This window comes from Podarcis pityusensis, assembly GCF_964106645.2.
Source record: "Podarcis pityusensis genome assembly, chromosome: 2".
In the NCBI taxonomy this organism is placed as follows: Eukaryota; Metazoa; Chordata; class Lepidosauria; order Squamata; family Lacertidae; genus Podarcis; species Podarcis pityusensis.
The window spans coordinates 59,722,742-59,794,830 of record NC_138029.1 but is presented as its reverse complement, the minus strand read 5'-3'; the positions used below and the strand labels follow the sequence as shown (position 1 = coordinate 59,794,830).

Genomic DNA, 72,089 nt, shown 5'->3' with positions numbered 1-72,089 from the left:
AGCACCCATTTAACCTGCCTCATCTTCTTTAACTATGCATGGAAATTGCTGCACTGTAGTCCCGGCAGTAAGTATTCCAAAATCCCCTAATATTTCTTACCATGGCAGGTATTTTAAAGACTAAATTAGGCACCCCCCATAATGTATGACAGCCATCATCTTTGTTGGTTAATGATGAAAGTATTTCCACATGGCTGGCAGAATCTGCTTATATGCGCTCAAGTGCCTTGTCTATACATTCCCACATGGCACCAATGTTAAGTTATCCTCCTCTATTAATTGGTTTTGCAGGCAGTTGCATTTTCATATCACAACTGGAGCCCTCGTTGAAAATGATGGCGTGGCGCCTTTTGCTGTTTTTACTTTTATTTTCACAATAATTTCTACCCTATCTTTCAGGGGGGAAATAACTCCTTTTGTGTTTTGTAGCACTAGATCTGTGGTTATTTGAGGCCCATGGAAATTCAGATCTTCCACTCAGCTGGAATCCAAGCAGTACTTGAAGCCAGAAACAGTCTTCTGAAGACTTCCAACAAAATGGTAGCCTTAAAAGAGTTTTACTTATTTGATGATTCCTGAAAAGGAATTCAAAGTATAGCCTTCAGAAGAATATAATGTATAGGTGAACATTTTTCTTTTGAAAGAACGTGCTCTATATCAGAATGCCTAGAGTCATTCTTTTTCATTGAGTCACTCAACCAACCTCTGGAACAGGAGTGGCTAACCTGTAGCTCACCAGAAGTTGTTAAACTTCAACTCCCATCAGCCCCAGCCAGCATAGCCCAGGGATGATGAGAGTTATAGTCCAGCAACAACTAGAGCGGCACAGGCTAGTCAACCTTGCACTAGAACCTTTCCTGGGCTATGTATCACTTCAGTTTGCAGTTGTGGGTGTTGCATGTGTGAACATTTTGAGACAGCTACACTGGGTTACCCATTAACCATAAGGTGTAATACAGGAAGATTACATCCTAGTAAAATATAGCAGCAGGGAAGCTGAGAAAGGGTCTATTTTGGAAGACACAGCAAGTTTCTTTGCCCATTGCCCTCCTAAAACCTTAAGAATTCGGTGATTATTTAATTGGGAATATTTATACAAGGAATGGGGAACATGGCACTCAAAAATGTTGTAGGACTCCAGTTGTCGCCAGACTTACGGTAGCTAGCACAAATAATCGAAAGGTATGATGGACATTGCAGTCCAGCAATATCCAGAAGACAGGAGTGCTGGATTGACAATCATTCTCCCAACAGGGCATCCATGCGGCCCTGAATTCATCACTGCCCTATTCAAGTAAGAAGTAGTGATGCCAGTGTTAGGACACCATGATTTCCACACACACACCACTATTGATGCAGGAGGCTCTGGGGCAGCTAAGCCTCTCTTCCAGTCCTCCAATCAACATGCACCAGTTTTCCACTATATTTGTGTATGTGTTAAAATATGTCGAAGAGGACAATGTGTAACTTCTGCCTTGTAATGTCTTTAAACAACAGCAATTTATCCCATTTTATCATGACCATAGTATTTTGTAGCATTTGCATTTCCTATATGGCTCATGGCTGTCACGATCCCTTGTTTGATGCACAGTTTTCCTCAACCTTGTGCCCTCCAAATGTTGTTGCACTCCAGCTCCCATCAGCATCAGCTAGCAGAGCTCAACAGTCAGGGCTAAAGGTAGTGATGGGTTCGGCAACATCTGCCAGGTATGATTTGTTCCGTTATCTTCCTTCTTGCCATTGAGTTGACACTGATTTGAGCACCTTAAAAGGGGGAATGTTGAGTACGTTGCCATTCTCTTGGCTTGTTTCTTTAGGATCTCTGAGTGAAGAGAGCATTTAATTGTTTAGTAATGTGCTGTGATGGATTGAAATGAGCAAATATTGAGTCAAAGCACAGAAGCACCAGACTTTAGCAGAGAAACCCCCAACCCCAAGAGAATCCAATCCATCACTTGTGGACTGAGTTCAATGAGTGAGACAATGCAATAAAATGAGCTTTTCACCTTTTTCGTTGGGACTTTTGCCACAGAACAATGAAATGATCCATTTCCTCTACTCGCTGCTCAGCCCTGCAGAACTTTTCTCATCCCTGCTTAGAAACAACTCAAATAGCTGCCAGAATGGCAGTTTGTGATACTAAGCAACAAGCAATCATTTAGATTCTCACCCCCCAAGGAAAAAAAAGAAACCTTGTGTCCCCTCTCTAGAGGAATTATTTCTTGGATAACCAGAAACACCTGGGTACAAGGAATTTCCTGCTGCAATTCAGCCTTAATTTCCTCAGATAGTAAAAACCAAAGGCTCACAAAGGTGAAAGAAAGCAGCAATCAATCAAATAAATCGCCACTGCACCACGGCAGTGATAGTACCTTCTAAATTAAATTTTAATTCCCACCTGATGGCTCACTATAAGTTACTTTTATTCAAACCATTCATCTGACCCACCTTTGTGTTTCAGACAATTTGTTGGAGTCCCATAATTATTAACACCATTCCCAGGTTCCCAGGCCACCATTTCTGTACTTGTGATCAAAAATGAAATGAGAACCAAAGGCTCCCTATATTTCAGCTGGCTGTAGGGCTACCAAGAGGCTCTCTGGGTTGATTTGGCATCAAGGCTGCCAGCCATAATGTTCTCATCATCGGCATTAACGGAAACAATGGGGTACAAGAAAGAGGTCTCTATCGCACTTGAGAATGTGGTGCAGGATTCACTAAAAGCCCAGGGCCAGCTGGTTCTGTTTTGAACTGCTCCAATCTGGGGTTTTTAAATCAAGACGATTGCTCCCACCTTTGTCATCCCTAGCACCAGGGCAGATATTGACCCAGGTCGCAACAAAAGATCAGGCACTAATTCCAGATTCTCTACACCAGGGTGACTGCTGGGTAAAGAACAGAACTGATCAGTTTGGCGGCCAACTAATGCCCAGTCCACCCATAATGCTAAACTAAATCATGTAATCAGCAGGATGCAGATGATGCCCAGTCTTATGTCCCTTGATCATCAAATGCAGGCGAGGTGGTGGCTCCCCTGCAACCAGTGTTTATGTGTGCTTATGGACTGGATGTGGGTGAGCAAACTGAATCTCAGCCAAGACAAGAAGGAGGCCAATGGCTCAACCACCTGGATGAATGATGTTTAGATGATAAGGATGAATAGTATTAGTACAGACAGCCCTTCCTTCCAAAGGAGCCCAGGGCAGCAAACAATGTGATAAAGCAATAAAAAAATTGAAGCAATTCCAGTACACATGCAGACTGGGAAAGATGGGGGTCACATTCATTGGTCCAGTGCTAAATGCTGATGCTTAGGAGCGCCTCATGGGACTCCGCATAGCCATGACCTAAAAAATGCAGACAGCTGTGGGGATCTCTTATATACAGTCATACCTCGGATTGAATATGCTTCAGGTTGAGCGTTTTCAGGTTACACTCCGCGGCGACCCGGACGTAACGGAACACGTTACTTCCGGGTTTGGTGGCTCGCGCATGCACAGGCACTCAAAATGACGTCACACGCATGCACGGAAGTGGCGAATCATGATCCACACATGTGCAGATGCGCAGACGCAGGTTGCGTTCGCTTCTGGATGCAAACGGGGCTCCGGAACGGATCCTGTTCGCATCCAGAGGTACCACTGTACACACAAACACACCAACTAGCAGCAGTGCATAGAAATTTGCCCAATTTATTAGGATCAGCTGACATTTTCTGACATAAGGGCATAAGAAGAGCCTTCAGGGCCATCTATTCTAGCATTCTGTTCGCACAGGGGCCAACCAGATGCCCATGGGAATCCCACAAGCAGAATCTGAGACTTTGTCCATGCTTATCTGTCACATAAAATAGTATAACTTGAAAGCCTTGTTATCACATTTATTTACTAGACCTTGTTTTATCCTCCCAACCAGTGTGTGAGGTGGCTTAGGCTTAGAGAAGGTGGCTGATTCTGTGAATGTAAGGGCTACATTGCGATTTGTGCCTCGGTCTCCCCACTCGTAGTTATTTTTACACCACATTGGTTCTCATATTTATTACATACAATCTGGAAATCTACATAATAGGGCCTTTCCCCCTAATTACTGTGTTCCCAAGGAAACAAGTAGGTATCTTCAACAGAGAGAATCTTACCGAATATGCTTTAAGAAAGACTCTGAACTCAAAGAATATCTGGTTGGAAGGTCAAGTAAAATGGGCTGGAAATAATTAGTGCCGTTTTAAAGGTCAAGAGACCTTGTTTTCTTTATTCAAACTTTTCTTTATGCCTATTTACTCTAATTAGGATGGAGAGAGTTTTGCGAGAAAGAGAGAAAAGGAATTCTCCAGGTGGAGTTTTATCAACTGTCCATTTGGAGTACATTAACTTGACTTCTAAATTGGTACTTGGTGAGAAATATTTCTCTCTCATTCATCTAAACAAATGTCAAAGCCTTCGTGAGTTGCCAAGCAACAAAAGAATACTTGCTGCTGGTTCTTCCTTAGCATTAGCAGAGAAACAAAGGGTTGTAATCGCTCAGTGTCACTCTCTTCACTAATAATTTGGTTAATTATCTCCAAGGAAATTCCTAACCCGAAAACTACTGTAATTGCTTTAACTTTCACCTGCAGGCTCATGTCGCAGCCTCCTTTTGAAAAGGTGATGAATAAATCAGCCCATATTTCACACTCGGCATTGTCTGGTCATGAAAGCAGAAATATTTTAGGCTCTTCATTCATGCACAGATCAGTACGGTAGGCGAGTCATCGTGCGATGCTTCTTCGAGCCTTGAATGAATTCTGAAGAAACTCTGTGGGGTGCTAGCAAAAATTATGAATAGTCAGATAAACTGCCAGTGCAATCCTATTCATAGCTATAGACATAAGTCCCATTGAGTCCCATTGAGTCCTGTGGATTCAACCCTCAGGTATAGTGGAGGTAGGGGAGCCCAGAGGGAGAAGAGGAGGGGGAAACCATGGAAATGGAGGAATCGGGGGTGGGGGGCAGGGGGCGAGGCAGAGTACGTTTTTGCAAACAATCAGTTCAGACATGGGGGAAGATCAATATGTGCCTCTGCAGGCAGCCCACAGAGTTGGGGTGATGTGGGGAGGAGCAACAGGATTTTCTGGGCCCAGTATAGCTCCTTGTTGTTGTTTAGTCATTTAGTCGTGTTCGACTCTTCGTACCCCAAGGACCAGAGCACGCCAGGCACTCCTGTCTTCCACTGACTCCTGCAGTTTAGTCAAACTTATGCTGGTAGCTTCGAGAACACTGTCCAACCATCTCGTCCTCTGCCGTCCCCTTCTCCTTCATTCCTGCTGGCAGTGTTTTTTTCTGGGGATACTCAAGGGTACGCGGTACCAGCACCCCCCAAATATTAAAAGTGTGGCACTTACTGTAACAAGTTCATGGTAAGTACCGGTACCTCTTTTTTCTTTTTTAAAGCATTGCCTGCTGGCTATAGACCTAGTACAACAATACCTTTTGGGGGAGAGGAACAACACTGCCCACCACTGACTTCCCCTTCCTCTCTGGAAGGAATATGGCCATGGACAGAAGATTGGTTTCTCACCCCTGCTGTATAAGATTGCAGTCAGAAATCATGTGGAAGGCGTAGGTTCCAATCCACCACATTATTCTGTACAAACATAAGTGAACTAGAATTTTCACAAGCAATGCCTTTCTGGTCACCCGATAAGTGCAAAGTGTCCATTTGTCAAATCTCATTATACTCATCCTAAATTAATGAGCCTACAAGAACTAAAGGTACCCCCCATCATGTTCCCCCAAGAATGGCAATGTATTTCCTAGATTGTTTTCCTTTTCCTGGCTTTCTCTCCCTTGTACACAATCCAGGATGCCACATGAAACCACATGAAACCCAGGTTTGCCTTCAATTTAGCAGCATCCTGCACCAAACAGTGGCATTATAGGATGCACCTACTGAAATCCCCTCTTTCAGAATAATTAAAGGTGCAAGAACCTTGTCCTCTTTTGTGCCGGGCCACCCTATTGTGAAGCCACCTGTCTTGACTCTTGAAAATGTACTTGGTGCAATATTGACTGTTACCAATATATATTATTGATGGCCTCCTTTCCTTTGCCTGACTACTCTTCCAAGGAATGCCTGCATCACTGGTAGAATGTTTTATTACCCGCTGTTTATTATCACTGGCTCTTTTAGGACTGTTCAAGTTGCTGAAATGACTTGATTCAAGTATCAGGTCATTCTAACATCCACTAGGTGGTGCAGGAAATCAAGACATTGAATTTACCAACTTCCAAAGCACAACTATATGTAGCCCTGCTTTTCCTTAGGATTGTAGAATCATAGAAGATGACCCTGAGGATCATCTAGTCCAACCCCCTGAAATGCAGGAATATGCAGCTGTCCCAAAAGGGGATCGAACCTGACACTTTGGTATTGTCAATACCACGCTCTAACCAATTACCACTACCAATGCATTATGTTAAAAATAAATTCTACTCAAGATAAAGAGAAATGACCCATGACATGTAAGAGAAAAGTATTTTCTTTAGATAAGGAAAGCATACTAAATGTTGTATTGTTTTAGTGATGATCCTGGGGGGGGGGGCAGTAATACCAGTTTGGTAGTGTCTCCACACTGCCATTTACAGATTTTGTTTCAACAGCATGATTAGATGATACACCATTTACAAAGGAATGATTTCCTATTATTTAAACACAATATGGTAGAATTATGTATTTTCATGGAATCTGCAAGCAAATGAACTACAGGTGACAAAAAAATCAACACATTTTTGCAACCTGATAGAAGACATCTTTTTGCAACCCGATACCCCGCAGTATCCACATCACTGCAGTTCACGCAGGTTTTGGAAAAACAATTCTGAAGTTCACACACACAGAATGTAAGCTGCAACTTTTACACTGATGTAAAAAACATGTCACTTGTGTAATGAAGTTGCACGTGTGTTCATTACAAAGCTTTTTGAGTTATATGACAACCCTGGGTAATAACAAGCCATGCCACAATTTCAAGGCAAAAAATGATCTGGTTTGGCATGTTACTGTTTCTTTTCAACTAGGCAACACCATATTTTTAATTAACATTTTAGAAACATACCAGGAATCCTATACTATCTTATCTGGGAGTATGTCCTATTGAAGTCAGTGGGGTTTACTTCTGAGTTAAACTTGTATTTTTTTTTTTTTAATAATATTTTTTATTGCTTATTTTCCAAAGTCAAAATCCATCATCAATTTACACAACAAAAGCAGTTTTACAAAGAAAAGAAAAAGTTAGAAAAAAGAAAATTCACATTTCCACATCTTTTTTTCATATTCAACTGGACTTCCCCAAATCTTCCATCCCTGCATTCTTTACAATGAAAGAGTATTATACAGCAAATTAATACCTTATTTCGTATGTTTTTGTACTTTCATCTATTTATATATTCCAAATTAAAACTTCTCACCGTTATGACTTAGTTTCAATCATTTTCAATTCTCAATACTGAAGCATGTTTTCCTCAAAACTTAGCAAATTCTCAACTTTCAAATAGCTTATAATGTTTTTGTAAATAGTCCTTAAATTTTTTCCAGTCCTCTTCTACTGCCTCTTCTCCCAGGTCTCGGATTCTGCCCGTCATTTCGGCTAATTCCATGTAATCCATCAGTTGCGTGTGCCACTCTTCCAGTGTGGGTAGCTCCTGTGTCTTCCAATATTTAGCTATAAGAATTCTTGCTGCTGTAGTTGCATATAAAAAGAAAGTTCTATCTTTCTTTAACACTCTCTGGCCCACAATGCCCAGGAGGAAGGCTTCTGGTTTCTTATTAAAGGTATACCTAAATACCTTTTTCAACTCGTTATAAATCATTTCCCAAAAGGCCTTCACTCTCGGACATGTCCACCAGAGGTGAAAGAATGTTCCTTCAGCCTCCTTACATTTCCAACATTTATTGTCTGACAAATGGTATATCTTTGCAAGTTTGACTGGGGTCATGTACCACCTGTACATCATTTTCATAATGTTTTCTTTTAAGGCACTACATGCCGTAAATTTCATACCGGTGGTCCATAACCTTTCCCAGTCTTCAAACATAATGTTGTATCCAATGTCTTGTGCCCATTTAATCATGGCTGATTTAACCATCTCATCTTGAGTATTCCATTTAAGCAACAAGTTATACATTCTTGAAAGCACTTTCGTCTTAGGTTCAAGTAGTTCCAACTCTAATTCTGATTTTTCCACCTGGAAGCCGATTTTTTTATCTTTTTTAAAGATCTCTAAAATTTGGGCATAATGCAACCAGTCTCGCACCTTTCCTTTCAATTTTTCAAAACTCTGCAACCTCCAAATGTCACCTTCTCTTTCTATTATTTCACAATATTTTGCCCAGCCACCCCCCATATTAAGTATTTTTGTGGCCTTAGCCTCCATCGGTGATAACCACCTCGGAGTCTTGTTTTCAATTAAGTCCTTGTATTTAGTCCAGACAATGAACAAAGATTTCCTGACAATATGGTTTTTAAACATCTTGTGAGACTTCACCTTGTCGTACCACAAATATGCATGCCATCCAAAAGCATTGTTAAACCCTTCCAGATCTAGGACATCAGTGTTTTCTAACAAAAACCAATCTTTCATCCAGCAGAAGGATGCAGCTTCGTAATACAACCTTAAGTCCGGCAGGGCAAATCCCCCTCTTTCCTTTGCATCTGTTAATATTTTAAATTTTATTCTGGGCTTTTTGCCCTGCCAGACAAACTTCATAATGTCCTTCTGCCACTTTCCAAAACACTCTACTCTGTCCACGATCTGCAGGGCCTGAAACAGAAACAACATTCTTGGCAATACATTCATCTTAACAGCAGCAATTCTTCCCAACAAGGAAAGTTTCAATCTTGACCAAATTTCTAGGTCCTTTTTAATTTCGGTCCAACATTTTACATAGTTAAACTTGTAGAGGATTACACTGTAAACGACTTGGAATAAGGGGAACTTGACAAAAATAACATTATCCGATGAATGTACTGTATGTTTAAGTCTCCACAAGTGCCATCTCCTGGGGAAACATTTAACTGCACAATTTCCACCCCAATAAAATCTCATTCTCAAAGAAATGCAGGCTCCCTTGTACATCAAAGGATTTAGAGACATTGATTTATTTTGAAAATGTATATGATGCCCTTCCACTTAACTGTGAGGACAACCAGTTCTGGGTCACAGCTTGTCTTTCTTCCATCCCACATCTATTATGACATTCATAGGTTGAGCATCTGTAGCTTGGTAGTCTGCATGTGTAGTCCTTTATGGGTACTGGAACCATACATGATTGAGGTTCCAGCTCTCATTAAAGACTATGCATATGGAGGTGCTTTGGAGATGGGCTATTGCTCAGTGTTGGAGCAGAAGGTCCCCAGCATCTTAATGTAGGGTTGGGAATGTCCTTAGTAGTCTGAAAAGTGATAAGACAGTGTAGACAATACTGAGCTTGATGGACCAGTACAAGACTCAGTATAAGACAGTTTTTGATGTTCCTCTGTTCCTCGCTGCAGATAGCGATGCTCAATGCACAGATGTTGGAGGTGGGTGCTAGAGGAGTCATGCGATGTTGTGGGCAGGGCTAACAGCCCTGTCCCTGTTTTTCAGCCATCTCCTACATCAATCAAAGCTCTGAGTCCATAGGCTAAAAGGTAGGAAAAGCCTGGCTGGCTCATATCAGAGAAATTGCTAAGAAAGTTACTTGCAAGTTTTGCTTCACAACTTTCTAGGAGGGCTAGAAACTTGCTTTAAAAAAAGAAAAAGAAAGCTCAGAGTCTGGTGCCCTTGGTAGCTGTATGCACTCCCTGTTCCCACCTGTTGGTGAGCCCAGTCTAGTACAAGCTCCTTGTCCTTACCTTTAAAGCTCTCCAAGATCTTAACCCGCTTTTTTTGTTATATACTGCCAATGGCCTTCTTGCACTATAAGGAATTCCTGTCTGGGGTGGGATCTCTCCTAAGGAACAAGGTCTTCCTGATTCTTTCTTGCACATTCCTTGGTTCTTACTTTCAGGCCCAACATAGACCCTCAGATCTGATTTCCTGGCTCTTGCCTCTGCCATGACAAGATAGAAAGTCTGTGACTTGTACCACCTCAAACTGGAACTTGATGGAAGACTCCCTGCACATAGAAATTCTGCATGTTAAGGAAAGGGTCAGGCTAAAAACCTTTCTCCCTGACATCCACTTTTCTTTTTGTAAGGTGATTTTTTTTCTATATGGAGGAGTAACCATGCAATGTGAAGTGGTACCATCCAAAAACAGGTTCACTGAGTCAGTGAGAACTCTGATTTTGATGCGAATGAAGAAGGAAGTTCCACTCAACACGGTCAATAGCTGAGTATAAAGGACCAAAGCTACAAGCCAACAGGATTTTAACAATTTAAAAAACCATGCAGTACTTTCTCCATTATTGTTCCCGGAGGCATGATGGACAGAAAATAACTGTACCATTTGAAAATTGGTTACTTTCAAAGAATTTGATACCTCTCTCCTAAAAATCACCCACTAAAACAGTTAAGCCATAGTTTAGCAATGCTACTTGGTGGTAGGAATCATGCTACATTTCCCCCTCCAGGGAAGCACCTTTGTACACAGGATTACAATTCACACAGTGATCCATGTATAGAAACTGGTTTTCATGCAGGGATCATCTCTGATGGATTAGGGTGCAACACTACAGCAGAATTCTATTTTTGAGCAGGGAAGCGGCACCTCTTGACAGGTTTTGCCTCTTGAAAACTGCCACAGTGACACAGTTCCTGTGAAAGAATGAGTTCTGTGAAATAGGCTTTAAGAGGTTACATTTATATGGCTTCACTTGCATTAGAACACTAACCTCCAGTTTTGTTTTGCGATTCCCCCCAATTAAATATACATAATTTCACACATTCCAAAGGTGCGGGTAGCCAGATGGTTTGGATAAAGGATTTTGTTATCCTTACAAGGTTCCAGTGACATAGAATAAAGATCCTAGAAACATGCTCAAACTTTATTATCAAGTATTTTGATTAGAATCAGTTTTTCCATTCTTTGTAAAGAAACTTTCCAATTAAGGGACTCGGCTACATTGAAGTTTGTGATTCACTTGATCACAGACTAAAAACACATCACCAGGATATTCAGAAATCACTGGGAACATTACCCCCAAACTGAGGAAGTCAACAATAGTCTAATATATGGCTGAAAAAATCCAAGATCTCTAGGTCATTGAAACAATAGTAGCCTAGTGGTCTAGGGGAGGAAACCACAATACAGACATTGACTGACTATATTTGTGCCTGGAAAAAATACTGCATGATTCAACTTTTGCAACAGAATAATCTTACAATGGGGAAATGCTGGTATGCCTGCATGTTTTTTATATATATTGGTAAGTATAGGAGCAGCAGATGGAGTCCAGATGTGTTCCTAAGGCACAGGGTCTTCTCAAATGCCCACTGGGTCAGCAAACCTCTTACTACATTCAGTGTGAATCTGTGTCTAATAAATGCAATTTGGAGAGCAATCACTGTAACAAACAAGATCACAGCTCTGTACTATATTAATTCCATACTTCTTTGTCTTTCCAAAGAGAAATCCGACACTAAATTAAAATCAAGAACTAGCAAGGCAATCAGCAGAGGTAGATTTAGGGGAGCGCAACTGGTTTGCCCACACTGGGGGCTGAGCCGAGAGAGCGCTGCAACAGTGATGTAGAATGGAATGCAAAAATGCAGACTGGGAAGCCAAAGAGAGACCAAGAGATGTTCGATTTCTACTTGAATCTAAGGCTGTGGCTATGAGCGAAATAAGACCCTTTTGGGGTGTTGATACTGCAAACCCCTCCAACATAGGCAAAGGGTGTAAATACAGTGGTACCTTGGTTCTTGAACAGCTTGGCTCCCGAACAAATCAGCTCCCAAACGCCGCAAACCCGGAAGTGAGTGTGCTGGTTTGTGAACGTTTTTTGGAAGCCGAACGTCCAACACGGCTTCCAATTGAGTGCAAGAAGCTCCTGCAACCAATCAGAAGCTGTGCATTGGTTTTCGAATGGACTGAGTTCAACAACCAAGGTACCACTGTATATATAAATAAGCCATCACAGTCTTTGCTGTGTCTCATTTCCAAAAGGAAACACAAACCCCGGGTAAGCGTCTGGAACCCCTGGAATCTTGCACTGTTCAGAGACTGGGGTGGCTTGCAACAATAAGACACTACAGACAGTTAATGCATGCCTAAACATAGATCTGAATGGGATTGGCGCAGCCTATGAAGATCCCTGCCTGCTGTTGCTTACTTTCTTTCAAACAGAGACATGAAGCAATGGCAGTCTGTTCCAGAGATTTATGTGGAACAGGAGTTTGTTGTTGTTTTTTAAAAAAAATGTAGTTCTGGACATTTTTAGTTAAATTTTAAATGCCAAGTTTCTTTAAATTACAATAATTTACTATGAAAATACATGTTTGTTGCATTTATTGATTTATTTACTTAGTTAAATGTGTGTTTAATTATTCACGATGAACATTAAAGAAGCCATTTTGCGTGATTTTCAAGTGTCCTCGAGTTCATCTCCATCCACGCCTACCCCAGAATATTTCTCTAAAAAAGCTCTGAGTCAATCCATTATGTTTCAGTAACAGCTTGCATTTCTGGTGTTCTATTTTTGATTAGTAGCATTTGTGCCTGCAGGATGATGGGTTAATTACTAAGTTGAACACGATCCCCTTCTGTTTTCAATGGTACCATCCACTGTGATCATTTCAGTTTTCTGAAGAATTATATTGCCATCCACTTTGTAGAACTGCTATTGCTTTAATTCTCTATAACAAAGTGATTGCAAATTTGTGACCTTAAGCTTATCTCCTGTTTTTAATTGCACATCCCTGTACAAAACATACAAAGGTTTACAGCAATACGCTTTCTCTCCCTCAAATGAATCACAACGAACTTCTCATGAATACAAAAAAATTACTATCAGGTTGTTCTGTCTAATGTCACATGAACAGTAGGCTGCTTGTGCAATGGAGCTTTGCCACCTTCTTCTCCTGCCTTCACCCACCCACCCTGCACTTCTGAAAGAGCCCCCCTGAAGAGGAGGAGAACTTCAGGAAAGGCCTGCAATGTGATGCAGGGGGATGCAGCAGAATGAGTGGGGTATTGCAAAGAACTGGGTGCAGGATGCAAAATCAATCAGAACTGGTAGAACAAGCAATTATGGTATGTTGTGCCAGCTTTAAGGAGTCCTGGGCTGCTTACCGTAAGGTCAGTTTTAATAAATCACTGATCCTTAACATCCCAACCTCATCTCACACTAACCTACAAAGTCCACTTTGCAGAAGCATTGGAAGCTACCTCTGGTCCAAACTGAATACTGCGGGATTTAATTTGAATTGTAGGATGTATCAAATAATGTACTCACAGCAAAACAACAGGAAGCTATTGTGGGATGATCATAGGCAAAGGGACTGAGTTTCTGTATTACGGGGGGGGGGGGCAGCTGCTGATGGTTTCAGATATGATTGGCTGAAAAGGAGAATTTCTATAGGCGCTTCTACACCAGGTGCTTCCCGTGTTAATCTGGAGATTCAATCAGTTTGTCCTTACTAGGGGCAGACTATAGCCCAAATTCAAAGTGCTAATTTTGACCTATAAAGTCCATATGGCTCAGGACCCCAATACCCCAAGGATTGCCTATCCCCCTATAAACTGACCAGGACTCTGCAGTCATCATCTAAGACCCATCTTCATGTGCTCCCTCCATGCAAGGTCTGGAGGGTGGAAACACAAAGCTGGGCCTTTTCAGTGGTGGCTTCCTGCTTGTGAAACATAATTCCCAGGGAGGCTCCCCCAGTGCCATTGTTGCATAGCTTTAGGTGTCAGGCAAAAGCATTCCTTTTCATCAGACCTTTGGCTTTTAATTATCTGTATTTTTTGTGTGGGTGTCTTATTTTAATCTAGTTTTTTTAAAAAAAGAATTGTCCTTTAAATTTTAAAAAAAATGTATGTACTGAATGTGCTTGTTTTCTTAAAATATTGCTATTCGCTTTTATTACATTTTTATCCCACCTTTCCTCCAAGGAGCTCTGGGTGAAGAACACAATTCTCCCTCTCCTCATTTGATCCTCACAACAACCCTGTGAAGTAGGGTAGTCTGAGAGTGGATGACTGGCCCAAGGTTACCCTGTGAGCTTCATGGCTAACTGAGAATTTGAACTCTGCTCTCCCTAGTCCAACACTCTAACCACTACACCACACCGGCTCTTGGATGAGTCCAACATTTGGAGGTCCTTATTCCTGCTCTGATAGTGCAGAAAGAAGCTGCCCTGCTATCCAGTGACAGTGTTTTCAATTGCTGAGCTGGCCAGAGATTGCAGGCAAGTGAGCAGTACGCCCCATTCCCTTACCTGCCCTACTGGGAGACTGCAGGTGACGAGCAATTGAGGGGGAAAGCTGTGGCAGCTTTTGCACTCTCTCTGGGAAGGATGGTGGGGGTTTTTACCTGGAATTAGGCCTGGGGTGGTACTTTCCAGTACAGCATAGAGGGAGAGGGCAGGCAGTGGCTGTCCCTTGCCATAGTCAGTCGTTTTCTCACTTCCTGGTAAGCAGGCATGAACAGTGCCAAGGTTTAACTGGGTCCTACTCTCACCAATGCCCAATGGAAGATGGCAGGTGAGCAAGCAGAAGCAGCTATTTTTTGCCATAAACTGAAGTTAGGGGTGTCCAGGATTGTTGGTGGTTGTGAGTTCCCACAGGATCCCTGCAAAGTGAGGGAACTGGTATGTAAAGGGTGAAATATTATTTAAGTGCAAAGTGATGCACATTGGTTAATGGGATTGGAACTGACCAGGAAAAAAGCCTTGTAGTTCTAGTGATAAAGGTCTTGACTTGGTGTCTGATGGCTGTGAAAAAGATGGATTCCATGTTATAGATTATTATTAATGTGAATAATGGTGTTGCACAAATCTATAGTGTGATCACACTTGGAATACTGTGTAGTTCTGGTTGCCTCATCTCAGAAAGGATATTGTAGAGCTGGGAAGGTTCAGAAAAGAGCAACCAAAACGACCAAGGCGCTGGAGCAACTGTCTTGTGAGCAAAGGTTTGGGGCTTTTACATTTGGGGGGGGGGGAGGCGAGTAAACAGGGCATTTTAGCTGTATAAAATTATAAGTTTTTCTCTTGTACCCATGATACTTGAACGTGGGGTGTCATACAAATGTTGGAAGATCCAGGGCGGACAAAAGAACTTTTCACAAACATGAAATTTGCTACCACAGGACATCAACATGGATAGCTTGAGAAGATTAGACAAATTCACAGAAGCTGGCTAGCCACGATGGCTGTGTACTTTGCGTCAGAAGTGCTTATTACGCCCATATCCTGCTTGCAGGCTTTCTACAGCCACTATGAGAACAGGGTGTTGCACTAGATGGGCCCTGGGCCTAACCCAGCAAGTGTTTTATTATGGGTCCCAGCAGGGAAAACTATAGTAAGTGATGTTTCTTGCGCACTTTGTTGGGCAAGCGAGTGGCGACCCCGCTGCCTCTCTCCGGACAGGTGGGGAGCGAGGCGCAGGTGCTATTCCTGCACAGAGGAGAGGGCTGCGCGCACGTCCAGTTATCCGAAGAGGGAGGACTAAGCCGGGTCTAGACACCGGCCCTGATCCGCTGCTCTTCAGCGACCGCCTCTTAGGGACTAGCGCCTTGGGGCTCTCCCGAGGCGCCGCAGCCAAGGGAGCCCACTGCGGGGAGTCGAAGCGGCAGAGGAAGAGAACGGCCGGATTCGCTGTGTCCCTCCCAACTCCACGCCATTGGCTTCTCCCTGCGAGGATGGGGCGGGGGTCTCAGGGGCGCGACTGCGGAGCAAGGCCCCGCCTGTGTCCTCCTCAGCCGGCGGCGGCGGCTGCAGCGCAGGAGGAGGAGGAGGAGGAGGCGGCGACGGCTCTCCTGCCGCGCTCCTTCCCTCACGCCGCGCGCCCCTCGGCGTGGCAGGCGACAGGCCTGGGCGCCGATTTAAAGGAGGGGATGTGACGAGCGCTGCGCTGTGCATTGTGGGACTTTACAGTCGGCTTGTTCCAGTTTACACGGCGGCTGAGCGAAGTGGGGAGGGAGAGGCGCAGGGAGACATATTGCTGCTGCTGCTGCTGCCGCCGCCGCCGCCGCCGCTATTGCTGGGAGCTGCGCTGTAAGTGATTGACTGACGCCCCCTTCCTTTGCCAGGGACCCTGTCCTGCGCGAAACCTGCGCTCGTTGTTTGAGCACAATGCGATTTCCCTGCCAGCCGCCTGCCCTGTTCGCTTTGGGGAGGTGGGGTTGGGATCGAGCGGATCGTCCCCCTGTCTCCCTTTCTCTCTGTGTCGTATTGCAACACTTGCAGCAGCTGGAGGTGGTCCTTTGGGGCAGACACCTGCCTTGGGTGCGGGCGTATCTTGCAATCCAGAGAAGCTCCCGACAGGTTCCAGGAGGGCGTTACTGGTGGTGGTGTTATTGTTGTTACTGGTATTGTTATTAACCGAGGCTCCTGTGATTCCATGATTCTTTGCAATCTGGGGGGACCTAGGCGAAAAGGGATTTCCTCCGATCCGAATCCGGAGCGGAACCGAGGGGGTTAAAGGAGAGCAGAGAGACTTCCTTGCGCCCTTAAGGAAACCAGGAAATAAAACTCTCCTCTGCGCGGTGTCGTGGCTCCGATTCTTGCTCCGATTTCATTCTGGGCTAGGGAATCGGGATTTCGGGAGTGGATTGTGGCCCTCGGATTCCAAGAATACGCGATCGTTTGCGCAAGGGTGTTAGATCATGCGAGGCTGGACTTCTGCCCCAGCCAGCCAGCCACCCACCTCCTTTTCTTTCCCCTCAATTTTTCTCCTTCCTCCTCCTCCTCGGGTCATTGAGCACGAGAAGATAATGCACAGAGACTGCAAGCTGAATAACTAGGAAGCTTCAGAGGACATATTTGGTACGTTTCACTTTCACATGACATGTCCCAAAGTTGCTTGTTTGCAAATGGGGAAGGGCTAAACCCAAAGACGCACACACGTCCAAAAAGAAAAAGGCTGCTTAGAACAAAGTGGGAGAAAATAGTGGAAGGGGCACTGCGCAGGGTATTTTATCCAGAGCCTGTGATTGTTGTGCCTGCTGCAATGTGACCTGGTCCTGGAAGTGTGGGATGGGAGTGGTTGCTCCCTGCAGCAGAGGGCTGCTAGAAACATGGGTGATCAATCCACCCAGTTCAGTGTTGCCTACACTGACTGACAGCAGCTATCCAGGGTTCCATGCACAAGGCTTTCCACAATCTCCCTAGAGATGCTGAGGATTGAACCCTGGAACATTTGCCGGCCAAGCAGGTGCTCTACCACTGAACTACAGCCCCCTCCCATAGGTATTTTAAAGAGCAGAATACATGACAAAAAAAAGAACAAACCTGTTATGTACTGAGTTGAATAGGATCCAAACTGTAGCAGTCTGATTGGTCCTAGAACAATAGGATCCAAAAGGCAGCAGTCTGATTGGTCCTAGAACAATACAGCAGTATGATTGGTTGGCAGGAACCACCCAATCCTGCTCCAGATAGAAGTGAATCCACAACCTGATTGGCTTACAGTAGAATTCCAGAATTAGCCAATCATGTGCAGCCCATTGTGTAAATAATGTATATAAAGCAGATACTGTGAGGGGACATTTATTCATTCCTCCTCACCACTATGAGCTGAATAAAGAGCATGAAATCACTTTGCGACTCTGAGTATATTTCACTGGCGACGAAGGTGGGATCCCGCTGAGCTGACTGCCACACACAGCACCGCAGCACCGCCAACTGCCGCACCGCTGCCTCGCACCGTGTATCCAGGCTTCAGCTCCGGGGCACAAGGAACTCAGAATGGCAGCCAACAGCAGCTTCTCGCCATTCAACCCAGCATCTGGAGACTGGGAAGCGTACGCCTCCCGTTTCACCTTCCTCCTAGAAGCCAAAGGGGTCACCGACGAAGAAGACGCCAAGAAGAGGGCGATATTCTTCAGCGTCTGCGGAGAGGAGACGTTTGAAATCGCCCGGGCTCTCCTTGCGCCTGAAGACGTCGCTACTGTTCCATACAAAACAATAATGGAACAGCTGAAGGGGCACTTTTCGCCGCAGCCCTCAGTGGTGGCTCGTCGAAATGCCTTCTACGCAAAGCGGCAAGCCCCTGGGGAAACCATAACTGGGTTTGTGACCTCTCTCCGCCAAGCCGCCCGGTTCTGCAACTTCTCAGAGCTGGAGAACATGCTTCGTGACCGCCTCGTCGGTGGCCTGAAGGATGAGAAGCTGCAACGACGCCTCTACGCTAAGAAGGACCTAACGTTCCAGGTCGCTCTGGAGGAGGCCCTGGCAACAGAAGCTGCCGAGAGGTCGACCCAAGAGGCACGGCCGAGCCTGCCATCCCAACCGAGGGTCCACCATGAAGACCTCACCGACGACTCAGGATCCGACAGGGAGGAGGTGCACCGAGTACAGCAGCGCACTCAAGCAGCGCACAGACCACAGCTGCCTCGACGAGAAGGAGGGAACTGCGCAAGCTGCGGGGAGAGTCACGAGAGGAGGACCTGCCGTTTCCGCAACGCAGAGTGCAGGCAGTGCAGAAAATCGGGACACATCGCCCGGGTGTGTCGGGCTCGGCCCACCCGACACCAGGCATCAGATGACCAATCCAAGAGCCCCAGGTCCCGGGGCCCAACGCACCAAGGCAACTCGACGGAGCTCACGGACTTCCAGGTATACCAGTTGCCCCACCCCAACGTAGAGAAAATTTATGTAGAGGTACAGATAGAGGGGGCCCCATGCCGCATGGAGCTTGACACGGGTTCAACTCTATCCATAATCTCGGCAAGGACCTTAAGGAAACTGTGTCCCACTGGGGGTCCCAAACTCAGGCCGGCCCCATTCACCCTCCGGGACTTCCAGAAATGTAAGGTCCCCACAATGGGGGTGGGGACCTTCAGGGTGCAATACCGAGGGCGGACGCGGCAACTGGACTTGCTTGTGGTCAAGGGCCCCTACATTAGCTTACTGGGATTGGCATGGTTTGGACCACTGGGGCTAGCTGTCACCGGGGTGAACCACACTAGCTTACAAGTGGACGTGGACGCCATATGCAAGGAATTTCCAGGGGTTTTCGATGGGAAATTGGGACAGTATACGGGCCCCCCCATTGCGCTACAGCTTGACCCCGCAGTACGACCGGTCAGGCTCAAGGCCCGCCGGGTCCCGTTCGCCTTGAAACCCCGTATAGACGAGGAATTGGACCGACTCGTAGAGCAAGGAGTGCTGGAGCCGGTGCCTAATGCTCCCTGGGAAACCCCAATCGTCACACCCGTCAAGCCTAATGGTTCGGTCCGCATCTGCGCAGACTACAAATGTACCATAAACAAGGCCCTCACGGCCCACGCATACCCAGTGCCAGTGGTCAGCCATGTCCTTGCCACCCTGGCTGGGTCGAAAATTTTTGGCAAGCTGGACTTGGCCCAAGCATATCAACAGCTGCCAGTAGATGAGGCCACAGCAGAGGCACAGACGATTGTGACGCACAGAGGAGCGTTCAGGGTAAAGCGGCTGCAATTCGGTGTCAGCGTGGCACCAGGCATATTCCAGAATATAATGGACTCTCTCCTTAAAGGGATTCCTGGCGTCACCCCCTTCTTCGATGATGTGTTGATTGCCGGCCCCACACCAGAGGAGTTTGAGGACCGCCTCCGCACCGTTCTGCACCGTTTCCAGACGGCGGGTCTCAAGGTGAAGCGGGAAAAATGTCTACTAGGAGTGCCTCAGGTGGACTTTCTGGGATTTATGGTGGACGCAGAAGGGGTCCACCCGACTGGGGACAAGGTACGGGCCATTTGTGATGCCCCAGCGCCCAAGAGCAAGACTGAACTTCAGGCCTTCTTGGGACTATTGAACTTTTACCATTCCTTCCTTCCCCACAAGGCGGCGGTAGCGGAGCCCCTACACAGACTCCTGGACAAGCGGGCCCCTTGGGTGTGGGGCCAGCGCCAGGAGGCCGCATTCCAGGCAGTCAAGGACTTGCTTGTCTCAAACTCGGTCTTGGCACACTTCGACGAGAGGCTGCCGGTGGTGCTAGCATGCGACGCCTCACCCTATGGCATTGGAGCTGTCCTGGGGCACCAACTCCCGGATGGAAGAGAGGTACCGGTGGCGTACTTTTCCCAGACACTCAACACAACCGAGCGGAACTACTCGCAAATCGACAAGGAGGGTCTGGCAATCGTAAAGGGAGTAAAAAAATTCCATGATTTCTTGTACGGGCGGCCCTTCACCGTGGTGACTGACCACAAGCCGTTGCTTGGCTTGTTTGCCCCCGAAAAGCAGACCCCCCAAGTGCTGTCTCCTCGCGTCCTCAGGTGGTCAATTTTCCTTGCCAGCTACCAGTATGCACTGATTCACCGAGCTGGGAAGGCGATGGGCCATGCGGACGCCCTCAGCAGGCTACCACTACCGGAAACAGGCCCTGACCCAGCACCTGCACAAGAGGTTATGAGCCTGGAGCTGCTTCCCGACCGCCCCATTCAGGCACAAGAAGTTGCACACCATTCCAAGAAAGATAGGGTCATCTCCCGGGTCCTGGACTGGGTGTGGAGGGGATGGCCCAGCAGCAGCCCCGGGCCAGAATTCGCCGGCTACACAACCCGCAAACATGAACTGTCGGCCCACAAGGGGTGCCTGTTATGGGGAAGCAGAGTCGTTGTTCCCCAGCCCCTCTGCAAAAGGGTCCTCACAGCCCTACACGAGACACATCCAGGGGTAGTAAGAATGAAGGCCCTTGCCAGGAGTTATGTGTGGTGGCCGGGGATCGATGGAGAGATAGAGGCCTGGGTCAAACACTGCCAGGCCTGCCAAGAATCCCGCCCAGACCCCCCAAGGGCCCCAGTCCAGTCCTGGGAGTCCGCCCGAGCACCATGGTCACGCCTGCATGTGGATTTCGCTGGCCCCTTTCAGGGGAAAACATTCTTCATAGTGGTGGACTCCTACACCAAATGGCTGGAAGTCGCACTGGTACCGTCCACTTCCACGTCCGCAGCCATCCGGGTACTACGCAGGCTGTTTGCAACCCACGGGCTCCCTGACACTCTCGTCTCAGACAACGGGACTGCATTTACGTCAGGAGAATTCCAAACCTTCACAGCGCAGAACGCCATCCGCCACATCTGTTCGGCGCCGTTCCACCCTGCCACCAATGGCCAAGCAGAACGCATGGTGCGGACCACCAAGGACACCCTTCGCCGCATGACGCAAGGGGACTGGGAGTACCGCCTTGCCACATTCCTTCTAGCACAGCACAGCACCCCCAGCTCAACGACTGGCCGGAGCCCCGCTGAACTACTAATGGGTCGGCGCCTTGCAATCAGATTGGACCGCCTTCACCCCGATAGAGCTCAGGATGAGGTAGTGGTGGGGGAAGGCAGGAACCCCCGGACCTTCGAGGCCCAGGACCCAGTGTACGCAAAGAATTTTGGGGCAGGCCCAGCATGGGTACCCGCCACAATCACCAGGGTCACTGGCCCCGTGTCGTACGAGGTGCTAACGGATGGGGGGCAATGCTGGCGCCGCCACTGCGACCAGATACGGCGACGATTCCCGGGAGAAAACCAGGAGGAGGACAGGTCAGAGGAGTCCCAAGGGAACAGCGGGGCAGTGAGGCCCATAGAGCAGGAGGGGCCAGCAGGAGAGGCAGAATCAGTAAATACAGAGAGGACCCGTGAGGCCGAAAGGACACCGGAACCAGAACCACGACTGAGCGAGCCGGTTGCACCAGACCAAACAGCCGCATCACAGCCAGCATCCTTGGAACACGAGCCAGAACCCGGAGCCCGGACCAGGGAACACCCCAGGCCACAACGCACACGTAGGCCGCCGGCATACCTTGAGGACTATGAATGCGACCTCCCGGGCAGGACTGGAACTTAGAGGGGAGGGGTGTTATGTACTGAGTTGAATAGGATCCAAACTGTAGCAGTCTGATTGGTCCTAGAACAATAGGATCCAAAAGGCAGCAGTCTGATTGGTCCTAGAACAATACAGCAGTATGATTGGTTGGCAGGAACCACCCAATCCTGCTCCAGATAGAAGTGAATCCACAACCTGATTGGCTTACAGTAGAATTCCAGAATTAGCCAATCATGTGCAGCCCATTGTGTAAATAATGTATATAAAGCAGATACTGTGAGGGGACATTTATTCATTCCTCCTCACCACTATGAGCTGAATAAAGAGCATGAAATCACTTTGCGACTCTGAGTATATTTCAAAACCCAATGCACTTTGAGATACAAACTGCTTAAACTGACCTGATCCTGTGGACTTCATTCTGTTGCAAGGCCCTTGTTGCATACTCTCTTATTGGAGGACTGCTCTTGAGTAAATGTATGACGATGCAGGTTTGCAAGCTGCATCACTTTTCTTGTGTGCTAGCATTTAATTTGTGGATCTCACCGTGTTTCTTTCCCTGTAATGTGAATAAATATTTAAACTTTGCTAGCTGGGTGGCATACGCTGTCATTTGACGCTTGTGGATGTGGGGGCCAAATTATGACCTTGGCTTATATCAGAAATGACTCTGTCTATCCCCTTGTCTATAGAGCTTTGAGTTTCAGAGCATATTCAAATTGTGTTGTCTGTCGTGATTTCACATTTTCCACATCTGACCCAAGTGTTCATGCTTGGATTATGCAATTATCACTTAGCAACAGGTGTGTAGGGATTGCTCCAGTTCATGTGCTTTCCCCCTCTTGTTTCTCTGGGACTGAAAAAAAATAAACCAAAAGGCAAATCTGTAATTAGAGAAAGAACACCTGAGTGTAAAGAAGGACATATATTTAAGCAAATACTATATTCAGCTGCAGGTGTCTTGTATCCATATATTGTTTATGGGGCTAGTCATCATGGAAGTAAAACAATACATTCAACTCAAGGATTCAATGTAATTTACATGTGACATATTTGCTTTTGCATTGCTTTTGACATATTTTGCTAAGATTTCAGTTTGTTTTCTTGTTCTGAACTTAGCTGGATAGGGGGGGAAGTAAAGGGAAACATAGCAATGCTCTCAGTTTCTATATTATCTGTAAAGATTGAATATGCCACTCTGTGTTTGGCTTAATACACATGTGGGCTAATTCTACTCCAGATTTACACCAGTGTTACTGAGAACATAATTTGAACCAGTGACATTAAACACTGAAAAATGTAGCTCAGGGGTTCGTAACTTGAGCACAAAATGATGCATGCACTATTGATTAGAAAATATATCAAACATTTATGGAGTCATAGGAATATAGTGTGCACTTTGGGAACTCTTCCAATGTCATAAAATAAATTCTGTTGCACAAAAGAGAGTTCTTGGAAATAAAAGGAGCACTCCATTATAGTAAGTAAAGAGGATGTAGACTTCTGCGGAACTATAAAAAAAACATGAGTGCTTCTAACCTTAATAACAACATTATGGGAATTTTTTTCAAGTTGCATAATTCCTTCTGATTACAATTTCTTTTTTTGGGGGGGGGGAGAAACTTGGGCAGGTGTGGGTGTCCTCCAGATATTGTTGGACTACAACTCCCATCATTTGGTCCATGAGCAAATGGGAAAGTCCAGGTACCCTAACTCTTTTCTTTAACTGAGGGGCAGAGAACCTGGCCTCTCAGGGGGCCAAATCTGATAGCTGAGCAGGATGCCCACCTGTCAATTACATGATGTCACAGTGACATTAGCAAAGAGCCCAGTGTGGTGTTTTGAAGTGCCATTCATCAGCAGGCTTGAAGCCACTGCCTATCAGCTGATAGGCAGTGACTTCTTGCTTGCTTTCTGTAGGGATGGGTTGTGCAGTTGAATTCCCCTCAGTTCCCCACAGGGAACTTAGTCATGTCAGGTGTGATGCTGGTAGGTGTGGTTTCATGGAAATGGCATCATGGGACAAATTGGGGCCCTGGTTGAGGCAGATTTGGCATGCAGGCCAGAGGTTGCCCAGCCTGACTTTAACTGAACATGTTTTGGTTTTAGAATACAGATCTGTGTAGCACAAGACTACCTTCCTCAGGCTATTTGCAGCCAAAGTACAGTTATAATGGCAAGTTCATATCCCTCCAGACTGGGACAGCAAACAGAGGAAGCACAGAGACTGGGCGCAGTTTGGTAGGATAGGAGAGAGCAGCTACGCTATGCATGTTCAGGTGGCATAGCCTTCCCATATGAAGAGGGTTGATACAGATCAGGTTCTCCACTCCTTGGTCAAATAGAAGAGTTAAGGTACTTCCCAATTTGCTCCTGAACCAAAAAGCACAGAAATTTTAGGTCATGGTTCCTGCTGTAATTTACATGCCATGGAAGCAGGAAATTAATGTACACCCTCATTGTATATTGTGCTTCTTCGCACAGTGTATAAGCAAGCATGCAAATATTAACTTTGAACCAAAATGAACTTTTATCTGGCTCTGTAATAAATGAGGAGCTGTTGCAAAGCACTGACAGTACAGATTCAAAAAAATGGCAGATTCAAGGTCAGCTGTAGGACTGCTCACAAGAAAACCTCTCCAGTATTAAGTAAATGCAGGAAGAAGAAGAAAGGCAGCCTCTTTTAGTCCTGCCCCTGATGCTGATAAACCCAGTGGCCCAGGCCCCTTTGGCACCTGCATGTGCAGCATACACCCAAAAGGGGTCCTTTGCACTTGGACAGATGCTGTATGTGAGGCTGCCAGGGGGTGTGTTGTGAGTCAGGCTAGTGAGGCAGTCCCTCTTGCACTTCACACGTTTGCTGAACATGTGGGAGCTTTTCCTTTGAACAGCCACTTTGGGCTAAAATAGTAGCCACAGACAGGAGAAATTTGCCTATTGAGGGAACAAATGGTCGTCTGCATCTCAGCCATTTTGTACTGATGATTTTCTGTGTTAAATTTTCCATGCCAAGTTGGGAGAAGTCTTCTTGATTTTAATAGATAGAATGTCCAGGATTTGTTCCCTTTAACTATTCCATACCCTTCATGTGCAGCCTCCATAAAATAGCACAGTGGTGTAAGCCAAAACTGGCAGAAGGAGAAAAAGAGCAGTATCCAAAGTTTGCCTAATACAGTCCCGGTTATTTGGGGCAGGCCTTTTCGAAGCTGTATTTAACTACAGTGCAGTGCCAGTGTTGCTATCCCTGCTCTGTCCCTGCCTTCGGGAAGTTCAGGGAATGGAGAGGTGGGTAAGTGCCAACAGGAGCATAGGGGGCTATGGAATACAGTATGAGAGAGGCAATTTTTATTGTTTATATTTATTTTGGCAAGCTATATAGCACTTAATTACAACCGTCTCTAAGTGGTATACAAGTAACTCAGCAATACAACAAAGATAAAAATAAGTTAAAATGCTTTCTGGAATGATGATGATGATGTCTTCAGTTGGTGTCAGCAGTGCCAAAGGAAGGGATCGTGCTGGACCTCAGCTGCAATGGAGTTCTACAAAATCGGGCCCACATTACTGAACACACAGCTCCAGGTGGACATGAGCCATGTCTCTCAGCCATGAGGGAAAACTAACAGTGACTCCCCCCAAGACCCTAGTGATCAGGCAGTCCTCAAGGTATCCTGGACCCAAGTTGCAATGGTCTTGCATTAAGACAAGAACCTTGAACCTGGCCTTATAGTGGTGGCTGTTGTGGTGAGGCAGAGCTGCCCCCCACCCCACCAAAATCCAGTGTTGCTGCAGCTTACCTAGTTGTTGCTGAGTTGGTACAGGTGGTGAGGTCAGGGCTGCATAGATGCACTGGCAGCACTTCCACTGATGTGTCTGCCCAGCCTTGACTTCTGCCACTTTCCCACCCCACTGCTGTCCAGGTAAGCTGCAGCGACCTCGGTGTCGAGAGGATGGCTTCCTGGCTCTGCCCTCGTACACCAGTCGCTATTGCCCTTATCATGTTTGTGAAGATAAAATGGGATAATCTCATATCTCCCGCCATGAGCCGCTTGAAGGAAGAGTGGGGCAAATCAGCTTTAACGTGCGAGGCTGAAATAATAGTATTTGATGGTTGCAAACAAAACATTGTCTGCTGGCAGTGAAGAGAAGGTGATGGAAAAGGAAACACACCAAATGCTTCTCTAGTTCATCTTGGCATTTATCCAGTCCCAGGAGATCATTATCTAGTGTGAATGCCCCATTGATGCCATTATATATATCTAGCGAAATCTGTCATCTGTGTATGAAGGCAATTACTGTCCATATGCATGCTTACCTTGGACCAGGCAAGCCTCTGACTCAAACCTATTAGGATGAATGTTAATTGCTCTGCTGAAATCAACTCGGCATCTGATTGCCTATTAATAGCCTGCCATTACCTTGACCCTCTTACAGTTCGGCATTTGCTTGACCCTCTTGCCAAGTGTTAGTCAGATGCTAGCCTAGCCAGTGTGAAATGAGTGGCCCAGAAGTACATGCAGCCACAGCAGCCTTCCGTAAGCAGTGAGGTTTGGTGGACAGAGATCGGATGAGTAAGAGTGTGTTCCTCCCCAGTCAATCCAGAAAGTGGCAACAAGCCTGAGCATGCTACAGGATTTGGGGGGGGGGGGGGGAGGGACGTAGCTGAGTGGTAGAGCATCTGCTTTGCATGTGTTAAGGTACCAGCTTCAGTCCTTGGCATCACCAGGTGAGGCTGTGAGAGACCCTTGTCTGAACCGCTGGAGATGCCTGTCAGTGTGGATGGGGCTGAGCTAGATGGACCAATAGTCTGATTGCTGCTGCTGCTTCTGTTCCTTTTAACTACATAGCAGTCTGATACTCTGTTTGTGAAGGCTGTGACTTCAACAGCTGTAGCAGAATCCTAAATGAAGCAATGAAAACCAGGGCTGCTCTGCTTGGATGCTTCCGACCTTTCAGCTTCCACCACCCTCCATTCCTATGGCTGCTCTCGTGGTTTGCTTTGCTAAGGCCCACTGGAAGCCCCCTTCTCTTCACTCCATCGTTGCCAAATTGCAGGCACCAGAATACCTACACCAGTGGCTGCTGCTGAGCTGGCAGAAAAGGCAGAGCAGGCCAAGAGTTGCTTTGTGCTGGTCCTGGGGCTCCCTCTGTGCTGAATGCTCTTGCCTGTGTATAGAGCTGGGCTGTTCACCCAGATTTAAAAAGAAAGGAAGGAGAAATAAAAATACAGAGATGCATTCGAATCCCTCCAATAGGCAGTAATTCTGTGATTGCTGATTAATCTGCTTATGAAAATTGCCTGTATACCTTACTCCTTACATAAAGCATGTCCATTTTCTTACTGGAGGTGTCTAGTTATTGTTTAACACTAATTGGAGCTATTTGTAGCTCTGTGGGGTGGGGGTGGGGGGAGGAAACCCTTCCAATTTGCAGAAGATCTGTTAAGCTGCACGGAAGCTGTATCTCACACGCCGTATTATTTCTTCAAGAGGAAGTCATGCACAATTAAATGAAGAGTAGGTGAAGCAATTGGGAGATGCAGCCATACGCGCTGTGTAGAAGATTTATTGTGATTAGTTGTATGCTAAGGACCAACTTGGGACGCGGGTGGCGCTGTGGGTAAAACCTCAGCGCCTAGGACTTGCCGATCGCATGGTCGGCGGTTCGAATCCCCGCGGCGGGGTGCGCTCCCGTTCGGTCCCAACGCCTGCCAACCTAGCAGTTCGAAAGCACCTCCGGATGCAAGTAGATAAATAGGGACCGCTTACCAGCGGGAAGGTAAACGGCGTTTCCGTGTGCTGCGCTGGCTCGTCAGATGCAGCTTGTCACGCTGGCCACGTGACCCGGAAGTGTCTGCGGACAGCGCTGGCTCCCGGTCTATAGAGTGAGATGAGCGCACAACCCTAGAGTCTGGCAAGACTGGCCCGAACGGGCAGGGGTACCTTTACCTTTACCTTTAAGGACCAACTTGATGTCCCTCTCCGATGTTGAAATTTGTGTTTCCATCCATTCTGTTGTTTCAAATGAGGTCCAAAGGTTAATATTGAAAGTTCCAGTAAACCTCCTCCACACCTTATGGTCCCAGTAAAAAAAAGGGCCCGAGCTAGGTAGTAGAGCACATGCATGGCATGTAGAAGATTCCATATGCAATCCTTGAAATATGTAGCCAAAGGGATCAGGTAGCAACTGAAGGGTGAGACCTTGGCCTGAGACCCTGGAGAGCTGCTGGAGAGTCAGTGACAACAGGGCTAGATGGACAGATGATCTGATCTGGTCTGAAGCAGGTTTCTGTGCTCTTAAGAGATTTGAGAGACAAGAAAACTCAGTGTATTTCAGGTTCATGATACAGGCTGTTAATGCCATGTGTTTTGTCAGATTGTCCCTTGATAGTTATCATCACAAAAAGGAATTCCCCTGGGTTGCTTTGAATTCCATAGCATCCTCTCCTTGTTAGAGGAGCTCTCTCATCAGGGATTACTCTGTTGATGGAAGTTATAGGCTCTCTGGGTTGATGCCATTTCTATTTCATCTCTCTGAAAAACGAGAAGGTATGTTCACTCTCCCTTGCTCCTGCCAGTAGCTTCTCTGACAAAGAACCGTGCTAGCTTTTCAAGAAGTGGAAGACTGGAAGGGTAGAAACGCTTGAGAAAATTGTCTAACTCCCCTCTCTCTTTTTGTTTGGAAGAAATATGATCAGTTCTGGCAGATGCTAGAAGGGCATTAGATGGTTTGAACCTTGGTTACATAGCCATTATTCAGATGGAATGCTGAACCATGGTTTGGTGGTATGAAGACAGGTCTTGGGGTATGGAAAAGTGAGATGAAAGAAGGGTGTTGACACAGTCACTCCCAAGCATCGTCTCTTGGTTTTGCACTTGTTGCAGCTCTGTTTGAAGTACCCAGTGCCACTATTGAGGGTGTGCTATGGAATCAGTTTCATCCCATGCAATCAACTGATGTGGACGAGGTGTTGGCGGCAATATGTCCGACCACATGCTCCTTTGACCCCGTCCCTCCTGGCTCATTAAATTAGCAGAGGAGGACTGCTGATTATGAGAGGAAGGTCCCTGCAGCTTAAAAAATACATGTGACTACATCTACCAGAAGGGCCAACTGGAATAAACAATCCATGCCACATAAATCACTAAGTCCTATTCAGATGTAACTGGAAACCATGGCTTTCCACTACCTAGACAAGTGTGCACAAACTTTGGGCTCAAACAGTCTCTTTCTCTCTCCCCTCCTCCTCTTCTGTGATCATGCAGAGATCAAAAGCACCCTTTCTATTATCAATGTCACATTCAAACTTTGGGAACTGTGGTTTGTTTAAACTGTCGTTTAGTAAGAACAATTCAGGATCTGTTCATTATAAGCATCTACTATGTAACTTTGAGCATGGGTGTTTGAGTTTGCCAGTCATCATCATCTTCTTTTTTTAATAAGATATTTAAGATTTTCAAAAAATTACAAAATAAAAATAAAAAAAGAAGAAAATACAAAATAAAAATGGTTAAAAACAACTCAATCTTTCCATTACTTATTTTTCATTAGCTTGTTTCCCGGACCTCCTCACGCCTCCCTTTTTTGTATTCCAGTTCGGTTTGTTGGTTCAGCAAATCCTTGCCCTCTTTGTTTATCCTAGTCTTTAATCTTAAAATATTGTAACGTTAAATTTTTACCTATTGATAATCCATTTTTCATATTCCCTTAAAGTATTACAGCTGAAAACCACTTAATTTCTATGCCAGTCATCATCTTCCCTCCCCACTTCTTTTTCCATTTGTGTTGTGACTTTTTGACTGTACACCTATGGACAGGGATTGTATTATAATAATTAATTTTTAATCTATCATACGTAAGCCACTGTGGTAGCCTTTTTAACTGAAGACTGGGGTAAAATGCTTTAAATGCTTTGAAACATGGAGTGAATAACAAATAACATTAATAACAATAATATTAGTAATAAAAAGACAACACTTTGCGACATCTCTGTTTGTAACTGTTTGTAACAATGTGGCTTATTCCAGTGACTGGCAAATGTTTGATATTTTTTAATTTTTCATTTATAAAGGACCTTTTTCTTTTTTAATCGCATTGAAAACTCCAGATTGAAATTCCAGGGTAAAATATTATTAGCTAATTGGCCATTTGTGTTCCATTAACTGGACATGAAGTGTCTGAGAATGCTCTGCTCTCCAGGGTTTTTGTGGTTTATACATATTTTTAAGGGCCATCTTAGAAGCCATAATTAGCCAGATGGTTAATAGAGACTTGCTAGTTATAGGCCTACGAAGATCCATATGGAGGAAAAGTGTGTTTTGCTGGGTTGTTTTTCCAAGTTAAGGAATGGAAAAGTGGAAAGTGGGGAAAGCTTTCTATATCTTTACTTCATTTTTCTTCACAACCTTTTCCTTAAAAGTACCTTGAACACATGTGGTAATAAGCTATGGTTGCATTCCTAGACACACCTGCAAGTAAGCCGTGTTGAACTCTGCGGCATGCTTTTAAGAAGATATGCCTAGGACTGTGGTGTATGATGAGTAACCCTAAAAACTGCAGGTATGGGACTTTGAACAGAGGCAAACCTGTGTTTAGCCACACTCCTATCAGTTGCCTTGGGCCAACGTGATGTGTCCAATGGTAGACTTCCTTATGGGTTGCCTTTTACAAGATACACGTTTCTCTTTGTTTCATCTCCTTGTTTGGGAAGTCTAGGAATTGAGGTTAACAAGAGTGTGGGAGGATGGAATCAATAGACGCTGGAATTTATATTCTTAGTCGACAAAAGACTCCTGGTCTGAAATTTAGACAGGTTTTATGTAATAGCTGAAAGTGTATTTAAAAGCCTTCATGACACGTTAGCACAGGTCAGAAATCGCATAGTAGCAAAAGCTGCAAAATGTCAAAAGTAAGGCTTGCTTCTCTTCATTTGGAAGTCAGTCCATCGGAGGTGCCTGGTGCATATATTGATAGGTTTGTGTTGCAGGGGGAAGTAGGGAGGGAGAGGGAGAACGCAATGGAGCAAGGTGGGGACAAATAGCTAATGGAGCGAACAAGCAGAAAGAATTCAGAACCTAGACATGATGATTTAATAATCGCAAGGAGGTGAAGGGGGAATTGGTTTGAGAAAGGGGGGGGGGTGATACTGTGAAAAAGCACCCCTTTGTGCCAAGCCAGCTTTGGGTCACGAGGAGGTTTTCCTATGGCTAATACACACCGTTGGGGTTTCCTTTGGCTTATAAAACATTGTTTATAAAACTGTCTATCTCCATAGGGGTGAAGGAAAAAGCCACTACAGGCTTCTCTTACAGGAAATCAAAGGTTTAGGAATTTGGACTAGTTTTCTAAACCACCAGCTCCCAGAAGAGCAACGGTTTCTGAGCTTGTAAACCGCCCCTCTCTGCGGAGCTTTTTAACATTTTAATTTAATGCCTACATACCCTTGCAAAAACACAACTTGAGAATGACAGACACTCGGCAGAACGATCAGCAACATGTTTGTGGATGGTAGTAAATTAGCATGCGATTGCTGGCCATCATTCTCCGGTGTCAAGTCCAATTATACTGGTGGAAGGAAGTTGTCAGATTGGAGTTTGTGAAACTCCTGCAGGAGAATGGAATGAAAACGACTGTGATTGGTAGGCGGATAAATTCCACAATTTCAAATCCCAGGCAGTTAATTGCAATCCTTTCCCTTTTCCAAAGAAACAAACAAAACAGTACTTTTGTATGCAAGCATTCTTGACTCCACCTGAGACCTTAAGCCTTACCTGGCATTTTATTTTTATCATCATCATCATCACCTTCTAAACCACCACTTCAAGGCTATTTACACATAAAATAACTAAAATCAGTTGAAAACATTAAAAACAACAAATGCACTTAAAACAAGATTAAAACCCTAACAAGTGGGCACTCACGGCAAAGACCTAATTCATCCAGGGAAAGCTTGTCAGAACCAAGATTGTCTTCAGTTGCTTCCAGAAAATGCAGACAGTGGGTGCCTTTCGTGTCTCAAGAGGGATGCTGTTCCACAGAATGGGGGCCATCACATTGAAAGCCCTGCTCCTAGTTACTGCAGAGCAGGCTTCTGAGATATTTGGAATGTGTAGGAGAAACTGTCCCAATGACTGCAGCGGTCTACTGACTATATAAGGGATAATGTGGTCTCTCAAGTAACCTGGTCTCAAGGTCTCCTACCAACACCAAGGCCCATAGCAAACTGGCAGCCAGGCCAAATCCCACAAGCAAGGTGTTATATGCTGGAGGTAGTTTGCCAGTCTTCTTTCAAGTACATGAAATGATAATAAGGATGAGAGTACCTTTGAGCGTGTGCAAAGTGTCTTTCTGTCACAACCGCTAGTCCAGCACATCTGGGACTAGTTGCTACAGCAGACAATATGATCTTTGCAGGATGGTTACTTTTCTCAGAATATTCAGTTTGGACATACTTGTCAGTACAGCAGGCAAGATAATCCACTCATTACCAGAAAGACAAAATCTGGGAACAATTCTGTTTGCATCATCAGTGTGTTAAAAAATAACATTATTGTCCAAGCAGCTATCCTAACCCGGGTGATGACTGGGAATAGCGCCGGCACAGTGTCAGGACTCAAGGCACGTTTTATAAATATTATTCGAGTTTATTTTTGTATGGTCATTGGTGTTTTTGCAATGACTTCATGTTTCTATTTGCTACTGTATCTAGTACTTTAAAATTACCGTTTGCTTAAAAAAAAAAGAGTAGAAAGTTTAACACCTTGAGCAATATAAAGTCATCTGTTCAGAGCATTTTTTAAAAAAAAATATTTTACAAAAATGAAATTTGTTTTGTCAGGTGTAATGGAGAGATGAAATGCTAAAAATTACCATTCATTCAATCAGCAAGCATTCACTCCTCCCCCAACCTTCATAACTGTTTTTTTTTTTAAAAAAAAAATATTATTATTTTTCTTTTCTCTCATTACAAATATACTTATAACATACAACTTACATAACATCTCTCCCTCCCCCCTTTTGGACTTCCCTCAACTTCCTTTTCTGATTTATTAACCTCATTAGTATATAACTGTTAATTGTAAACAAATGTTTTTTTAAAAATGCCTGTGTTTATATTGTTTTCTAACAAACAAACAAATTGTTCTACCTCTGCTGGATCAATGAGCTTTCCGTCTGTAGAGGGACCCCATTGGATACAACCATAAATAATTAATGCTGGGATTCTCAGGGTGCTGGATTTTGCACCCAGTGCCAGAGTCCTCTGACACACAGTCTGATCAGTCTTGCCCACAGAAATGTCTTTGAATTTTATGTGTTAGAGGCACAGATAAGGCACTAAAAGCCCTGCCTCTCAACATAGCACTGCAGCTTTCCACGTGATGTACGGCAGTGTTGCGACTTAGTGCAGTTGAAAGCCTGTGGGCCCGATTTTAAGAGACTGCTGAGGTATCGTTCGCCATTTGAAAGCAAGTGTCTCAGGCTTGATTTGTAACCTTACCCTTTCCCCCTTTTGTTTCTAGTTTCTAGATTGCTGACCCAGACCCACGTAAAAGAAAATGTCCAGCAGGGGTGGGAAGAAAAAGTCGACGAAGACCTCTCGCTCGGCAAAAGCCGGGGTCATATTCCCCGTCGGACGAATGCTCCGTTATATTAAGAAAGGTCATCCGAAGTACAGGATTGGGGTCGGTGCTCCAGTTTATATGGCAGCTGTACTTGAATACCTGACTGGTAAGTTTGCCTCGACAAGAGCCAAGGCAGTTCAGTGGAATCAGTTGCAAACGCGAGAGAGCATTTGCGGAAGATAAAAGCAGCGAATTGAGGCGCGTTGCATCTGCAGCAACATTAACCTCATAATGAATGTAAATCCAAACTACTGATCTTGCATCTCAGTTCAGATTTCTGTGTCTTGGAAGCATTGCACTAGCTAACTTTCGCAGCTGTAAACCCTCTCTTGCATTTATAATGGGTTCCTGGTAAGATTAGTTGGCTTTTGGTTGAGCCTTCCGTGATGCTAAATTGGATGCAGATAGTAGGGAGGGCAAATGGTAGCCGTTCGGAGGGCATGTTGGCGTCATGTCAGAAGAGGCGAAAGACCTGCAGGCTCCAAAGTCCCCTTGTTCCTCTGGTATGCCCAAGGAATGGGGTGCAAACGAAAACAGCCCTGAAGCTGACATGGGTATTTCACTTGCATTGTAATCGACAAGAGGGGAACTTTTTAAAACGGCAACCGTATGAACCTGGTATAACACCCCCCCCACCCCCACCCCGTTTTTAACTGTTCTGTAAAATGCACAAAATAATGCACACTAGACAAGAGTTTCAAAAAGCATAGGGGAAATGCAGAGAATACTTCACAAAACAGTGCCCTAAAATACATACCTGGACTTGTTTCGATTAATGTCTGCCGGAGACTTTGTGGATATTTAAGTTATAATTAGAAAAATCTTAATAATTATTCATAATTATTCATAAAGGAAACCGTTTATAAGAAGTAAATAAGGAGGCCAGATATAGGATGAAGGAAGTCTTTTATTTGGTTGTTTGTATTGTTGTATGTTATGCTCATTGTACGTTATGTTCACGTTTATTGAGGGTGGATTTCTGTATTGGGAGGGTGGGGGGGGTTATGTTATGTTGTAAATAAAATTTCCAATAAAGATTAATAATAATAATAATAAAATAATGTGCTTTACCACTAGCAAGCTTCATTAGCTTGAAGCCATTCACTAGAGCAGAGCTAGGGGACCTTCAGCCAAAGGACCACATTCCCTTTATTAATAACGGTTTAAAACAACCTACAACCACCACAATAAGGTACCACATGCCAGTGGTGGCTGGGACCAGAGGCAAAAAGTGAACAAAACGACGAAAGGGATTTCCACCCTTTGTGCGGTGGGCTAGTGTCTGTGCACACCCCTCTCTGTCCTCTGCCCAGGCAAGCAGGAAGTGTTACCAGAATTCAAGGACGTATTTCAGCCAGGCAAGAACACTCAGGATATGCAGAAGGGATGATAAGGGAAGAGGGGATGTATCTGGGGTGAGTCTTGGGGGCCAGAAAGAGGGACATGGAGGGCAGGGTTTGGCTCCCAGGCCTGAGGTTCCTCATCCCTGTACATCTCTGTTGTGGCACCCCCACTGGAGAATTCCCTCCCACTGGAGACCTGGATAGCGACCAGCCTGATGGGCTTCTGCCACCAAGCGAAAACTTCTCTCTCCTCCTGTGCCTTTGGAGGAAATTAGTTAATGCTTTCTGGGGGGGGGGGGGTTGTGTGTGTTTTGGGGGGGGTGTTTCCTGTGCTACTGCATTTTATTAATGATTGGTTTAAATATTTTATTGTATTGTTTTATATTGGAAACCGCCCTGAGGTCTTGATATGTGCAAGGAAGGGCAGTCTAGAAATTTTGTAAATAAGCAAATAAATAATTGGGCAATGGGTTGGTTTGCTCCTGAGCCGTCAGTCAAAACAGCTGCAGGAGCAGCTTTTTTGAAATGGGGCCAATAATGCAATTAGAACATGATGCTTTCTCTCTCCATATACTACAGCAGGGCCTCCTTTTGCCGGGGCTGCTATACATGGCGTGCTCTTACTGAACAAAGAGAGGTCTAAGAGTCTGTTTGAACGCTAGAGCCACCACGTGAAGACTGCCAATGAACATTTCTCTGGTGCTGGCAAGAGATGCCACGCACCCGGTGGAGGCGCACCAATAATTGACAAGCAGTTTTCAGATGTTAGACCCACTCTGTGAAGTGCTTCCATGCAGAACCGAGGATCTTTAAGAATTACAATTAGCCCTCAGGTGTAGTATTAATAGGGGGGGGAGCAATAGCTTTAAGGACTCGGTGTTATGTACAAGCAGTGGCACCATTGTAAAAAGAGGGTGGTAGAGAACGGGCTAAAGAGATGGCAGCGATTTCAGCAAGATGAAGTATCCAGAAATGAAACGTTAGACCTAAGTTCTCAGGGTGGGGAGGGATTCGGTAAGAGATTAGAGTTGATGGTCCTTGATCTTTGTGGCTTATTTGAGCAATTTAAGTAAGTTTACGGATATAATAAAAATGCCCTAAACTATAAAAAATAGTGTTCTAGAGTGAACTAAGGGCTAAGCAAGCTGACTGACTTTACATGCACAGTCTTAGAATCATAGATTTGTCCCTATTACATTTGTCCCAATTGAATTCATTTTGTTAGTTTGGGCCCAGTTCTCCAATTAGCCCTCCCACTTTGGTGCTGTCTGCAAATTTGATGAGCATTCCCTCAATTCATCCATCGAAGTCGTTTATAAACTTTAGAAATCCACCTGTGTAGCCCCCCTCTCCCAGTACTTAGGCGAGTCACTACTTTAAGGAAGTTACGGTACTTGTGAGAGGAGTAATGGATTTCTTGAACAACGACGGTATGGTTTAAACAGGTTGCTAAGTTTGTCTGTATTGACCTGTATTTGTCCATCTAGCTCAGTATCATCTACTCTTCTGTTACTGTAATCACTATGTAACTCAGATGATATACATATATATTTAGATTCTAAACTTAATGCCTTTTATAAAATAGCCTGCACTGAGTGTTTTTTAATATATAAAAAACCCCAAGCTAAACTAGCAACTGAGATGCATTACAAGTAATGTTAATGAGCAGGACATGGTACCAATTTTAGAGAGAGAGAAAGAGATTTGCACACTTCTGTGAGATGAAGAACCTTGAGTGAGGGAAGAATACAATAGAGCACGAAGACTTTTTTGTGGAGGGTGGGAACCCTGGGAATTTGTAAACATGGCTTACAATCCCAGCTAGATTATCCCCAAGGAAGATATTATAAAGAAAGCTGAAAAGAAAATGATTCTCTGCCTTTAATTACTTCCATTCCAAGGAACTGAGATTATTGTGGGTTTTAAAAATGATTTAATTTTTTTTTACTATTTATGTTTTCTGTCTAACACTTTTCCCCCCTAAAAAGCAAAACTCAGAAAAGGACATATGCATTTGTCTGTTTCCCCTGGTGGCTGCATTCATTTAAAATGCATTGTGATAAAAAGTTAATATGTTTATTGCAAACCAGAATAAGATATTTTGCCCATCTCTCCTTTATTTAAAAGACGATGCCAATCCAAGCTCCATTAAAGTGACTGTGAGGATTAGGCTGCCAAAGTTATTGCTCACGACCTTATAATAAAGGTTATTGTCTGCAATCCTCCAATTTTCTGTCTTACAGCTCCCACCTTCATCACGCACCGTGTATGGTTTTGACTTCATGGCCTTTTCTTTTTCTTCATTTTGTGTGGTCTGAGCCTAGATTTCTATTGTATGTTGTGAGTTGTGCTGACTACTGAAAAAGTAAGGGATTGTTGGCATCGCTGAAGGTCACACAGTATCCCATGGGACTTTTCTGAACTGACCCTCACTTTTTGCCTGAAAGGGGTCAGCTACAGAACATAAAAAAGAAGGAACACCACCTTTGTCTCCAAGGGTGCTGTCAGAGGTTCAGATTGTGGCAGAGTTGAGAGAACAGATAGAGAGGACAGAGTGATCTGTAGTGGAAGGTGAAATGGCAATAAGATCACTTTGAAGGAAAATATAATATCAGAAGCCAAAGGGCGATACTCAACTAAGTTGTTGCATGTGCAGAACAAGGTTCGCTAGTGCAGTGGGACTCTCTCTCCCCCAACACTTTCCTTTCCCTGTGTGTCCTGCATGTATGCTAAATCTGTTTTGGAGGAGAGGGGGAAAACTCTTGCTGCACAAGCTCACCTTGTTCCATGTGCGATTACTCCATTGAATTCCACTTAGGGTATTCACATTTACATTTTGACTCAAGGCTCTGAGATTGCTAGCGTACTTTGTTCATTGCTCATAATCACCCATTTTTCATACTCGACCTGAAAGAGAAGTTCCAAATTTCAGAAGAGTTATGATATATTCATTAAAAAGAAGCAAAGGTTCCCGTGGTGCCTTAAAAGTCTTAATTGCTTCTTCGTGGCATACACTTCTTTCATCCTGTTCACACTTCAATCTGTGTCTCACACAGACATATTTTGCTGTGTGGTTTCATAGCTGTAACCCATATCACTGGCCATTATAATATAATTTCCCCTTCTTGCTAGCCCTTGAGAAGTTCAAAAGGTGACAGCACGTGAGAGGGCCTTTTCTGTGGTGGCTCCTCACCTCTGAAACTTCCTCCCCTGGAAGATCCATGTAACTCTTTCACTGCTTGCACTCAGAAGGGCAGTTAAAACATCTGTTTTTAATCAGGCTTTGAGCCCTACTATGAATGTGAGTGTTTTCTATTGCTTGTTTATAAGTTTGTACCGTTGAACTGCTTTTTATAAATGCTGCTCTGATCTCCTTAGGGAGAGAGGGTTGGATATAAGTTATTTTAAATAAATAAATAAATACATTTTCCTAACCAGAGGGGGAAAACACCCTGCAGACACTTAGCAGAGTCTCATGTCTTGCAGCTACACCAGAGGCTGTACTAAATAAGAACTAAATAAGACCCAGTGTTTTTGTCTTGATAGCTTCCTAACCAAAGGGACCGCAAGGATCTCTTAGGACTTCCACAAATCTTTTGTACTAAACATCTGGAGCAGTTTTCCCTGTTGTTTGGTATTAAAACAGACATAGAAAAAATAAGGCATTATGTCATCTAATAAACAGTTTTCTCCTATCTTCACTTTTCATCTGACATCTCCAGAGACGATCCTTTTATTACTTTTCAGTCATGTATGTAAGTCTCTTGTCAGCTCTTTTTAGGCTGAACAAGTCACCATTTTCCCAAGCACATTTCAAAAACATCGTTTTCTGGCATTTCGATACAAGACATAATATCGAAGATAACCCTGAAACTAGCACTAACAAACTCGAATGTGGGGACTGGTTGAGGCTGGGACAACTTGTGCTGTTTAAACCCAGCTGAAGCAAGGCCTGGATTATCAAGTCAAGTACAGTCAACCATAGTTTAACACTTGTAGGGTATTCTGTGGTAATATTGTGAATTTTTGAACTTGTCCGTGGAGTAATACCTGCAGGAAGGGTCCAAACCCAGTGCCCCACCAACTGTGGGAACATGGGTGACGGTCTTCTCAGTGGTGGCACCACTCAGACTCTGGAATTCTTAGCACATTTGTTGTTGGCCTTGTAATAAATTGCAAAGACCTTCCTTTTCCAGAGGCTTTTGGCCTGCTAGGTTAGTTATTTATTTTCTTGCGCTGCAGTATTTTATTATCTTGCGGTTCTGAATTTGGTTTATGCTGTCTGCAGTTTTGAATCTTCTTTTTCTGTTTAATTAGATTTGTTTAATCTGAATGCACTACATTTTCTATCTTTTTTTCAGTCTGCCTAGTTTATCTATCTATTTATCGATCTATCTGTCTGTCTGTCTATCCATCTATCTTAATGCAGAAAAAGAGCTAGAAAGCTTATGGGCATAATTTAAATAGTAGACAGAAATGAAGCTTGTGGGAATTTCTGTCAATAGACTGCTCTACATAAAAAAATAATTCCACAGCAAATTAGGAAAGAGTGAAGTTTATAAAACAGCAGGTGATATACAATAACACCCCACTCCTAAAAAAAGGTGCTGTGATTTACATTGTTCCACAGCTAGAAAAAGTCAGGTAGGGCGAAAACTTGAAATGTCTGCTTTCTCCATTAACATTTTTCCACCACTGTATTTTATTGCCAATCCATTCATTTTGTAAAATTTAAAACATGCACTTTTTTTTTTTAGAGTTCCAGACCATAACTCTCTCTTGGGTGTTCTGGTGACTTTTATGCTTTGTTCTCGTGCTTTATGACATCACCAGATTCCCTGAGTGGAGTTTCAGATACTCCAGCAAGTCATTTGCTTGCTATTTAATCATGATTCATTTTCTGTGTGGAAACCTGTCCCAAGCCATTGAGTGCCTGAAAAATAAGAACGTAACGTGCAGTTAACCAGTTATCCCAAGTGCTTGCCATGTTTTCCGTCAGAATTCATTATGTGGAAGTGCCATTCCACTCTTCTTTCTTTTCAGAAGGAATGTAATAATTTAAAGGCAAACGACAATCGTGTTTGTTTCTTAAAATATATATACTTTAGTGCACACTGCTTTTTTTAAAAGGACAGCGGCTGTAGCCACAGTGATCTGCCATAAAAATAATTTGATTCATAGAATGTGATTTCAAAGTTCGGAGTGTTATTTATAGGCTGCACGGTAAGGAAAGGAAGCAAAAAGTTTCTTAAACAATGAAGAATCCATTACAGTGACAGCATTCTTTGGAACATTTGACATATTTCCTGCATATCATTACACATTTGATTTGTGTGTATGTGTAGCCTACCCTAAATTGAAAAATCAGGTTGAGCAAGACTGAAAAACAACAAAAAATATAGAGAGAGAGATCAATACATTTAGACTGAGTGGTACAATACTGTAGTTTATCTTTAACCTTATCTCTGGAAATAGAAATTCAGTGAAAGAGAAAGGCCTTGTGATTAAGGCTGAAATTCTGCTCAATATCTGGGAACAAGTCCCATTAAGTTCAGTAGGGCTTACTTCAGAGTCGGCATGTATAAATTTGCACTGTAAATTATTCTACTTTTAAAACAGAATTTACTCCTTTGCTAACAACACAGGTTTTTAAGACTGTGACATAAATATGGACCTAATATGGGCAAAAGTCCCCCTCCCTCTTGATGTAAATAAGAAATGCATCATATTAACCATGTTGCGGTTTGTTTGCTTGCTTGCTTGTTCGTTTTTACAATCAAGCAGTATATAAATTTTATGCAATAAATCACGGAGCTGTGGTTGGGATGCAGATAGCCTCTCAACTACTTCTGTGAAATCAAAGAGCCTTGGACAGTCAAGGGTCACACTTCAGCATCTCCAGGTAGGCATGGGAAGGTCCTTTGCCTGAAACCAGTCAATGGCAACAGTACTGAGCCAGGTGGCCCAATGGCCTGTCACTTCCTGTGCTCTTATCCTAGTCTTGGCTAGTGTTAGCGATGCCAGCAAAGAACCACTTAGGACTTTTGCATCAGTTGTTGTTGTTTAGTCGTTCAGTCATGTCCGACTCTTCGTGACCCCATGGACCAGAGCACGCCAGGCACTCCTGTCTTCCACTGCCTCCCGCAGTTTGGTCAAACTCATCCTGGTAGCTTCGAGAACACTGTCCAACCATCTCATCCTCTGCTGTTCCCTTCTCCTTGTGCCCTCAATCTTTCCCAACATCAGGGTCTTTTCCAGGGAGTCTTCTCTTCTCATGAGGTGGCCAAAGTATTGGAGCCTCAGCTTGACGATCTGTCCTTCCAGTGAGCACTCAGGGCTGATTTCCTTAAGAATGGAGAGGTTTGATCTTCTTGCAGTCCATGGGACTCTCAAGAGTCTCCTCCAGCACCATAATTCAAAAGCATCAATTCAGCCTTCTTTATGGTCCAGCATCAGTTGTAGTATTTGGAAATTTAAAATTGGTAGTCCTTCCTGTAGCGTTGTTGACAGATTCAGGTGGTGTAAATGTTTGAGATAGAGATTAACTGCCCTCAGAGTGCATAACAAATGAGGTGACACTTTTTGTTCAGTATCAGAACCGATTTGGCCTCCACAGATTAAAACACGTGTCTCTTAAGAGTTGGCATTAGGTTGGGGGACAGTGTGTGCCATACATAAATGTTGTCTTCACGTGTTAATGTGCACAAGATACAGTGGTACCTCAGGTTAAGTACTTAATTCATTCCGGAGGTCCGTTCTTAACCTGAAACTGTTCTTAACCTGAGGTACCACTTTAGCTAATGGGGCCTTCTGCCGCCGCTGCGCCCCCGGAGCACGATTTCTGTTCTCATCCTGAAGCAAAGTTCTTAACCCGAGGTACTATTTCTGGGTTAGCGGAGTCTGTAACCTGAAGCGTATGTAACCTGAAGCGTATGTAACCCGAGGTACCACTGTACATTTTAATAAGCAAACACAGCACTCCCTGCAAACTTTTTCAGCTGCTCCAGCACAAAGAAAGGAGAGCCATCTGCAACACTGTATTATTAAATGCCAGGTTATCCTTTTAGTTTGTCTCTCTTTGTATTCATATGCAAGAGGTGGGTGGGTGGATGGCATGGCGGGCATCCAGTTTGTGTAAATGCAGGTTTATAACAAATGTCCCTAAAAATCAGAGCATAATCCAAGGCGCTGGACTTGTCCTGAGTTGTAAACCAGTCGAGCCAAACCATATACGCTGCATTAGCGCAAGCAACATCTGGCATTGCTTAGACTAATCATGTTTAAATGCATTTAAAAGTAGGGGGAGAAGCATGTGTAAACTGTTAAGAGTAACAGTGAAGTGTAAACTGGTAGGCAAAGGAAACACCATTTTATATATACACACACATATGCAGAGAGCAAGTGAACACAGGATGCTCGGTATGAAAATATCAAGATGGCTTGGGCTTCCTGTTAGCAGGCACCAAAAGCAGATTGCACTTCCATTTGAATTCAGTTTCTGCTCAGCTCTTGTAGATTGTGTTCTTTAGATTACTTATGGAGGCTGTGGTCCTAAGCTAACCTGTTAAGAGAGAAAGCCCCATTGAATGCAGTGTATGATTTACTTCAGAGCAAACATGGCTATAGCATGGCAGTGATTCACTTGGCACTCTGATAGGAGCACAGCTTGAGACTCCTATAAAAAAAGTGGGGTAGTTTGCGGATTGAGTATGAATGATAGGAAGAACAGTGCTGACTTTGAGACACACACACCCCGCCCCCCCGAAAAGGTCTAGTTGTTAAACAGCTTTGATAGTTCCATGTAAATTACATTGCATAAATACAAAACCTTCAGTTATTTGACGTAGTTGGGCAGTTAACTGGATAAACAGGTTTACCAGCATATGAATATCCTAAAACTGAACTGAACCTCTTCAAATATCTGTAATTGTAAGACTAAGGCCCGTATTTATTTGTTTTTATGAGGAGTGTGCATAGGGAAAAGAAATGTTAAGTGGTCCTCTTTCAAGGATATTAAGGAAGATTGTAAGGAATGTACAAGAAAATGAACGTAGGGAAGTCTAACTATCATAGTTGATTGAGTCTGATTGGGTTAAGATTTTTCAAAATAATAGAATGTTCTGGATTCAGTAAATCATTGATGGAACAATGTGTGATTGTTTTTTAAAATAAAATAGATGAAATCCTTCTCCTGGAGTCAGAATGGCATTGCCTGGGATTTCTAAATGGGATTATACCAATGTCCCTCCTTTGGTTTCCAGAGATGCTTCTCAGATTTCTTTTGGATCAAGGTTTCAGTTTCACACATTTTTCAGAAACCCCTTTTCTCATGTTGAAAGTTTTTTTGTTGTTGAAAATGCTGGCTGTTGCTTAACATATCATCTGTTAGCTGTTAGCAACTAAATTCTGAGCATTATGACTTCATTTCACTGAAGTGGAGAAAGGCAAAAGGTTTTGAAATAGGAGAAATGGTTTTCCTCAAGACATGAAATCTTTACCCCAAAAGAGGAAATAAAATTAAGCTAATCAGCATTTGGACGAAGTTAGAGTTCAGAGCTGTCAGGTATATTCACATTTGCATAGCAAAAATCCAGGTCTTGAACACCTGACAACTACATGGACTTTTTCCCTTGTCCAAAATGCTGGGGATGGGGAAGCTATCAAGCACATTTGGAATCTTATGTCTTCTTTTTACACACAACAGATTGGACTATAAATGATTTCTATGTGTGTGCATGAAAGGGATATGACATTTGCTCCAAATCAGTTTTGATGATATTAAAACCTGCGTAATAGTTCCTCAAGGGTCACGGGTAGCGCTGTGGGCTAAACCACAGAGCCTAGGACTTGCCGATCAGAAGGTCAGCAGTTCGAATCCCCGCAACGGGGTGAGCTCCCGTTGTTCGGTCCCAGCTTCTGCCAACCTAGCAGTTCGAAAGCATGTCTAAGTGCAAGTAGATAAATAGGTACCGCTCTGGCGGGAAGGTAAACGGCGTTTCCGTGTGCTGCTCTGGTTCACCAGAAGTGGCTTAGTCATGCTGGCCACATGACCCGGAAGCTGTCTGCGGACAAACGCCAGCTCCCTCGGCCAATAAAGTGAGATGAGCGCCGCAACCCCAGAGTCAGCCACAACTGGACCTAATGGTCAGGGGTCCCTTTACCTTTAATAGTTCCTCAAGAATTTTCACATTGGACGCTTAATATTTTTAAGTGTTTTCTGTGAAGCTGATCAGTTATGTTCATATCTATGCTAGGTAAAAATGGTTTAAAGCAGGAGAGGCCAATTTTCAGCAGCTTCAGCCAGCATGGCCAATGAGTAGAGACAGGGGAGGTCTAACAGCATCTGGAGGGGGACCACATTGGCTCTTCTGTTTTAAAGCATCCGTAAAGAGGCCCTGCTACATTGTGTTTATTTGCCCCCCCCCCCAAAAAAAGGGTTGTTTGTTTGCTTGTTTATTGTGGATGAGGGATCTCACTGGAAATTCTTTGTGCACATTAAAAGTTCCGCCATGATTGCTGCAGTTCAACTTTGGTTTAATTACAGAAAAGGGGCATTTGTTGGGCAGGGCTTTTTAAAATCAGAACGCCAGGCGGAACTCCTCGAGCTAGCTGTGAAAGTGCTACTCAAGGACCCTTAAAATGGAGCGTGTGCGTGACCACACAATCCTGTGCACACCTACTGAGACGTAAGCCCCATTGAGCTCAATGAGTTTTGCTGCAAGCTAAATGCAGAACAGCAGCCTGAGTGCGCAGAACATAATGCTTCTCCCTCTGCGCTCCTCATTTTACTTCTTTCTGTTCTTCACAAGCTTCTACCCTTCCTCTTAAACCACACTTTCTTCCCGAGTCTGAAAAGGAAGTGGGGTGCGTAGACTTCCCTGAAGGGCCATTAGGAAACAGGGCTTTCAAAATTGCTTCCTGCCCATGGAGAAAAACTTCATGCTTTTCAAAAACAGGTGTCCCCTGAAAGAGACAGATAAAGGACAAATAAAATGTTCCTTTCAGATATTGAAGAGCAACACTTAACACAGACTTCTCTGTATACAGTGGTACCTCAGGTTAAGTACTTAATTTGTTCCAGAGATCCATTCTTAACCTGAAACTGTTCTTAACATGAAGCACCACTTTAGCTAATGGGGCCTCCTGCTGCTGCCGCGCCGCCGGAGCACAATTTCTGTTCTCATCCAGAAGCAAAGTTCTTAACCTGAAGCACTATTTTTGGGCTAGCAGAGTCTGTAACCTGAAGCGTATGTAACCCGAGGTACCACTGTAGTTGTATCAGATGTCAAGAGTAAAAAAGGCAAATTTGTTACTAGTGCATAATAAATACAGTGTTTGTCCCCACTGAAATTAACATACAGTCGTACCTTGGAAGTCACACGGAATCCATTCCAGAAGTCCGTTTGACTTCCAAAATGTTTCAGAAACCAAGGCACAGCTTCCAATTGGCTACAGGAAGCTCCTGCAGCCAGTGGAAGCCCCGGAGGTCACGACAGACGTTTGGGTTCCAAAGAACGTTCACAAACCGGAAACAATCATGTCCAGGTTTGTGTTTGGGAGCCAAAACATTCAACCTGCAAGGCATTCAACTTCCAAGGAAAGACTGTACTTGACTAATTTGGGGTCATTGATTTCAATGAGTCTAGTCTGTGAGAGGAATTGCTAATAATAAAATACTCTCGTATATATTGCGGGGCCTGCTTGAAGCAGAGGGAAGACGAGGTCCTCATCGTTTTAGCGGTCCCAAATGTATGTTGTCAGGATAAGATCAATCTGCCTTCCCAAAGCTGGTGGAGTTGCTTTTCCAGTTCTTTTCTGCAGCCTCTTAGTTCCCTCAGAGCCTCACTCTGTCTCATCAGTACTTCTTGCTGCACACTGTGGATTTGGCTTGCTGGCAAGGGATGCCATATTAACCAATATTCCATGCCTGGATATTCCATCTCTGACCTGTACACATAGTTTATTATATTATAGCTCTGTCCTCCAGAGGAGGGGGGCATGATGAATCCTGAGTGAGAACTTCTGAGTTTAGCTTCATCTTTTCTGTATATGAGAGGAATAGGATTGGATGCTCAGGATTAAGGTATTTACCCCTCCAGTGACCTTGCTGGGCTCAAGATGAACTTGGAGAGAAGTCTCCTTCCAAGGAAGAAATGTACTGTAATGTTGCTAGACAATTAGCGCCATGAGAGCTTTTCCTCTGGGGTTAACAGCTCCATGACTGGGGTATTAGATATTGAAACTCCACCCATTTGCTGTTGTCCCAATAAAAACCCGGGCCCTCAGACCTGCTTTTTTTTAATTTTATTTTTTATAAGATATTTATTGAAATTTTCAAGATATTACAAAATAAAAATAGAAAAAAGAAAAATACAAAATAAAAATAGTTAAAAACAACTCAATCTTTCCATTACTTATTTTTCATTAGCTTGTTTCCCGGACCTCCTCACGCCTCCCTTTTTTGTATTCCAGTTCAGTTTGTTGGTTCAGCAAATCCTTCCCCTCAGACCTGCTCTTGGGGTGTACATGGTCCGTCCTCCCTCCATTTTCTCCTTGCAGCAATGCTGTAAGGTACAGTGGTACCTTGGGTTAAGTACTTAATTCGTTCCAGAGGTCCGTTCTTAACCTTAAACTGTTCTTAACCTGAAGCACCACTTTAGCTAATGAGGCCTCCTGCTGCTGCTGCGCCGCCGGAGCATGATTTCTGTTCTCATCCTGAAGCAAAGTTCTTAACCTGAAGCACTATTTCTGGGTTAGCGGAGTCTGTAACCTGAAGCGTCTGTAACCTAAAGCGTATGTAACCTGAGGTACCACTGTACATTAGGCTGAGAGACAGTGACTGGTCCAAGATCTCCCCCACTGAAATCCTTACAGCAACGCTGAATAATTATTATTCCTTCCCTCCCCAAGAGGGTGCTTGATGACTCACGGTTAAATGTTTGAACTGCCTCTCTTGAAAAATATTGTGTTTGAGTTGGCGCGAGCCAATGAACTGAAAGATTGATTTGCTGCTCACCATTTGCATAGGCAAGTTGTCACTTGAAGCTGCAGCCAGTGAATGATGGGCACGCATCAATTCACAAACTAGTACACAGGACCTCATCAGCACATGCTGACCTAGCAGGGTACTCCCAAGTACTCCCAAGCCCTAAGATCTGCCCAGTTGTTAATATGCTATCAAACATAAAGGATTGTGTTTTCGTTCCTCCTTGACCTTGGAGACCACTTGGCTTACGGTAGCAGAGTCCTATTGGACGCAGGTGAGAAAAGGAGCAGAAGTGGGTTCCTTGGAGTATTCCAGCATCTGTACCACTGCAGGTGTTTAGCTCCTATAATACACGGCCTTAGGGCTGATTCATGTGTTACAATTCCAGGCAGGAGGTGATAATAGCAAAACAATTTCGCTGCCTTGTCTGGAATTATGACAAGTGACTTGACCCTGAATATTCAACGCGCAGGGATGCTGTGAGCATTAATAGCGCCTCACAGAATGACATTCAATATTGAATTAACTTTCCAGGTTTTTAAATTAAAAGTTGGTCTGTCATAAAAAAAATTTAGCCACACATGTGTGGAATCGTGTTAAGTCATCAACCTAGAGAAACAAAATACTCTCTCAGTACCGCATCTTTTAGAAATATGACACTGAACAATTCTTAATATCATTGATAAAAATACATCTGTTGCTGTAGTCAAAGGTTTTCCAGTAAGTGTCATAACAGGCTTATCACAGGAATATTATAAAGGTCAGCTTAGCTAGTATACGTACTGAAGCTAATCCTTTATATCATGCAAACTATAGTTTAATTGTTTTCTTTTTTTCACTAGAAATTATTGCCCTCCCTACATATTCCCCAAAGCGGGTGCATGTTACACATGTAATCTGTTTTTATCTGTTAAAGAATAAATGATTAAATAACACTCATGCCACTTGATATTTTTTATGTATGACTGCATGGTAGACTCCTAATAAGTAGGCAAAACAGACTACCCAAGATGCACAGAATATGTATTAAAACATGAAAATATCCATAGTTGTTTCTGTATTTCAGTTAGGTTAAAAAACAATAGTACTTCTGGTTTGAAAATCTGGAACATTGTGCAAAAATTATCTGGACCCAAAGATGGATTAAAAAAAATAAATACAACACACACCAGACAAATAGTTATGTATTAGGTCTTTCCTTAGTTCCCAATAAATAATTTCTCTTATATTGGTTTGTTATCTTTTAGTTTGTCATCAGAATAAATAGGCTGTCATATAGGCTGGCAGATTCCACATGCATGTTTTGCTGTCCAAATGCAATGCATTCTCAGGAAATTGTTTGTTAGGTGAGCGTTCGCATAATGAGTTGACAGTTTTAATTGATTCCTACTGGGAAATTTCTAATGCATGCCTGACCATGAAATTTTGGCCCCAAAATTATGACAAAACACAGGAAAACCCTCTGAAATGTTGCAAAGGCAAAGAAGAAATGCTGTCTTGATCCTGTTGTGAGACAGGTTTAGTTTTGTACATAAATTCTTTTTTATAAATCTGGAGGATTAATAACGGAGCCAGGGTTGTGTATCTATGATTACAATCTACTATCAGGCAAATAATACTGTGGTTTGCGACCACGAGATACTTGGAGAGTCAGGTGGCTGCATACCTTTTGTCAACTGCTAGAAAATCAGCTATATGCTACTTCGTCCCCTTAGTCACCAAACAAAGGCCAGGTGTTTTTCTTTTGTTTTGAATTGAGAAAGTCTTCTCTTCCTTGACAGCGGAAATTCTTGAATTGGCTGGAAATGCCGCACGGGACAACAAGAAGGGTCGTGTCACACCTAGACATATCCTGTTGGCTGTAGCAAATGACGAGGAATTAAATCAGGTAAAAAGATTTCCCTTTTGAGTCTTTCCTTTCTCTTCTTCACCCAAAGTCGTAATTCAGAATATAAGGAGTGGTTTACATGAATGGGAAATGTATCAGCAACTCTTCAGGTTGAAATTGTCACATAATCTCCCTGCTCCCACCTCTGTGCATTTCCCTTGCCTCTGGTGGCGAGGCGCCTGGTTTCTCCCACTTTCAAAGCCATTCAGCATTGCCTGTTTGTTCCGTTTCCATTTAAGCTGTTGAAAGGCGTCACCATAGCCAGTGGCGGTGTATTACCAAATATTCACCCAGAATTGTTGGCGAAGAAACGGGGATCGAAAGGAAAACTGGAAGCGATCATCACTCCGCCGCCGGCGAAAAAGGCAAAATCTCCATCACAGAAGAAAACCACAACAAAGAAAACGGGTGGCAAGAAAGGAGCAAGAAAGTCTAAGGTATGCTTCCATTTCTTCTACAGCCCAGTTCTACGTTGGTTTAGCTGGAAGCAAACCTCATTGTGCTTCATGAGACAAAGTTAGTGCTTGTGTATAACATGGATTATTTCTAGCTGTCTGGATGACACTTGATCCGACCCTAGCTAGTTGCCGAAGCAGCCTGCCAGGTGAGGTGGAGTTGCTGTGCTAGCTTCCTGGCAGTTGGGTCCCAGTTGCTTACTGGGTGGGAGGGAGAGGCAGTGGAGAGGTTGGCATCATGAATATGTGCTGGTGGAGCCAATCCAGTGTGCCTTCTGGCCTATTTGCCCCATGCTGACCTCCCCTGCACCTCTCCTCTCCCTCTCTCTTTCCTGGTAAGCAGCAACAACCCACCTGATAGAGTAGCTCTATCTCCCCTCCTGGCAAGCCACTTCCGCCTTATAAATGTTACGGATGACATGCTATAGAGAGCAGTGGGCCATATACCGTTTGGTCATTCTGTGGAGGTGAAGGTGAGCACATTATAGATTCTAAAACATTTAGCTTCCTAATGTACCCTTTCTAACAGGAATGGGGAACCTCTGGCTGCAGGCCGCATTTGGTCCGCCAAGCTGCTTCCCCCAAGCCATGCCTACCTGCCCCACACTTGACGTCTTATGCTAGATCAGTGGCAGGTAGAGATGTGGCTGCATTGGTTTCTCATGCAGCCAATCGCTGCAGAAGTCTGGCTTGAACTCCCTTTGTCTCAGCTGATGGGTGAGGAGGTCAGCCCTGCTTGGTTCAGGTATGCAAGCAAGTTTCCCACAGAGAACTTGCTGGTGCACCCAAACCCTGCAGAAAGCAGCATTGATCTTCACACACGTCAGCTGGTGCACAGGGAGTTCAACCTGCTTGGTTGCTCTCTCCCTCCTCCCCTGCAACCCTACAGGCCAATGTTGACTGGTGAGCAGGACAATCCACTTGCCAGTCAGCTGACATCATTATGACATCAGATGACTGAGAGGTGGGTAGTCCCACTGGCCTGCCCTACAGGGCAGCAGGATATAAAGATCTGGCCCACTGGGACCAAAAGGTTATCCGCTCCTGCTTTATACCATGATTACAAAAGCAGAATTCTTCAACAGCTATCCAAATATACATGGAAACGTAAGAAGTTGCCTTCTTGAGCCATCTAACTTCACTGGCAGTGGCTCACCACTCAGATAGGAATCTTTTCCCAGCCCTGCCTGGGACTGAACCTGGGGCCTTCTTCATGCAAAGGAAATTTACACAAATAAAAGTATCCTTTGTTGCTTATACCTTTGGGGAAGAAGCAAACACAACATGGATTTGCCTTTGACATCACACCTTTAGAGGAATCCAATCAAGAGTATTGTTTTAGCTATACGAGAGTCACTCAGCTGAGATGTGTTGGAGACAGATTCCCCCTCGCATTGCTAGATGGATGGTAAAACACATTCCGTATAGTAAAGCGTATGGAGTACCAACACAGTGAGAAGTTTTATTTGTATCTAAAATTTGTGAATACATCTAGCATGTGTCTAGTCTAGCAGTGGGGGCTTTGCAAACTTGTTCCCTCTGTGGAGTAGCTGCAATAGAGTAGTATGCATGTACTTCATGAGCATATGATTAGTTGTGCTGCGTTGGTCTGTTTAATTGTGGATTTTGCTAACTGATTGCTTGGTTGATTTTGACTGAGAAGAAACAGGGAGAAGTCAGCAAATCAGCAAGCGCTGACAGCACAACAGAAGGCACCCCGACAGATGGCTTCACCGTCCTTTCTACAAAAAGTCTATTCCTTGGGCAGAAGGTAGGTTTGTGCAATATGTTCACAGTTTTTAATAGTACATAGCTAAATAGATATACAGGATTGCATCCAGTGCTTGTCCTGCTCAGAGCAGACCCACTGAAGCTGGTAAGCTGGCACACTTAGGCTTCTCAATTTCATTGGGTTTACTCTGTGTAGAAGTTAGTTGGGTGCAACACACAGTATTACGTAGGAGGGACTTCCTTGCTTCTTCAATGGCTTGGCACACACCCAATTTCCCCATTCTCCCCCACCTGCTGTGATTAACACATCTGGTCAACTATCCTCTTGGAAACAATGGAATCTTATATATATATTTTTGAAGATTGCACTCATTGTTTCTACAGTACACATAGCACCAAGTGTTGGGGGGTGAGGGAGAGAAAAGGAGGGGGGAGTCCAAAAAAGATTACTGTCTAAATGTAGACAAACAGGAGAAGGAGAAGGAGACATGAAGATAGCAATGGATGACTATGGGCAAATGCGGCCGCACGTAATTAAAAATGTAGTTACAGGCATGAATGGGGATTCAGGGGTTAAGCCAAAGGCCTCACAGAAAATATGGGGTTTCAGTAGCAATATGAAGGGGGAGGAAGAAGTGGTAACACATAAAAGTTCAGGGAGCCATGCTAGGGAGCCAGGAAGGGGAAATGGGTGCAACGAGGCTTCCCTGCTCCTTCCCAAAATCTGCTCTGCAGGATCAGGAAAACCCCCCAGAAGAGTGTGTGAGGGGAAGGGAAGGGAGAGCTATCGGGCAAGATGGAAATCTATTCATCTTAGCACTACGTTGAATCCCCTCCATGGTGCCCAGCAAGAAACCTCTGAGTGGTTGGTAGTAGTAGAGGGGAAGGAGCTGAGGACATGGGGGAAAGGTGTAATGGGAAAGAAAAGGAGAAATATATTGTAGACAGATGCTATAGAGAGCTTTAAAAGGGGCATCATGGAATCAGCAAAGTAAAGAATTCTGGTGGTGGAGTTTTGGATAGATGTGAAAAGGCTGACTAGTGAAGGAGAGGGAGGAATAAATAAATAGACGAAGCTATGTGCCTAGCCAACAAGGTTAATAGTGATAATGACTGATGCTGACATCCCTGGATGCAGGTGGTCACCAGAGGAGCACACTTAGCCTCCTAGTTGAAGGCAACAGCATGTTCTGTGATTTAAAAAGCATCTGCACATGACAGCGTACTTGTTTTAGCGAACTTGTGCTGAAAATGAAATGGCTTTGCTATATAGTCATCTATGTCTGTAAGGCCCTGTTGATACGGCCCCAGTAAATTAAATTTTGGAGAAAAATGCCAGGTGGCATTGCACTAATTAATTCAGTAAATACGTTTGTGGTCTTTCATTCCAATATGCCTTACAATTTAGCTGGCGTGCAATATGTGTTTTCCAAGCATGGTTGCCAGTTAATGATAATTTAGAGATTTTTGCAGGGTTGGAGGCATTTGCAGTGAGATCACTTAACCCTTCTTCCATCTGCTGAGTCTCCTGCAAGCATCCTCCAAAGTATTCCACACACATTCGAGCTAACTCCTAATACTGGAAATGCCCATGCAGAGGAGGAAAAAATTTTGGACAGTGATTGGAAGGAAAAATCAGTGGTGGGAGAAGGGTTAAGCAGCTCCCCTTCCCAGCCACCTCCACAAAGGCCTATCCCTCCTGCGTTAAAAGTTAAGAGGCAAATGCAGAATTGGAAACCCTGCAATTGCCTTGTAATATCATGTAGATCCGTTCTTATTGCATGAACCAAAACACTCAGGAAAGGTTTCAGAAACACCCTTCAGAAACTTGATTGTATGTCTGTGTTACAGTGAGAAAATGCTTTAAAGTGGGGTGTTACATGTTCAGTTACATAAATCACAAAATGATATGTTCCTTTTGCTGTCTTACCAGGGGCGCGCTTTCTTCTAGCTAATTATTATTTCATATTGATTAATAGTCCCTTTCCCCAGTGAAGAAAGTGGCTTGGAAGGCATGTTTATATGTGCATCTAACCTCCAAAGTCATGTTTTTCATTTGGAAATGGAGAAGGTTTAGGGATTTGCACTGAGAAATGCTAACATTTTGTATTTGTTGATATTTTGTATGTCTGTTACCTGCGTGTTTTTTTGTTCTACTGAAGAAAATATTATTTTAGTACTTTGTCAAGCTTCATCTGCCACACATTAAAAACTACATTTAGTTCTGGTTACAACAGGCTGGTCTATGAATATATTAAGAAATTGAGTCCCTTGGGAATTCTCACAAGTTAGCAACATGAAGTATCTTCATTCAATGTCTGATTTTTGCTCTCTCTCTGCCAACACCGGTTGTCCCAATGCAAGACTCCAACAGTAGAGTATGAGAAAACATAGAAATTATTATAAGTGCATGAAGTAATTCCCATAGATTCTGTTTAAAAACAGGCCTTGGCATAATTCATTCCAATTCAGAATAAATACATATCTTACATTCGAAAACTGCAGGAATAATTTTTGCACACACATCTCTGACTCCCAAGCCTGTATTCTGATTCTCCATCTGCACTGCTCCCTTCATTTCAGTTGACTCCTTACTTCCACTTTGAAGGCTGGGCTGCTCCCCACAGCATGTCAATGCTTTTTGGCACTTTGTATTTTGTTTGCATTTGAAAAACGGCTATTTTATTTTTCTCACTTCACATTGACAAAAAAAATAAATTGGAATAAGTAGTAATACAAGAGGGGACTTTGACAGGTGGGTGGCCCTCCCCACCTGTCAATCATGTGACTCACAATGGCTTTGTGTCAAATTTGGCCCGCAAGGCAGTTCCTGATATGGATCTGGCCCATGGAGCCAAAAGAGTTCCCTGCTCCAAAGAATGTAAGGTACAAATCATGTAGGGATTTTTAAAAGTACAAAATTGGGAGCCTATGCCACATAAACATTCCCATTTGAAGATTTAATCCCAGGAAGGTTTTTTTTAAAAGGCTTCACCTGAAAGATTATTCTGAAAATACCATCAAGAAGGCACCAGGAAAGACTCTTGTAGGGAGGACATTCCATAACTGGGGGGTGCCACCACTGACAAGGCTCTCTCCCTAGCAGCCACCCACCTCACTTTACTTGGTGGGGGCTTCCCTACCAAACTGACTCGTGTGAAAGCTCTTATACTTGGTCTCCTGCAGCATCCTGCCAAGTAGAAAGGGGACATTGTCTTATTTTGGTTACCCATTTATAGAGAGTTTATGTGCCCATTGCACACTGGGTTCATTGAGGCTTGATTCCCAGATAAGAGAGCAGTGCAGCCTTAAGATATATCCTTATTGAAATTACACACACATGCAAAACCATCCCTTCTCTTCCCTACCCACCATATGCAACAGTGAACCAAAATGTCCGTTGGTTGCATGTCATTGTAAGCAGATCAGATACATGCCATGTAAAATGATTGCTGGTAACTTCCTGTGGTTGCAGTAGCAGGTAGTGGGGTGGGATGCCACCGCTCAGCAGACCTCAGGTTGGTTGCTGCTACTTATTTGGGGGCAGAGGGAGAGAGGCGAAACCAGGGTGGTGCAAACACACTAGCAGAGAGAATCCAGCAGTCCTGCCAGGGGGTTTGCACCACACCAGCCTCACTGCTGCTTTACCCCTCTAGGCAGTCATGACATGACCAATCAGAGTTGAAGAAAGCACTAGTGCCCCAACATCCACTACTGCCCGGTAGGAAGCCAGCAGAGGTGCTAGGGACTGGGCATCCCAGCATCTTGCCAGCTCATCCCCATCAGGCATCAAAGCTTGGCAAGTTAAAGCTCTGACCTGACACAAGTGCTTCCTTCCCATGTACAGAATCATGTCCGAGTCTGGAGTTTGAAGCATATTCCATTTTGTTTGTTTACCAGTTAACCTGCCATTTATTTCTGCACCTTTGTTTGCAGTGATGCCACCCCCACCTGCGTTGCAAGTCTTACTTTTCTACAGCTTCTCTGTGATTTCCCAACTGTCCTGTCGTTATTTCCCACCTCATGCTTTTCTTTTCAGCTGAACCTTATTCACAGTGAAATCAGTAATTTAGCCGGCTTCGAAGTGGAGGCCATTATCAATCCCACCAATGCTGACATTGACCTTAAAGATGATCTAGGTAAATGGGGAATGGGCTGCCATAACTAACAGTCACATGGAAATTATGGAATGCTCACACTACTCTCATGTAATAAATGCAAGATTTTGAAAGCCTCAAAATACATAAAAGGGTGGATTATTATATGTGACTCATTAACTTATTGTTCCATAATAATCAAATGTGACTGTTGGTTCTTTTGGGGATGTTTCGTATATGGATTCTTTGGGAGCTAAAACGGTTAAATATCCGTCATCAAAATAAGTAGTTTCTCCATTCTGATTATTCTTTTCATTGAAGTAGGTAGGGATAGAAACTGATAGTGAGAGATAATGACCTAATATGCTCCCCTGCTTCCTTCCCTGCTTTTAATTCAATCAGCTTCTTGTTCAGTTATAAACAAATATTATTTTAATCATACATTGTTGACACTACCTGTATTTTTAAAAAATGCTTTGCTCAAAAAGAAAGTTGTCTTGTCGTTCAAAGGACATACATTTAATAATAATAATCTACGTGGTTTTGTGGAGTAGCTCAATCTTCCCTAACCTGGTGTAGGTGTTTTAAACTACAACTCCCAACAAGCAGAGACATGTAATCCAGAACATCTGCAGGGTACTACGTTGGGGAAGGGTGCAATAGCTTATGTTTACCTTAATTGCTTTTAGGTCAGTATACAACACTTTGTTCTTTTTTTAAAAAAAAACCCAGACAGTTAACAACACATAAATACTAATACTTTTTAAAAAAATATTAAAAGCCAATAAATACAGCACAGACTACATTTAAAATGACCAGATGTCAATGACCAGTGAAGGCCTGTGTGAATAAATATATCTCCAGGAGGCGCTAGAAACACTGCAGAGTTGGCACCTGCCTTATTTTGCTGTGTGCAGAGGAGGAGATTACTGTTTTTAATGATTCCACAAGTTTTTAATAATTTCTTAATGAAACAGTGAATTTGATTTTGACAACCTGATGATTTTTCTCAATGCTAGTATGTGCATCAGTAGACAGAGGACACAAGAAAGTTTTACTTAGACCAATCTTCACCTAAAATACTTTGTGTTTTTTCTTATCTTTGAAATTTAAACAAATTATCGAAGTGAAAGTGATGAACAGATTATAAAATATTAAAGAATAAATTTTATCATAACTTCAAATAATGTGGTCTTAGGCTGTAAATTAAAACACACACACACACACACGTTTCTAATTTCAGACAAGTTTTACGACAGGCACCATCCAACCAAAGTTAAGCACTTTCATAACACAATCCTATACATGTCTACTCGGAAATAATTCCCATTGAATTCAGTGGGGCTTATGCCCAGGTAAGTGTATATAGGATTGCAGCCTTAGTCCCATTGGGGGACTTCGGGGAAATTCAGCAACTCAGTATTTTCAAGAGACCCGCATAAGTCGACTGGATCATGGCTTACCCCCCAATATGTCTAGGTAGTTGTGTACAGAAAAATGCAAATAATCATCAAACTGGAGAAGCTAGTTGTTTTGTTGGGCTGGATTATCCAGGTATTGGATGTTGTTACCACATTCCGTAAGATTCCAGTTTCACAGGTTTCGGCAAAGTCAAGAAGGTTGTAGCTGCTGTTGACACATGCTGAAACGCTTGCCTTGTCCTTGTCCTGTTGGTCAGCTGCTAAAGTTGATGTATTTGATACTTCTCTGCTTCCTCCTTACATTTCCCCCTTTTCTTCGCATACACCTGTACAAAGATTTTTGGGGTTTGGTTGTTATTGTTAATGGCACACATTTTGAAGCCCAAAGGTAGGATAACGAGGAAATGTAGATCCTGTTTTGGGTCTTTGACCAACATGGTTGATGCACATTTGTTTACCTGTTGTAGTTGCAAGTTGTTCAGGCTGACATTGCCACGATCGACAGTGATGCTGTCGTTCACCCGACAAACTCTGACTTCTACACCGGTGGTGAAGTAGGTAATGGAGAGTTCGGTGCCGCAGAGTTTGTATGTGTATGCATGAACCAATCAGCAGCAACAAGCTTGCCCCTGCCCTGCGGATCGGCATTCTTTTCTCACTTCCAGCAGTCCTGCCCTGTACCGAGTAAAGTCAGGGCCAAATTGGTTAAATGCAAGATGCCTGTCCAATCAAGGCCTGGACCATCACTTCGCCTCACTGGCTTTGTTTTCCTGTGCAAAGCACATTGAGGTTAATATTATGGAAGAGGGAGGAAATAGGCTCTCACTAATAACAGAATTGAGGGACGCGGGTGGTGCTGTGGGTTAAACCACATAAGCCTAGGACTTGCCGATCAGAAGGTTGGCGGTTCGAATCCCCATGACGGGGTGAGCTCCCGTTCCTCGGTCCCTGCTCCTGCCAACCTAGCGGTTCGAAAGCATGCCAGTGCAAGTAGATAAATAGGTACCGCTCCGGCGGGAGGATAAACGGCGTTTCTGTGCACTGCTCTGGTTCGCCAGAGGCAGCTTAGTCATGCTGGCCACATGACCCAGAAACTGTACGTCGGCTCCCTTGGCCAATAAAGCGAGATGAGTGCCACAACCCCAGAGTCGGCCACGACTGGACCTAATGGTCAGGGGTCCCTTTATCTTTTTAATAACAGAATTGGAGATCTTTAAGACACATTCATCACAACTACCCATAATTATTGGGGGAGGGGTGTACAGTTCCACTGGTGTAGTCAATTTAAAGCACTCTTGAAGGCCCATTTAACTCACTAAATTTCCCACATGCTTTTTAAAAGAGGTATGTAGAGGGGGTCCACAAAATACTCAAAAGATTCTGTTTCTTGTCTCATTAGGCAGATGCCTGATTTTTCAGGTACAAAAAGCACACCTTTACACATTTTTTTAGGAAGCCATCCTCACTTAACTGGCAAGCTTGCTGCTTTAGAAACCCTGCAATTTTTCATTAGCCTGCTGGGCCCTATTTCTGATACTGCTCTTTCCACACGCTCCAAGGGCCATGTGACATGTGGTCCTAACTGGCTTACAAAATTGCACATGGAACAGCATAGGCAAAAATGCATCCTAAATAATAGGCTCAGCTAAGTTAGTAATGCCTATTCCCACTGAAATCAATGTGAATAGTTAGTTATTATTTCATTGGGATCCAAATGAGACTAAGTTGGTCTATGGCATTGTGTATGGAAAAAGGTGTATGGCATTGTGATGGAAAAAGCAGCGGAAGCAGCCCAAAAAACTGAAAATCACTATTTTGGGGTTAGGTGGCTTTCTTAAAAAAAAAGAAAAAGTTCAACAATTTTTGGTGGTTTCCTTAAAAAAAAACCAAAAAAACTCTTTGGGTGTCAGGAATTTTGCTTTTTGAAATATGACAACCTATAATGAAGATATACCTTCATGTCAAGTCTCTAGTTGTGGATGGGGAACCTGGGTTGTATCATTCAGTAGCACACAATCTTCGAATTCCCTTTGACTGCTGGAAGGAAGAACAGAAGTGCACACATGCTTAGCTTCAAATGATTAACTTTTATCCATAAAGGCCTTCTAACCACATTATATTTTGGGGAAATAGTGCAACAATTTTGCAGACTTGAATTTCTGCATAGCCTGTAGTCACCATTTTGCCAATGCCTGCTTTGTCAGCATGAAATAATGACTTTATTCTGTGGAAGTAACACATACATTTATGCCTGTGATGAGTAAGGAACCATTTAGCTGCAAGGTGCGAAGCTAATGTAGTGTAAAGAGTTAATACACTATTCCCATTTCTTAAGTGCAACTAACCAGCAGTGGTACAGTACAGGTAGGGCATGCCTTTCCAGTTTAAATGTTCCTTCTCCATTTTAAAGTAACACCATAAACAAAAATGTTTATCAGGGTTAGCAGATCTGAATAAATCATTAAAACGCAGCCGATTTCTAATTATTTATTATAATACTTTCAACCAGTGCTTCCCCCCTCCTAGAAAAACAGGTGCTCATACTCGCCTTGAAGTGAGTTTTTTTAAGCCCCCCCAAAAAACTTTTAAAGCCCCCCCCCAAGACATTCCAGTACTGTGTATCCTTGAGTACCCCCTGAAAAAGCACTGCTTTTAACCACTGTGGCAGTGCCATTTGACTTTTACATCTCTAATGCTAATACATATAATTGATAAACGTATGCACACAGGCAAAGGTATAAGCAATTTAAAGGAAGAACAAATATCTGTTCTCCCGAATGCTATTAATCAGTGTTTAAACAATCCATAGATGGAGCTCAATAAATGCAAGATTCAATAATCAAACCCAAACTTGACAAAAACCATTTAATGAAACTTAGATTAGAGCCTTCTTATAGGGCAAAACCTGGACGCGGGTGGCGCTGTGGGTTAAACCATAGCGCCTAGGACTTGCCGATCAGAACGTCAGCGGTTCGAATCCCCGCAACGGGGTGAGTTCCCGTTGCTCGGTCCCTGCTCCTGCCAACCTAGCAGTTCGAAAGCATGTCTAAGTGCAAGTAGATAAATAGGTACTGCTCCAGCGGGAAGGTAAACGGCGTTTCTGTGCGCTGCTCTGGTTTGCCAGAAGTGGCTTAGTCATACTGACCACATGACCCGGAAGCTGTACGCCGGCTCCCTCACCCAATAAAGCGAGATGAGCGCTGCAACCCCAGAGTCAGTCATGGCTGGACCTAATGGTCAGGGGCCCCTTTACCTTTAATTATCTCTTAAGAGAATACCATAAACCTCTGAGCTGAAACTTGTTCCATATTCTTTACGAAGTAGAATAAAATGAATTAATACCTTGTTAGAAGTCTGATAAGATTAGTCTGTGTCGTCAAGCAAAACATAACACATCTTCAGTAGCGTATGCAGAACTCTTCTTTTGAGGCACAATCCCAAATCCGAAAGTATTTCACTGAGCATACAATGTGTGCACTTCCATCAGAAACTGCAGTCCCCTTGTCTGTATGACTAAAGTTAATTCATTTCACAAAGTATGGCAGCATTGTGGCTTTTAATACTAACAGCCCAATCCTATGCATGTTTACTTGGGTGTAAGCCTTGCAGAGTTCAGTAGTAAGTGTGTGTAGGGTTGCATCCTTAATACCACAGCCTATGACCCTGAGCACTTGAAAGTTCCACTGAAAGAAGCATTTTACTTCCCAAGTAAATATGTTTACAATTAGGCTGCAGGAATCAGTTTGCCAAGCATCTTTCTCAATCCAGAACCCAATGTCATCGTTTCCTTGCCTTGCTACTTGTACGACCTTTAAGCAAAATGCACTGTGGTTTGGGTGCTTATAATTAGGAAAAAAAACATATTTTTTTTGAGCTACTTTATATTTCTTCTGTGTTAAAGTAAAAGCTGCAAAATAAGATCTAAACCATTTAGTGGTGGACTGCCTTTGTGCAAACCTCAGGCTGTAATTGAAATTGTGCAGCTCCCGTCCTACACAAGAGCAGCTTTTGTCAAGCTTCTTTAGCCGCAGTTAAGCGATTCAGCAGAGGGATATGTTCCCTAGAGAATCTCCTTATTACTGAGGCTCTTCCTCTTGGTTAAAGGTGGTTCAACAAGCTGGGCAGTTGTCAAGTAAAGCAGCTCGCTGCACTCACAAGACTGTTTCACTCCCGGGGGCCATCTGTTGGGGTCAGGGATGAAGATGAGGTGAGTTTCAAGTTCTTCTTATGGCAAACTTGTCTTTAAAGCAATCTGTGTCAGAAAGGGGATCTCGCCCTCTAAGGGAAAAAGTTGGTACATCGATCGAGTGGCGCTGAATGAGCATGTTCTCTGGAACATTGTCTGTTGCCTGGTGCAGACGAAGGCGCTAGGGATGTCACCGCCCTGCTGGCCGACATTGAGAATTGCATCAGAAAATACTTTCAGACAGAATGAAAATGTGTGGGAGGGTGATCTTAAAAAAACAACAACAGAGAGAAAGAGAGGGAGAGAATAGTTATTCTGGACTCGTCCCCAAAGGTTTAGATCTTACTTTGCAGTCCCCAAAATCTTTTTGCTCGGAGAAATTATGCCATGTAATTGCCTGAAGTGATGAATGCTCTCTCTTGGATGCGGAACAGTCACAACTCTATCCTTGTGCAGGGAGCACTTTGGAGAAGAAAGGCGGAAAAGAATTCCTGGAGGCCGTGGTCGAACTTCGCAAAAAGAACGGGCCATTGGACACAGCTGGAGGTGCAGTTTAAATCCCTGAGAAATCGGGGTGGGGGGAGTGTGAGTGAAATGTGTGTATCATAGACTCCCAGTTGGCCTTTGCAGAAATTCATTATGGAAGAGTTACCTGTGTACATAGTTTTAACCTATCCGTAGTATGTGCATTTATTCAGGATTCTATGCTCACGTGGGCATCAGGGTTTAAAGATATTAGAAACACATGGGCACTTAGACATTCTAGAACAGCTTTTTCCAACCTGGTGTTGTGGACAGTAACTCCCATTGGTCCCATCCAACATTGGATGGGGCTGATGGGAGTTGTAGGCCAAAACCTTGGGAGGGCACCAGACTGAGGGAGGCTGACTGAGTATCAGCAATTGAACCTACAGGGGATGTTGTGTTGTACCCAATTTTAAAGTGGGGGGAGGTAATTAAGTCATGTGTTTCACAACCATGTGCTCAGATGGGAGTTGACCATGGAGAACTGCCGTTCACGTAGTTCCATTCAGTCCACTGGAATTTAAGGATTAAAGTAGTAACTATATACATGCTTCACTAGTTCAGTCACATTTGCATTTTTCAAAACGTTGAGAAGCTTGAAGTAAGCCATACTTAACTTTCCTTTTCCAACCAGCTGTCGTCAGTGCAGGCCATGGATTGCCTGCTAAGTTTGTGATCCATTGCAATAGCCCCAGTTGGGGTGCAGACAAATGCGAGGAGCTATTGGAGAAGACAGTGAAGAACTGCTTGGCTCTGGCAGATGAGAAGAAGCTGAAGTCAATTGCGTTTCCTTCTATTGGAAGTGGCAGGTAAGGCTGGCCTGTTAAACAAAACCCTATCAGATTTGGGGTGGTTTTGTTTTGCTTTGGGCTTTATGCACCTTTGTGTTCTGCCATCCTCTTAATCCAGCCAGGCAAAAACATTTAAGATGGGTGCAAAGCAGGGACTGTGAGAGATGTGGGTGTGGCTGGGGAGGGAATGTGGCTTGAGAATCCTGAGTCCAGATATATTCCATGAGGGGAAATACTTGTTGGACCATCTCTGCTACTGGTGACTTCTTCCAGAGTTCAAGGCAGGTGGCAGGTATGTTTTGCTGCGTGCTCCTTGTTATAAAGTAATGTGTGAATGATAGATGTCAACTTTCCACAACATGCTGACCTCTGGATCTTTTGGGATACCTCTCTCGTCACCCCTGGCCACTATCTATGCTGGTTGGAGACAGAAGAAGTGGCAATCAAAAATAACTAGCTTGGGGAAAGCTGGTTTTTCAGGAGAGTGCTTCTTTCCCTTCCCTCCAGTCTCCCTCCCAGTAAGCAGCAGTGGAAGAAAGCTAGTTTTGCATTCACCCATTCCAGAACTGTGAAAGCGTTTTCCAAACACTCTGTATCTCTTGTTCCTGCCCACTTTCAAGACTGGCTGGTCAGTCTTGGAAGTGCAGGCTGAAAGAGCTTTTTCACTTTAGGCAGGAGCCAAAATAACAATATTAAAAGAATGCATAGATGGCAAATATGGCAAAAACACATTTGAAGAGGTACTGCAATCTGAAAAATGGCGCTGTACTGTTTGCTTGATGGGTGGTGCCAACACTAGCATTTTTTCAAGGGAATAGGCTACTTTTCAAAGGTTGACTCATCTTAGCGTAGGATGTTGTCTTACACTGAGTCAGACCATTAGCTCAGCAATGCAGCTGTTTAGGGCTTCAGTCAGGACATGCCAAACCCTACCTAGAGATGCCAAGGTTTGAACCAGGGATCTACATAGAAAGCAGATGCTCTCCTGTTGAATTACGGCCCTTCCTATCATTGGCTCCTTCACAGAGCTGTTTTGACCAAATTCTATCAAGTGCGGAGGGGCATGAAGGTCTCAACTTTAAAACAATAGGAAAAGGAGACAGTGTTTAGTAGTGTGTGATGGAAGAGAAGTTTAATATTTAAATGACAGAGGTCACTTTCAATGACAAGTGCGTTCCTTCAAAGCATGACATGCCCATCTTGCTATTTCAGTTTACAAGTTTTAGGAAGTAACAAACCTATTTTAAAACAGGAACAGTTTCTAAGGCTAGCATTTTCTCTCTGAGCCAGCACGGGTTCTGGGACAGGCATCTGTCAAGCAGACACTCCTCATTAAACCTTCATAAACAGCCCCATTCATGTTTATGACTGAAAAATGGGTTTACATGGGCATGAGATAGATCGATACTCCCTTTTCAACAGGATAGTGGGAGGATTAGACCATTTATAGCAGTTAGTCTGCCAGATGCTGTAGTATACTGGAGCTAACTTATCTAGACCAAATGTGTAAGAGATCTCTGGAAAAAATAGTTGTAAAGTTCTGTATACCAGAACTAAAAAATAATTACTATGGGTAGTTCAGATTTCAATATCAGACCTTCTTTTAGTGCAAAATTTCAGCATTAAATAATATCTGGTTTTCATTTTAGTGTCTGTCTCCCCCAATACCCTATCCCAATCACACATTGACACAGGTATGGCTGTTCGCCCATAACCACATACACACATCTCCGTACGAGTGAGAAGCAGTTCTGTAAAACTGTAACATGAGCCTGCCTTATTGAGATATCCCTATTAGGACGACCAAGAATTCATTTTTCTCCTAGAATATACAAATACAGGTTGAAATGTTTCAGAGGTAATCTAACAAAGCTTGAGTTAAAATTAACATTGCATCTGCATAAACGATATATACTTCTGCAAGTTTCTGTGGGGCACACTAGATGCAATGCCATTTGTGCAGTTTGCAATTGCATGAGTGGCTTATTAGAAGCAAATGATAGGACCCTGGCACCACACTGTGGGCTTTAACCCTTTCCCTCCTCCCACTGTGGTCCTGATCAATACACCAATGTAAATATTAAGCATGCCAATGGGGAGGAATCCAGGGATGTCAATGATTTAAAAAACAAACCAATCTGCCACACTAGGGATCTGATCCCTGTTGGGGGATCTTGCACTTCAAAATGCCCATTTTTTGTCTTTGCTAATTGTATGAATAGCATCTCATCTAATTTGGCACTCAGTGAATCTTGACATCAGACCCATGTCTTTTAGTCATCAGACTTTCCCCCTAGGACTTGCAACCTAGGCATCCTGCTATAGAAGCCTGGTTACAATTTGGTAATATATATGGCAAATAAGTGTTCTTTGGAAAGTATGGTGTTGCAAACGGCAAGCTTATTGAGCCAACGTTATCTTTTTTCTTTCTCCCTATTTTCTCCTAATAGGAATGGTTTCCCAAAACAGACTGCTGCCCAGCTGATCCTGAAAGCCATTTCCAGCTATTTTGTGTCAACAATGTCCTCTTCAATCAAGACCGTCTATTTTGTGCTCTTTGACAGTGAGAGTATAGGGATTTATGTGCAAGAAATGGCCAAGTTAGATGCCAACTAAGTTGTGAAAGCAAAGAGTCCCTGCCTCCTTGCCCCTCCCCCTCCAATTCTTTATTCCTCATTGTGAGACAGAGCGGCCCTTATTTTAAATTTTGCTCATCTAGGGGAATAGAGGTAGGGCTTTTTTGACTTTCTAAAATGTTTTTATGTTGGCACTGATAGTTGGCATTACTGCTGTTGATGCACTGTATTCCAGGCATTGTCTGAATTTAGTGTAATCTAGGAGATTTTATAGTTTTATTTTAATGAAGTACAGATTGATGCAGAAGTTGTTAGCAGTACATAGTCTGTTAATTGTGGAAGAAACCGGCAGACCCTATTTTGTAACTGTGTTGTGGTGCTTTTATCAAGTGGCGTTCCTTTCTCGTTTTTTTAAAAGAAGAAGAAAAGATGCTACACATCTTATTTGTGTTTACGTCTTGTCCCGATGATGGATCTGAGGAGAAAAGAACCCTGTTGCCCTTAATTATAATTGCAATTTGGGATTTGTGTGAATTGATTTAGTAAAATGTTTAAAATGTTCTCGTTGGTGTGTTCTGAGTTAATGGGTTGCAAGCCTCTGACAAATACGCACCAACAGCTGTCCGATGTGAACTTGAATGAACAAACAATGCACTTGTCTTTCAATATAAATAATTACTAATCAAGTACTAATTGATTTAGCTCTTATTATGTAAATGTGCAAAAACATCCACAGGGTTATTCTGCATTAGTTTCCAATATTCTATGGCCCTTGTTCCAAGAGGATTCACTTCCTTTTGGGCCGTGAGACATTTTTGTTTCAGGTCTGGCTTCCATGTTTGCCTTGCTGCCTCCTTGACCTCCGTTACACATTCAGAAAGCTTTGCTAGAGCCACCCAGGCAGCTAGCCGGTGGCAAATTGGTTTTTGCACACCCCAAATTTAGCAAAAAGTGTGCTAGAATGTTGGGCATTTTGGAAAACTTCAAGAACAATCAGAGAATGTAATTTAAGAGTTAAGAACATAAAAAAATCCCTGCTGGACCTAAAGGGGTTTGTGTAATCATGAGGTGGAGAACGTGTGGCCCTCCACAGTTTGTTGGACTACCTGACCACTGGACACCCTGGCTGGTGCTGATGGGAGTTGGAGTCCCACAACATCTGGAGGGACACAGGTTACCCACCCCTGACTAGCCCAACATCCTGCCTCAATCAATGGCCAGCCAGATGCTACTAGGAAACCTACAACAGAGCTGTTGAACTGGTTGTAGGGAACAGGTAAGCATGAAATAACTGACCTGCAGGATCAAACCAAATGCCCTTAATCTAGTCCAGCATTCACCCTCCGTTTCCAGTGGCAGCCAGTTACATCACAGAAACTCTCAAGCAAGGCGCAAGCAAGGCTCTGTTGTCCCGCCCCACCCCTGGCACCTGGTAATCAGAGTCGTAAAGAATAAAAATATGATGTGAAGCTGCATCCTGGTTTTTGTTTTTTTAACTTGTTATCTGACACTTACTGGAAATTATTTGTGAAGCTCACATGTATTGCTTCTAATTCCAGAAGATATATTATTAGCTCAGTTGCTGATTTTTTAAAAAATTGCCTGGTTTGGAAGCTCACTCAGAGCAGTAGAAATCATTTCACAGTGTTTTATCCAGTTGGTGTTCCTCCAATGATGGAAGCAGAAGAGGGAGTGAGACCATTTCTTTTTATTCCGATTCTACTCTGGAGCCCGCCCTCCAGTCCCCACCCAGACTCCAAATCTGCTCTCCCAATTTTCCAGAGCGGATTAGGGGACACAGGGAAGAGAGGAATAGAAGTAAGTGGATGCACACCAATAGGATATCTCCTATAAACCGTAATGTAAGAACCCTTGAGAAACAAATTTTCTTTCAGAGTGTTCTCAGATTCATCCTATTACTTCCTGCAAAGTTTTTCCTTGATGGATTTTAGCTTCGGTCATAGCATTACTGAACAGAAAGATTGCATTAAAACAAAAAGTGTGGCTGAAGATTTTATTAATGAATACTTCCTTGGAACAGATCCCAAACTCCAACTGACTTTGCTCCATCAATACTTGCATTATTAAACATTAGCTAAAAGTTAGTGTAAAAAGTAAAAAAAGGATTTTTCTAGGCTTACATACATTCCTGAAAGTGCATTTTGTATAAATGCCACTAGATGTCAGTAAAGGGATTGCAAGAACCTGGAGAATTGCTTTGGAACTTTCCTTGTAAAACACCCAAGTTTAGTTTGTCAGCACTTTTCAAAGTGCCATGGTATCTGTGATCTCCCTAACACAAATGGAGAATTAGATGCCCTATGTTATTTGCAAGGAAAATGCTGTGGGTGTGAGAATTTGAAACTACACCATGATATTGGATGTCAGGATTGTGAAATGACTGCATGCCATCTTGCATCATTTTTAGGCAGCAAATGGAAAGCAAATGTTCTCATCCAGCACAGTGTTCTGCAAGTGTAATTCAAATAGTGGGTAGAACATATAGTTTACATTATCTCTCATGCTGAAAAAGGTAATTGACAAATATATGCCTTTCTATTTTTTTATAGTGGGATAGGAACGTGGCATGTGGAAAGCTGAGTCAGACCATTTGTCCCTGAATTTAAGTGTTGTCTGCAATGATAGGCAATGGCTCTCCAGGGTTTCAGACCTTTTGCATGCAAAGCAGATGCTCTACTACTGAGCTACTGTCCTCATTTGGTGTACCTGGGGATGTTCTTTAGACATTAAACACTTTAAGTTGGCCTGTGGACCATGTCAAGAGTCTTCTTTGGCGATCACTTGTAGCCGAGTAAGATTGTCTTCCATAAACACGGTTTTAACAATGAGTCCGTAAGTGACTGTTGAGGCCAGTTCTGGATCCTCACGTCCTTCACAGTGAGGACGTAGGATTCCAGGCGGGAGTTGATCATGGTGAGGGCTTGCCAAGCGTGCCTTCCTCTTAGCAAGTTTCTCCCTTGCGTCCTGAGTTCGAGTGTCTTCAAAGCCCATGACACCTTTGGTAAAGGCTGTTCTCCAATTGAAGAGCTTGCAGGCAAGTGTTTCCCAATTGTTGATGTTTATACTACATTTTTAAAGATTTGCCTTGAGAGAGTCTTTGAACCTCTTTTGTTGACCACCAGCATTACACTTTCCATTTTTAAGTTCAGAATTGAGTAGTTGCTTTGGAAGACGATAATCGGGCATACGAACATGACCAGTCCAACGAAGTTGATGTTGAAGAATCATTGCTTTGACACTGGTGATCTTTGCTTCTCCCAGTACACTGGCACTAGTTCACCTTTCTTCCCAAATGATGTGTAAATTTTTTTGGAGACGCTATTGATGGAATCATGTCAAGAGTATTCACATGCTAGGACACTGTTTCTGCTTATTTCCATCCAAAACACAGGTATGCATGTGTTCGCTCTCTCTCTCTCTCTCTCTCTCTCTCTCTCTCTCTCACACACACACACACACACACACACAGAGAGAGGTATGTAGTACATTTGTTCTGAGTTTATTCACAGCCTGAGATTCCAGGGTTTCTTAGCCCCAGTCTTCAGCAGCAAATGACAGCCAGGTCTGTCCAACCCAAGTCAACCAGTGAGATTTTGCCAGCAGAGATTTTGCAGCCTCTTCTATTTCCGGGCCAGATTATCCTGAACTGCAAATGACACCCACTTGTACAGAAGATGCCCCAGCGCCTCTTGTGGGCTCTGTGGCACTTACTTGAATTGGGGCTCACGTACTGCTCTCACCATTCCCAGCCAGAGGTAGATTATTTATTGAATTTATACTTACACCCTACTATTGCAGTCACAACCTTCAGGGCAGCTAGCCTCACAATCTGCAAATTTGTTTCCTCTGTATGTATGAAATAACCTCTATCCTGCTCTTCCTACATAGGGCAATCACAGCAGTGCCCAGTAAAACAGGAAAACAATATATTGTGCAACGATACAAAATAACTGATGCTAAAGCAGCCAAAATATCTAGGAGGACTCACAAACCTTCCTGAAATGGTACATTATGACTGCATCTAATATTCAAACTCACTTTCAAACAGGCTTACACTGATCCTAGCCCAACTGCACTTGGCTGCTGATTAGTTTCTAGGCCCAACTCAAAATGCTGGTTTTGATCTATAAAGCCTTAAACGCCTGAGGAGCGCAATACTTCAAGGACCCCTTCTCACCATATGAACTGACCCGGACCTTGCAATCATCAACTGAGACCCCGCTTTGGGTGCCCCCTCCATGAGAGGTCTAGAGTGTGGCAATACAAGAATGGGCCTTTTCTGTGGTGGATCCCTGTTTGTGGAATTCCCTTCCAAGGAGGCTCACCTATCACCTTCATTACATATCGTATTGGCCCGAATATAAGCCGTACCCAAATATAAGCCGCACCTTTAAAATTTGGGGGGGAGGAAAAATACCCAAATATAAGCTGCTCCATTCCTTGCTGCTCCTGGCTGCATACTTGGGGTGGGGGAGCCTTGCTGCGTTGCCAGCGGCCTTTCCCCTTCCTCGCTCTCTGCCTTCCCAGCCTTGGGGGGGAGGACAGGGGACTACGGATGGGGCAGGCATGTTTCTCTTCAGCCAAGCATGTGACTGATTAACATTCTATGTCCTTTTAAATGTGTCTATAGGGGATACTGGTTTGTTTTGCTTTTGTTTTATTATGTATTTTGTGTTTTCACTATGCATTTTTATGTTGTTGTGATGGGACGATGAGCTGCTTGTGTGTAAAATCCAAGTCCCTCAGAGTTTGGTCAAGTTTGCAAACCTCTGTCTGTAACGGAGCCCCTTAAACATGGCTCCGTCAGTCGCTGGCAGATTCCGACAGTGGTTGCTTTCGGAATCGCTTCCAACATAAAAGCTCCTTAACGGAAACACGTCTTCTGGACTCTCTGCGTGACAGTTTCCGGCGAGGAGTGGGTGTCCCTACAGGAGGTCCTGAAACCTCCCCACTGTTTTCGCTGGAAGTGTCTCTGAGCCATCCCTCCAGCTCACCTCCTCTCCCCCTACTGGTTCCCTCTTCAGCTGCTGAGTCTCTCCCAACCTGTGTGAGCCCTTTCACCTCCCTTCCTTCCGATGGCAGTTCCCTGACAGTTGTGAACCGCCCTGTGATACTTGGGTGAAGGCTGGTGGTATAAAAATTTGATGATGATGATGATGATGATGAGTCTGAGCAATGATCAAATAGCTGACAAAGTTCACACACCCACAACTTACACACTCCTATTACAGGTTGCTTTCTTTGAAGGTAACTTAATTCAAGGCACTTAGATGTGCCTCTTTTACGGTGAACGGTGCTCCTAGTCTAGCACTACTTAATAATTTTTTCATTGTAAGCCACAAGTAGAATTGCAACTGACCTTTCACACTTGGGGGAATGTTGCATTTTTTTCTAGGTGTACTAATGTTGCATTTTTTTTCTATGTGTACCCTCTGTGTTCCATCCACTCAAGCCTCATTTGGAGGTTTTCAAGCAGAGGTTGGAAGGCCATCTGTCATGGATGCTTTAGCTGAGATTCCTGCATTGCAGGGGGTTGGGCTAGATGACCATTGGTCCCATTCCAACTCTAAGATTCTATTCTTCCAAGCCATGGCACAGTTGCTGTGGTTGCGGGCATTTGAAGCTCCTTGTGATGGAGCTGACCTTGGTCAACTCCATTTATCCATCAACCAACAGACACACCCAATGCCTACGTCCATCCATCTGACATCTGTCATCAATGAAAGCTGTGGCCTTATTTCATTCCAAAGTGCTTGTCCCATCTCTTTTGTATGTGCTGTCACCCCACCACTAACTCCACTATGACTGGGCCCACAACAAACACTTTGGCGGAGACTTTGTCATCTAGTGGGGAAAGCTTGTTGAAACAAAGAAAACTCTCCAATTGTTCCTGGAAAGTGTAGGTAGTTGGCACCTCTTGTATCTTATAATACTGTATAGGTGCCTAGTTGCCGTGGGTTCACTTGTCTGATACATCACCACATCAGAAACCTTGTCCTTTTATAAAGATGGAGGAGAAGCACTAAAGGCATACAGTTGTGGAGATTTTGCTACTCTTCTTGTGGGGAGGGACTATGGGTTAGAACAGGGGTCAGCAAACTTTTTCAGCAGGGGGCCGCTCCACTATCCCTCAGACCTTGTGGGGGGCAGGACTATATTTTGAAAAAAATAATGAACGAATTCCTATGCACCACAAATAACCCAGAGATGTGTTTTAAATAAAAGCACACATTCTACACATGTAAAAACACCAGGCAGGCCCCGCAGAGCCAGTGTGGTGTAGTGGTTAAGAGCGGTAGACTCGTAATCTGGTGAACCGGGTTCACGTTTCCGCTCCTCCACATGCAGCTGCTGGGTGACCTTGGGCTAGTCACACTTCTCTGAAGTCTCTCAGCCCCACTCACCTCACAGAGTGTTTGTTGTGGAGGAGGAAGGGAAAGGAGAATGTTAGCCGCTTTGAGACTCCTTCAGGTAGTGATAATGCGGGATATCAAATCCAAACTCTTCTTCGTCACAAATAACCCAGAGAATCATTTTAAAGAAAAGGACACATTCTACTCATGTAAAAACATGCTGATTCCCGGACTGTCTGCAGGCCGGATTTAGAAGGCAACTGGGCCAGATCCTACCCATGGGTTAGAAGCAAAGTACAGATAACCTTCTGAACCAAAGTTGCCATGAAGACTATGATAGACCAAGAACCATCAACTTAATTTGATGTTTTGAGGTTAACATTCTAGATTTCAGCAGAGTATATCTGCTTAAAACAGACACAATTTAAATCAGACCTATATATTCCATGATTGCACACAAGCATAGTTGAAGCACAGAATTTGCTACTGAGCGTCTCATGTTTCTTTTTACAAAGCTAATTTCCAGCACATATGATTGGAAAGATGGGTGTTTTGAATGGTGCAAAACCAGTGGGCGCAGGAAAGATTTATTAGCAAGCTGGTTTTCAAATTTTCCTGTGTGTTCCGAACATCAGTGTAGTAGCCAAATATAGAGAGAGCAACTTCTCTATGGCCAGTAAACCTGAATGGAATGTTTTCTTTTCTTACAACTACTGAATAACTCTATTGATTCTGGAGGGGTAAGTTGGGGGAGGTAATTCAATCTGAATATAATATTTTTTATTATTATTTGTCAAATAATTTCCCCTGAGGAAGATCACTTAAGTATGAAATGCTCTGGGAAATTTGGAATCCCTATGGTTAATAAATCTTCCCTGCACCAATCAGTTTTGCCTAATCATTATTATTCCAAATTATTTTTTACAAGCATTGAGTAATGTTGCCTAATGCAAGTACAGAAAACAGATTTGCTCATTTTAATATTGTTGGGTTTTACTGACAGATATCAACCACCTTAATATTAACCTTTCTTTTATTTGTTATCACATTAACTATAGGTCACTTTTGTGCACAGGTGCACTAAAAGCAGTATATGATTAAAAGCAATATGGCAAATCAATTTAAACCATAATCAATAAAACAAGCACTGAAAGGCAGCATCAAAACAGTAAT

The 72,089-nt window shown here is 43.7% G+C and overlaps 1 protein-coding gene and 1 long non-coding RNA gene across 4 annotated transcripts; one reads left to right on the top strand and one right to left on the bottom strand.

Annotated features, from left to right (window-relative positions):
* The first annotated feature begins 15,927 nt into the window (after positions 1 to 15,927).
* On the top strand, positions 15,928 to 65,103 carry MACROH2A1 (macroH2A.1 histone). 3 transcript variants are annotated; one of them, XM_080996321.1, is made up of 9 exons: positions 15,928 to 16,174; positions 33,442 to 33,649; positions 48,654 to 48,760; positions 49,000 to 49,197; positions 50,879 to 50,986; positions 56,932 to 57,022; positions 61,107 to 61,196; positions 61,810 to 61,984; positions 64,417 to 65,103. In XM_080996321.1, exons 2-9 carry the CDS (start codon positions 33,478 to 33,480, stop codon positions 64,580 to 64,582), a joined length of 1,107 nt encoding a protein of 368 aa, XP_080852447.1. In that variant the 5' UTR covers positions 15,928 to 16,174; positions 33,442 to 33,477; the 3' UTR covers positions 64,583 to 65,103. The 3 variants fall into 3 exon arrangements, with proteins under 3 accessions (XP_080852447.1, XP_080852445.1, XP_080852446.1); XM_080996319.1 differs by lacking the exon at positions 56,932 to 57,022 and adding an exon at positions 54,986 to 55,085; XM_080996320.1 differs by lacking the exons at positions 15,928 to 16,174; positions 56,932 to 57,022 and adding exons at positions 16,697 to 16,945; positions 54,986 to 55,085.
* On the bottom strand, positions 44,400 to 50,872 carry LOC308471987. The gene is made up of 2 exons (XR_013983230.1): positions 49,812 to 50,872; positions 44,400 to 44,849 (listed from the first exon to the last, which is right to left on the bottom strand). It is a non-coding gene; the product is annotated as an uncharacterized lncRNA (long non-coding RNA).
* Positions 65,104 to 72,089: the final 6,986 nt, after the last annotated feature.

What these genes read in the sequence shown, in the direction of transcription:
- MACROH2A1 (XM_080996319.1), top strand. Translation starts at nt 33,478, where the DNA reads ATGTCCAGCAGGGGTGGGAAGAAAAAGTCGACGAAGACCTCTCGCTCG. An exon ending in ATGACGAGGAATTAAATCAG is followed by an intron (nt 48,761 to 48,999) that starts GTAAAAAGATTT and finishes TTTCCATTTAAG; the next exon opens with CTGTTGAAAGGCGTCACCAT. An exon ending in AAGGAGCAAGAAAGTCTAAG is followed by an intron (nt 49,198 to 50,878) that starts GTATGCTTCCAT and finishes TTGACTGAGAAG; the next exon opens with AAACAGGGAGAAGTCAGCAA.